This window comes from Panthera onca, chromosome F2 (assembly GCF_046562875.1).
Source record: "Panthera onca isolate mPanOnc1 chromosome F2, mPanOnc1 haplotype 2, whole genome shotgun sequence".
NCBI lineage: Eukaryota > Metazoa > Chordata > Mammalia > Carnivora > Felidae > Panthera > Panthera onca.
The window spans coordinates 68778411-68850499 of NC_138356.1; the positions used below are offsets into that span (position 1 = coordinate 68778411).

Sequence of the window (72089 nt, forward strand, 5' to 3'; positions counted from 1 at the left end):
ATTCAGATTAAATTGTCACTTGTGAGACAAAGGCTGAGCATGGTGCTGGAAACATTTCTACCTACGTCATCTTAATAATCAGTTGACATCACAGTCGCCTTCTGTGCATTCGAAGAATGGAGCTCGTAGAGATGATTTCACTTGCTGGAGGCTGCCTAGCTATTAAGCCTATGCTGGTTTCAGATGGCTAGTTTTGCGGAGATTAGAGACCGCCTGGGCCTCAGAGGGGACAAGATAGGGCTTACCCAGCAGGTGGTGGGACTAGATAGATGCTGTCTAACTCCCTGCTGACACCAAGGTTCTATGATCTGGTGGCTTGGTGACGACCCCTGCTGGCTGAATTTTGCGGGTGGGCGTGAACTCAAGTGAGGCTGGAGGTTGGGAGGAAGAGGACAAAGGATCTGAGTGTCATTATTTGTGTAGTCTCTTTTCGGGTGTATCGGGTGCTCCTGGTTTCATGCCACTGCTTTGTTAATGCCCTTTGCACAAAGATCATGATGCTCTCAGACGCCGCCTGGCCTGTCTCTGCCTCCTGTGGTAGCCTCACCCAGACCCTGGTCCCTTGGGCTTTCACACCAGCAGCTCCCTCTGGCCTTTTCAAGTGCTGCTTCTCCTGCCTGGAACTCTCTCCCTGTGGATCTGTGTCACCTTTTCATCCTTCAGCTCTCAGCCAGGCATCTTTTTCTCAAGGCTGGCTATTGTGCTGCCCTGAGGCCAGCTCAGCGTCCTTTGTGAATCACTAATACAGCCCTGTCTTCCTTTCCTTTAGAGCACCTCACTCACTCTGCAGCTATACATTCTCTAATGGATTAACTTACTGATATTTGTCTTTCCTTCTATCCTGCAAGCCCCATAAGAGCGGGGCAGTCTAACATGGCTGGCGCAGACGTTTCCAATCACGGACCACTGCTGTAAATATTCTCTAGTCCCGGTCAGTCTCCGATCTGTGAAGCTAGTGTATGGTAGGTGTGAAATAATATCTGTGGTTCGCTCTGAAAACACTGTCTTCCATTCCTTCAGAACACTAACTCAGTTCACATCTATATGTTTCTTAATGTGTCACGTGATTAATAACGAATGAGCGGGGGAAGGAAGGAACGGGTATCGTGGTACTCGCCATCGACTTAGCTGTGTGCAAGGCTTGCAACATCAGTGGGGACCTGTCATTATTTTATGGGGTTTCAACCCCATAAAGACCAGAATTTGAGGTCTGGTCTGCCTATCTAACTAGGAGCTAGGGTCCATAGTAAAAGCGATTCTTTGTATAACGTGGGCGACATAGACTTTGGAACCAGACTGCCTGCATCTAAAGCCTGACTCCACCACATATTAGCTCCATGAATTGAAGTGAGGTACTTAACCTGCCTTTGACTCAGTTTTGCCACCTGTAAAATGGGGATGATAATAGTTCTTATGTTGTGAGGTTGTCGTGAGGACTGAGTACTTTCATATTCGTTTTGTGAAGTTTTTAGGGAAGCACCTGACTTAAAGTACATGCTATGTATCTGCTTGCTGTTGTTTTATGTGTTTAGGAGGAGGTAGATCATGTTATGCCTCCTCAGATGCCAGCCCCTCTAATCACTTCTTTCCTACTTCTTCCTCCCTTCTGACTAGAGTTGCTAAATTCTGGCCATTGCCTGAGCCTGGTTGATTATGACAATGTTTTTAAAATTTTCCTCTATACAGAGCTAGTTATTAAGGTTCACTAGAGTTCTAGAGAGTTGAAAGTCTAAAATCTGGTCTGGCTAAGGCAGAAAACATGATCTGTGGGGAGGACAAACCCCAGAGTCCAGAGATATGACTTGAACCCAGGTTCTACCACTTACGGCTTTGGTGACCTTAGGCAAGTCCCTTCCTGCCTCTCGGCCTCCTCCTCTGATAAAGGAAACACATCAATCATCTATTCAATAAATATTTATTGAGCTCTTCTGGCATTTCAGACCCTGCTGGACTAGATGAAGTTTTAGATGTTTTATGGCTGAACCGTCCATCAGGTCCATCTAGGAAACCTCAAAAATGGTGAACTCAGGGGCCGGAGCGCGATGGACCACGTTGTTTTAATTAACATAGAGCATCTGGGGTGGCACATAACATTCACTCTGGCAATTTTTGGTTCTCTTTCTAAAGATCCACCTTTCAGCTTTCTTACTCTCTGTGATGTTTGTTTACTATTTCATTGATTTAGATTTCATATTTACTAACTCCTTCCCTCTATTTGCTTTGGGTTTATTTTGCTGTTCTTCTATCCTTTTATAGTGGAAACATGAATCACTCGTTTGTAGCTCTTTTTTTTTCTTGGTCTGCATATAAATATTCAGAGTTGGAAGTTTTCCTCTAGCACAGCCTTCGATGCTTCCTAAAATTATTGACATGGTGCCTTTCCATTATGATTGCTTGAAATAGTTCCACGTCCTTTGTGACTTCTTTTTTGACTGTGTAGCATTGAGAAGAGTGTTGTGCAACTTCCAAATGTTTGCATATTTTTCTTTTGTGTTTTAGTTTATTGAATCGCTGATTTATTTCCTTTGTACTCAGAAGCAGAGTCTAGAAGCAGTGCGGTATTTCCTCTCGCTCTAGAAGAAGCTCTCCCTACATATGTACTATCCAGCCCTGGCCAGGAATCCGTTTCTCCACGTAGCATTCTGGAACCTCCTGTCTGCGCAGTGCTCTTCTCTTTAGGTCACGGTCCTGCAAATTCCAGTGGCTCTGGAAGTCCTTGACTCTGATTGCTGCCTCATCAGCTTAGCAAGAGTGCCGTTCTCTCCTTGGGCTCTTTTCCTGGTGACATATGGGAACCTTGAAGGTCCCCAAAGCAGAAAGTTGAGAAAATACTGAGCTTGCCACATGTGTCTGGTTTTTTGCTAGCACGAAGCTGTGCGCTGACATCACCCCTTTCCTCTCCCATTTCTCCGTCAGAAATGCTTCACTTATTCTGTCCAGTTTTATAGTTGTTTACAGTAGTGGGGATGGGAGCGGTCTAGAACCCGTACTCTGTCATGGCCACACCCACAGTACTCCTTTTTGATTGAATCTTATCTAAGTTACTCACAGTAAACAGAAGAAAGTGGTTTTGGAAATTTAGGTTCTAAAATGCATGCTTTTAAAATTTAACACGATGTACTTATTATTTTTAATTTTTTAAAATGTATTTTGAGAGAGAGAGAGAGAGAGAGAGAGAGAGAGAGAGAGAAAATCCCAAGCAGGCTCCACGCTGTCAGTGCAGAGCCCGACACAGGGCTCAATCTCATGAACCGCGAGATCATCACCTGAGCCAAGAACAGACTCGGATGCTTAACCGACTGAGCCTTGCAGGCGCCCCCACAATATACTTATTCTTTTTTTTTTTTTAATTTTTTTTAACATTTATTTATTTTTGAGACAGAGAGAGACAGAGCATGAGCAGGGGAGGGTCAGAGAGAGAGGGAGACACAGAATCCAAAACAGGCTCCAGGCTCTGAGCTGTCAGCCCAGAGCCCGACGCGGGGCTCAAACTCACGGACCGCGAGATCGTGACCTGAGCCGAAGTTGGCCACCCAACCGACTGAGCCACCCAGGCGCCCCAACAATGTACTTATTTTTATCAGCAGTTTTAACTTAATCTTTGTTTTATTTCTAATAGCAATTTCTGTTTATGAGCTTCGAAGAGAAAAATTATTGAGTCGTTTTCTTCTCGATCTCCAAGCTTCCGTCACTTTGAGTAACTAAATGGAACCTGTAACTGTTGCATAAAACCGGTTTCTAACAATACCTAAACAGTGCTTTTGACTTGATGCTTTTTAAAGGTAACACAAAGAGCGAGTCAGGAGTGACTACTTTAATATGTAAGATCAGCGGTGGTTCACTTAAGCACAGTGTTACGGTCACAGAGCACAGAGACAGTCCTGATCCAGTGAGTGATAACATAACTGGCTGACACCACAGTCCCCTGCCTCAGGTGATGGCGAGTCCTTTAGTCACATGTTAAGCCGCACTGCTCTCATGCTCCGGCCTGGGTGCTCATACTGATTCATGTCGGATTCTGTCTGTTTTGCTGATTCTCTTCTGTGTTTCATACTTGTCTATGCCAGATTTGCCAAATTATTCTGTTTCATAAAAATCATTACTTTGTACCTGGATTGAAAGTCTAGCTCCAGGGGCGCCTGCGTGGCTCAGATGGTTAAACGTCTGACTTTTTGGCTCAGGTCATGATCTCGCGGTTTGTAAGTTCGAGTCCCTCGTCGGGCTCTGTGCTGACAGCTCAGAGCCCAGAGCCTCCTACGGATTCTGTGTCTCCCTCTCCCTCTGCCCCTCTGATGCTCATGCTCTGTCTCTCTTTGTCTCTCGATAATAAATAAATGTTAAAAAAAATTAACAAAGTTAAAAATAAAGAAAGTCTAGCTCCAGAGAATTTAAATGCTTTATCTGTAATTCCCTGTATTAACCCATTATGAACAGAATCATCATTTATTGCATTTCTTTTAGCCATTCTTGTTCCTATTGCCTATTGCACATATCCGTGAAAATGATGAAAAATAAGGTTTTGGGTTTTGTTTTGTTGGTTTTTTTTTTTTTTTTTCGTCCCAAGTACATTTGGCAAAATTGCGGTGCTAAAACTCCTTGTCATCCAGGAACAGTGTCTCCTCTGTAAAGCAAGGAGAGAGATTTAGGCTGGTTGGCTTTTGATGAAAAGAAAAAAAAAAAAACTCCAATGTCATGCCATCTGAAGAAATATCTGCGTCAAAACTTATGTACCCTATTCTAATTCGTGTGTCACATTGTTAAAATAATTCCTAGCTTTAACAATCTCAGGGTTTTCCCTTTAGTTATTTCACGCTCATTTAGGATGGTACAAATGAACTTAATAACACCCATTTTGGATGTTTGAAAGCTTTTCTTTTTCTTATGACTCTTTCACATGTTTCAAAAAGATAAGGCTACTGGACCAGTGAGTTCTGGGTAGATGAGATATTATTCTGTCTTCCACTCATTTGTGTGGATTCATTAAGCAGTTACAGTTTAAAATTGCAAATACCACTAGTTTGGGGAAAAGAATTATGCTTTATACTCTGGAGAACGCAAAATAAGCAAACTCCCCGTCCTCAAGTTACTCCAAGCGTAGATGGAAAGCCCAGGTATGGTTACCTGCAAAATTAAGTGGCAAGTCAAGATTTTGGAAATGCCAAAAATACAAGGAAGTTGTATGAAAAACAAATGATTGGGTAGGTAATAGGGACAAACCGAGGACCGGAATGGACTGAGAAATCTTTTCCAGGAGTGTGGTATAGTTAAGGAAAGTTTGTCCAATGTCCAGTTACCGTAGCCTAAGAAAATCTCCACACTTAAGCCGCATGTTTGTCTGCAGAGGTTTATTTCTTTATTAATTTTTTTTAACGCTTGTTCATTTTCGAGAGATAGAGAGGCAGAGTGCAAGCAAGAGTGGGGCAGAGAAAGAGGGAGACAGAATCCAAAGCAGGCTCTAGGCTGTCGGCACAGAGCCTCATGCGGGGCTTGAACTCACAGACTGTGAGATCGTGACCTGAGCCAAAGTTGGATGCTTAACCGACTGAGCCACCGAGGTGCCCCTCTATGCAGAGGTTTAGAAAGTATTTTGTTCTTTGAAGTACAATAGGCTGTGCTGTCTAATTTGATGCTCAGTCTCCTTATTTAAAATGTAACTCACCTTCCTTGTGCTCTGCTCTCTTTTTCTCTGCAAAGAGCCTCATCTGCTTTCTGGAACCCTGGTCCTCCACTTGCGTTCTTGCCTCCTCACTTGGGATGCCAGCGGTAACGGGACTGGCTCCCCGTTCTGATTCTGAGCAAGGTTATAGGCCAGTATGGACTTCTCTGCCCAGACTGGAAGTGAACGAGGAGCAAGGGACTAGGAAAGAGCATCTCCAAACACACCCAGAACTGCCGTTGGGTTATACATGGACTCTTGGAAGAGAACAGCTACAGGTACAGTTGTGCATGTTACTGGCTTGAGACGAGACCAGAGCATCTTCCCCCCCCAGCCTCCAAGCCTGCAGGGACAGTTATATGGAGAATTTAAAGAAAAAAACATCGGACGAAGACTTGTAGCCGTATTGAAGAAAAGACGTTCTTGTCTGTGGCTGTAGGTATCGTGTTCTAAATTGCATCATTTTGGTGTCTTATATATAATATATCCCCCTTTCTCTTCGACAATGGCACTGTAGCAATTGATTTTGTTTTCATCAATCAAGGTGAGCCAACCCGTGTGGTTTGCAAGGGGGTAAATAAACCAGGCACAAGGACTAAAATGTAATGATGTAACCACAAGTAGGGAAAGATGCATGTGCATCGCTTGGCTGGCCGTGTTCTCTAGACAGAAGCTGAACACTGGAGCTGGGACTTGATTCTCCAGCATCCATATCTCTTTGGGAACACTCTTTATCCTTGTTTGAAAGCATGGACTTAGAAGTGAAACTTAAGCTCCTTTGACAAAATCCTATTTAATCAGGCCTTTTGCTTATCTGCAGGCATAAGCCAGCCTCCCTAGAGCTGCAACTTACTCTGTTTGTTGGGCGATAGAAATTTATTCCATTCTTCTTGCCACTTCCCAGGAACATGGTTCAAGAACTTGAACTGGACACTGAACGGTGGATAGAATTAATGTTACTTTCAGAAATAGCTTGTCGGGGCACCTGGGTGGCTCAGTCGGTTAAGCGTCCAATTTTGGCTCAGGTCATGATCTCACGGGGTCATGATCTCATGGTTCGCGAGTTCGAGTCCCGTGTCGGGCTCTGTGCTGACATCTCAGAGCCTGGAGCCTGCTTCGGATTCTGTGTCTCCCTCTCTCTCTCTCTGTCTTTCCCCTGCTCGTGCTCTATCTGTCTCTCTCTCTCTCAAAAATAAATAAACATTAAACAAAAGAAATATCTTGTCTATCTTAACGTTAAATAACTATTCACCTTATGTTTTTTCTTTTACTTCTGTTTATAAAAAATTGAATCTTTTTTTGTATAAAATACAAATGGATCCCTTGCGATCCATTAGTCAGATGGTCCACTCACATTTATCGAATACTTGACCAGATGAGAGAGACGTTTTTATTATATGTAGTGCTTTTATGTAGAGTCAAGGCTGTACATGGACTTTCCAGTCTCTCCCATTATCTGTCCATTATTCCTCATACCTGCACAACGGTTTGGATACTTTAAGTTCAGTCTTAACCTCAGCACTATTGGCCTGTTGGGCCAGATGACTCTGTCGTGGAGTGAGGTCCTGTGCACTGTGGGATGTTCAGCAGCACCCTAGGCTTTGCCCTACCTGACGCCAGTAGCTCTCCGTGCCCCCACCCCAACTCAACTGCAGCAAAGAAAACTGGCTGAAAGGCATTAACAAATATCCTCTGGGAGCCAAAATTGCCCACGGTTGAGAATTACTGCTTTGGCCCAGTAATGTGTTTTATATATTAGATAAGGCAAACCAACTCCTTAGCAATGCTTGGATGAAATTCTGAGGTATTGATATCTCATTCATTGTAATCGGCTCTGGTACTTTATTGAAAGGAGGAGCGGTGTGTAATAACAAGATGACTGATGTGCTCGCGAGCTGAAACTCCTTATGATCGGAGGATCATTTTTTTCTCCCTCTTTCTCTGTCTAGAACCTAGGAGTGGAGGAATAACTGGGAACGTGAAATCGTTGTGTCCAGAGATCTTTTTGACAAAAGCTCACTCCATTAATGTTACCTATGCATGATCACGAGGGAGAGATGTTTCTTTTTCTTTTGCCTCGGGATGTGTCTGTGAGGGACTTAAGTCACCAGGGTAGGATGTGGAAGACTAGGAGGTGTCAGAAACAGCCACGTGCCTGCCCAGGGAGGCCAGACAAGCTCGGGTGGCCAGATCAGCTGGACAAGAGGAAAGACCAAGATCAAATAACAATACAGTATCTGCGAAAGTGTCATAGAACATGGTAACGTAAGGTAGCAGGACAGGGGTATGCTATGAGAAAATGATTGGAAGTCCAGTGGCTTAACAGCACCAGAGAAAACTGTTCACCAGTAACCAGGCTCCAGTGTCTGAGCTAAGTTCAAGAACAGAGAGGGAAAGAAGTCAGGAAAGACTAAGCAAAATAGGACTGCGCCAACAAGAGTTTTACAGAAACCACATGATGGAGACGAGAAGCTAGCTCAAGCAACATGTCGGAGACGCAATTATCTGGGGTAGAAAATAAGATCCTAGAAGATCAGTAGCGAATATTTCTTTATCCTGTATCTTTATGCGTTAGATGGATATGCGTTCATCACATCACATGTGAGACTTTATCCCCTAAATTGACAAATACTTTTTGAGCGCCTGCAACGTTTGTCCTGGGTGATGGAAATTGAGTAGCCAAAATAGAAAAACATCCCGCTGTCATCCGGTTTGTGTTCTAATGGAGGAGGAGAGGACATAAACATAATAAATAGATAAATACATAGTGTGTGCGAAGGGAATAAGTGGTAAGAAAAAGTGGTTCAGGGTAAAAAGGATTGGGAGTGCTAAGTGTCAAGTCAAATTAAATACAGACTTGATAAAGAGAGACTTCATTTAAAAGACTGTTTCGATAGGCAGAATCCTCTGATCCTAGAAATCTGCAAATATCTCAAAATTAAGCAGAAATAAAAGGCTTTTGGGGGGCCTGGGTGGCTCAACTGGTTAGGCGTCCAACTTCGGCTCAGGTCATGGTTCCTGAATTCGAGCCCTGCCTCAAGCCCTCTGCTGTCGGTGTGGTGCCTGCTTTGGATCCTCTCTCCCCATCCCCCTCTCTGCCCCTCCCCCACTCACCCTCTCTTTCTCTTTCTCTCACTTCAAATAAATAAAAACTTAAAAAATACATCAAAAAAGAAATAAAGGGCTTTTCTTTTACAGGGTGGGGTGGGAAGAGCTAGCAGGAAGTCTGTAGGGGAGGAGGGCAAGCGGGTGGGGTGGGCAGGTGGCATCTTTAGGGTGTTTTCGCAGTGAAATGTTTTTCTTTATGGTTAGCAGATTCTCAGAATGAGGTGTGTTAGGGGCGGATGTTTTGCACCCTAGTGGTTTAGTGCTTGTCTAAACTTGAGGACAAGCCAATATTTAGGGGCCCCTGTGGAGGAGAGGAGCCTGCCTAAAGTTTGGTCAAGCAACGTTTAATGCGTATGTCGAGAGAGATTGTGCGCACTTGGTCCTAGGGAGGAGCGTTTATGTACAATGTTAAACGCAGTGGTCAAGGGGGGAGCTCACTGGCATATTGTCAGAGCTGAAGTAAGCGAATAAGCAAAGACTTCAGAGCAACAGGAGAACAAAAAGCTGATACTGAGAGAGAAGCATCGCGGCCAGAGGGAAGGCTAGTGTGAGGCGTTGCGGTGGGAGTGTCGCTGTTGTGTGTGAAAAATAGCACGGCAAATTCTGTTTTCCGAAGGTTGCCTCGGTAATATCTCCCATCCCACATGCATTTCTTGCAATGCCATCTTGCCACCTTCCCACGGACAGGGAGACTTTGTTTCTCCAAGTCCTTAAGTCCCGCCAGGCTCTGAGACTGCCGGCACCCAGAGCACATGGCAGAAGTGTTGCCGTGTCAGTTGTACGTGTGGCCCTTACTTACCTGGCAGAAAACTTCGGCTTCCCGGTTCCTGGAACAGTTGTTCTTGGGACAGTGTCTGCGAACACCGACTCCCCTCCCCGGGCCACACTGTGAGAAGCCCAGGGCGCGTAGAGAGGCCATATGGAGGCGCCCTGGCCTGCAGCCTCAGCTCAGACCCGAGCCTCGACCGTGAGTCATGTGAATGAGTCATCTTGGACGCCCGCCTTTCTGAGCCAGCAGGTGATTGCAGATCAGGCTGACAGTGGTCTGCAACCCCACAAGAAACCTTAAGCAAGAATGCCCAGCCAAAGTCAACCAACCTACAGAGCCACCAAGGGATAACAAAGTGTATTAGGCCACTTAATTTGGGGGCAGTTTGTTATGAAGGAAGAGGTGACTGGGATAAATAGCAAGGAGGAGACTGTGGGGCGAGGGGAGCGGGCCACGGGGAAATTAGTCTCCAGGGACATGAAGTCGGAAAAGTACATGGGAAGTCCAGTTGGGTATTGCCTCCTAAAAACTTTCGAGTTTTGCCCTGAGTGAAGTGGAGGGCCGGTACAGGGTCACGAAAGCACAGTGACACGATCTGAGTTACATTCTGAAAGGGTCTCCCTGGCTGCTGAGTGGGGAATCAAATGCAGCCACTGTTGTAACAACCCCGGTGAGCGATGATAGCAGCTCAGATCACACCGATGGACGGACGGGAGGTGAGACGTTGTTGGCATCTGTATGCGTTTTGGTGGTAGAGCCCCGAAGTGTTTCCTGGTGGATTGAGATGTGAGAGAATGAGGTAGTCAAGAATGCCTGTGATCCTGGGAGAACGATGTTCCCATTCTGAACCGAGATGAGGAACACTGCTGGAGGACCAGGTGCAAGGAGGGAGACTGAGGGCTCAGCGCAGGATGTGTTCCATCTGGAACATGGTTAGACGTCCAGGTGGGAATATCAGGTAGGGATCAGGACGTTATAGGTTTGGAGTTAGTGAAGGTGTCAGGGCTGGAGTTTTAAATACAGCAGTTCTCAGAATATGGGTGTTTTGAAGGCATGAATGAATGAGGTCACCTATGGAGTGAGTGTTAGAAAAAGGAAGAGAAGAGAGGAGAAAAGAGGAGGGGAGGAGAGGAGAGGAGCGGGGAAGAAGGAAGGGACCAGGAACTGAGTCCTGAGCCATTGCAAGGTGGAAGAGGCTGGGAGAAGACAAAGGGACAGAAAGCAAGACTGAGAAGGAGCAGCTCGTGACAAAGGAAGAAAGCTGAGAAAGTGGATGTCCTAAAGTCTGGTGAAGGAGATGTTTTCAGTAGGAAGGAGCCAGAAGCTGGGTCAATGCCTCTGCTAAGTCAAATAAGGAGAGAACTGAGAATTGACCTCTGTGTGTGGTCTCAGCAAATGATCTCAGTCTCTCTGTTTCTCTTCATACACAATACAATAGTTATTGAGCATTTACTATATGTCAAGTACTTCCTAGGCCTTGGGGATATTAAGGTAAGTTAAATGTTCCCTTGAGGAGTTTCCAACCATCCGATCGATTAGACAATATTTACTGCATAATTACTATGTGTAAAGACACTGTACTAAATACTATGAAGGCTATAAATGTCGTATGGGATACGTGTTTAGCCTAATTGGAAATACAGACAGAAACACACAGACTGATATATTGCAGTGCCGGTAAAGCCCACAAGAAATGTCACAAGGAAGAGTAAGATTTCAGTAAGTGGCAGTGCGTATTGTATGACGAAAGGATAGGTCGCGCAAGTTGGAAAAATCTGGGAAAGCTTCGTGAGAAGAAACCAATAGAAAAATGCGTGGGTGGGAGCATGTGGTGTGGTCATTGGAGGTCAGTTAATAGGCAACTATGGAGAAGTCAGAAAATGAATGTAGAAACTAAGTGTGACAGCACGGGTGAACCTGGAGGACATTATTCTAAGTGGAATAAGCCAGTCACAAAAGGACGAATCGCGTGTGATTCCACTTACAGGAGGAATCTAAAATAGTCAAACTCCTAGAAGAATGGTGGCTGCCAGAGGCTGGGGGAAGGGGCAGAATGGGGACTTGCTATTTAACCGGCATCGAGCTTCCATTACACGAGATGAGTTGAGTTCTAGACATTTGCTGTTACAACATCGCGCCTGCCGTTAACCCTACTGAATCATACACTTAAAAATTTGTTAAAAGAGTAAATCTCATTCTGAGCGTTCTACAATTTAAAAAATCTCAAAAACCAATTATAAATTGAAAGAAGTAAGTGGAGATACCTGTTCACGACTTTGGATTTTTGACCTTTTTCTGTGCTATGGCAGGATCGGGGTCTGGTGGATGAGGAAGTTTTGGCCCAGTGGGTGCATCATAAATTTCTATTTTAGGATCATTGATCTGGTGGTGAAAGTTAGGATGGAGTGTAGTTGGGGGGATGATAGGACTCAGAAATGATATCCCTGAAATGGACCGGCGCTTAGAATAATACAGATATTTTAAAGTCTTTTCAATGTTGTGGAGACTTCATCTCTTCATCGATGTGTGTGTTCTTATGCATTTAGGGTGGTGTGGTGTGTGTGTGTGTGTGTGTGTGTGTGTGTGTGTGTGTGTGTTGGATGAACATCTGTTTCTTAATGCATTTCTTCCTAAGTACTCAGTTTCTTTGCTGCCAGGAATGGGTTTCATTTATTTCATATTCTAGCTACCACTAGTGCCTAAGAATTTAATTGCAATGCTTGGTGTTTCCTTCCATCCTACAGCAAAAAGAGCTTAATTTGTCTTTTGGGTTTACTTTTCTCTTGTTTTCTAGTTATGCAATCGTATCACCCACAAACATTGATATTTCAATGTCTTCTGTTTTGATTCTCACACCTCCCTTTTTAAAAATGTAAAGTCTGAGCCTGGTGCCTGGCATATATTATCTCCTCCAGAATAATCGTTTGTTCATTCTTATCCTTCTTTTCTCTTTTTCTTTTTTTCAGATGTGTGGAAACATTGTCCAGTAAATTTGTCAGACTCAAGCGCTTTTATTTTTAAGTTACTATTAACCTTTTATGTTGATTTAAATCTCTTGATCTTGTCCTGTGTCTTCAAAATCTCTTTTTTCCCCCCATTTTTATTCATTTAGAAGCATTTACCAGGCATTTGTTATGTGGGAAACCAGAGTCTGAGCATAACCCACCAACTATCCCCATGAAAGTCTCAATCTATTAGGGAGTCAGACACTGAACTGAATCACTGTAGACAATAAAATAATAGAAACTATATAGGTACAGGTAAATGACTAGATTTCTCATTTCTTATTCCAAGTTTTATTAAGTGTTATACTTTCCAGTTTTTTAAACAGTGGTTAAATTCCAACATATACACTCTGATTTTTTCCCAAAGCATTATTAATATTGCTATCATATTCTCATACACATCTTAATTTATCTTTTCATTGTTTTATTCATGATTTTGTGTTGTCATATTCCTTCTCCCTTTTTATGGCTTTGAAATATTTATTTGTTTAATACATATTTGAGGGTAGGTTTTGTGCTAGTTAGTGATAGTAATAACACGACTTACCAGATTCTTGCCGGTTAATTACTCTTTGGCACTATTTCCTATACTTTGAATGCATGTTTTCATTTTGTTATATTAAACACATCTTTGTAGGTGTAGGAGCCAAGGGCAGTCCACCCCAAAATGTGCCGTTTTGGAATATTGATTATTTTACATAAAAGTTACTTAAAGACAGCCTGTGCGGGAAGGATACTCTGCCCCCCACACTGTTCCCCTCAAAAGCAGGAGATATATCTCCCTTGTGAAAGCTGCCCTCCTGTACCAGGAGGTAAAGAGACATCCTTATCACCAGAGATGGGGCATTTAGAGCAGAGAAGGCTGTATAAACAACTTTTGTTACTTTTTATTAAGTTACTACCCCAGCCCACCTGCTGTTTACAATTCCTCACTAACTGAAGCTCACAAAGTTGTTTTCTTTGTCCCGGCAATTCCTTACAGATTTCTTGTCTGTTTTCCTAAAAAGTATGAAAACTGCCCTCTCTGGTTATTTCTTTAGGTCTCAATTTCAGTAATGGGTCTCCATGGGCACATAATAAAATGTTGGGGTTTTTTCCTCCCGTTAATCTGTCTCATGTCAATTTAATTTTTAGTCCGGCTGGAAGACCTTGAAGGACAGAGGAAGGAGTTTTTCTTCTCTACAAAGGCTATAATTAAGTGTATTTTATTTTGAAATTTAGAAGAGGCTCTTTTTAATAGAAACCGCTAGGTTGTTCACAATAAAAGGTACATTGGACACATTTTGGATTTCCTCTTTTACCCTACAGGTTTCCTGTTCCCAGAGTTTTATTTTCATGTATTTATATTATGTGCAACTTACGCATTTAAATTCTTTCTTTCTCAGGGCTCCTGGGTGGCTCCGTTGGTTGAGCATCCGAGTTTGGCTCAGGTCATGATCTCACGGTTCATGAGTTCGAGCCCTGCATCGGGCTCTGTGCTGACAGCTCAGAGCCTGGAGCCTGCTTCGGATTCTGTGTCTCCTTCTCTCTGCCCCTCCCCCATGCGCTCACAACCGCTCTCTCTCTCTCTCTCTCTCTCTCAAAAATAAATAAACATTCAAAAAAAAGAAACGCTTTCTCTTTTAAACTCATTTGGAAGATAACTGGCGCTCACCTAATTTTCCTTCTATTTTAAAATATTAACGCGAGTTTTTAGAACTCTGTTTTCCCTCATATTTTTTTCCATCTTTAAACCAGACTACTCCTCTACTCTCTGAGGCAGCCTTCTGGCCTAAACCTCTGTCAGTCAGTGTCAGTTTTAACACAACAACCTACAGGTGTCCTTGGGGACTTCCAACTGTCGCGATGGGATGGACGCGGGGGCTACAGATCACTGGAAGGTGGGGCTCAGCCAGTGAGCTTTTAAACTCTTCTAGTTGTTCCATCACCTGGGGGACACACTCTCACTTCTATCCCGAGGTCCTTTTCGACATCAGCATCATCTGCAGCACTGAACTCAATATTAGGGCGTACATCCCAGCTCACAAACAGCATGGACACAAAGGAATTCTGCAGAAAACACTGGCTGGCAACACGAGGGACTGTATTCTGACACGGACCTCTTGTTGAAGGATGTAGAGGTGAGAAAAGAAGAGGCTTTATTTGCTGCCAGGAGGAGAGCCAATCTAGAAGGGAAATGGCTGTGACATCTGGCAATTAGCAGAGATTTGATGTGTTATAGGTCTTATGGGCCCTGAGACAAGTGGACCAAGCAGTAGGAATATGGGACGGGGGGGTGCCAGGCAGATGCTCTGGAAGGCCAATGAATTGTTACTAATTTTCCGAGAAGTGAATCTGGGAGTTAACCCTCAGCTCTTCTCAAAAAATCTGACATAAAAGTAAACAAATCTGAGAAAGTACCTTTTGCGCTTTCTTGTGGTTTGGAGCTAAGCAGCATGTGTGGGGGTGGGGGGGGGGGTGTAACCTTGAGGCTTACGGCTTCTGTTTTTGCAGAAAGATCTTAGCTCTGCACACTTTTGAGCTCTTCCAGTGCACGCACAGGCCACTGGGAATCCGCTCAGCCCTACACAGACCGCAAACCACATCCATATAATAAACGCCACCAAAACAAGGGAGCGAATTGTGGGTTCTGTCTTAACTCCCCAAAGCCAGAAAGGGGCCTGTATATCCACTGCCCATTAGCCTAGGAGTTCAAAGGAGAGGTTATCTTGTGGCGTCTGTGGGTGAATGAATGAAGTCTAGGACAAAGTTTTGAAGAACCGCGGGCAGAGGCAAGAACAATAACTTTAGGTTAGTTGGTGTAAATGGGCAAGCTGGGGGCCTCGTGCCCCCTGCAGAATCCTGAGGGTTCACCTCGTTTACAGTTCTAGCTGGTAGCTGCTAGGCAGGAAGGCCACTTTCCCTTTTCCCACAGCCTACTCAGCTCCTCTCACCTCTCTTACAGTGCGAGGGAACAATTACAGTTCCTGGAAAGGTGAAAGCAGGGATTTGTACGGCCACAGAGAGGCGAGGCATCCATGGCATCCCCTGACCAAATCTAACTTTATTACGCACGTCTCAGGCTACCTGCGGAAAAGGGGCAGTTTTACTGTTTACATTTCAAATCCATCACAGTCTGGTTCTTTTATAAAATACCGTAAAAATGAATCACTGCAAAAATTAAAAGGCATAATTAGATTCAACAGGCATGAGCTTTCTCTGCTAGACTGTCGTAAGTTTCTGAAGACTTACTCTCGATATCAGTACTCCTCGGAGGGGGGTGATGAACAGTTTGCAGACTTGCTCTGGTTTGGGGACAGCCTAGGAGTATCAATTTCCGAAGTTAAGCGTTCTGAGAGAATACTGTGACCAACCTTTGTAAACATAAATTTATTGAAATCTCTCCACATCTATTTATTGTTTTAAAATTTTTAATGTTTATTTTTGAGAGAGAGAGGCAGAGTGTAAGTGGAGAAGGAAAGGGAAGACAGAGGGAGACACAGAATGCAAAACAGGCTCCAGGCTCAGAACCGTCAGCGCAGAGCCCGACGCAGGGCTCGAACCCACGAACTGTGAGATCATGACCTGAGCCGAAGTTGGAAGCTTAACTGACTGAGCCACCCAGGTGCCCCTCTGTATTTCTTTATCTGTCTATCTATCATCTATCTACCTATTTATCATCTATCAATTGTCTATTTACCATCTGTCTTTACCTTGCATATTATTCCCATAGTTTCAAATTGTATCCTTGAATTTTGTTTCATTTCTATTCCATTCCATTCCATTCCATTCCATTCCATTCCATTCGGTTCTGTTGTGTTCTATTCTATTCTGCACTGCATTCACTCCATTCCATTCCCTTCTGAATTTGTTTAACTTGTGGCCACAAGGGCATATCTTCCTAGTGAATCCCAAAACAATGGCTGGAAGGCTGGGAAGAAGGTATGTGTATATGGTTTTGGTAATGACTGTAGCAATGAGCTGCAGTGGGTTCAGAACTTGTGGGGAAGTAGTCATTTGGCGGCTGGTGAATATCCATTTTATATTTCCTGATGCAGATTTTTAAGTAAATGATAAAAGTCACCTTAAAAAGTGAATCTGTTTCTATGTTAGGTTTGGACTCATTTGTTTCTTGATCTAAATCTTTGGGGGGGGGGGTTTGATTGTCAGAAATTGTTTTGGAGATTCTTTGATTATACCTTCAGATTTTCACAATGAAATGCCTACTTGGCTAGTTTTCTTCAGATACTTTACTGCTTCCTTTAAAAAAAAATTAAGAGAGCTTATTTTTTAAAATGGTACTTCACTTAGGTTTATTCTTGAACCATTTCTTGCTTTTCTTTTTTAGGGAATTAGCAATCTTTTTCAGTCCCTATGTATTTTATGTTTTCTGTGTCCTCCTAGGGCCAAATTAGCATATCTGGGACCTAATGCTCATGGTGTTTGTTTTGTTTCTCTCGGGTGTGCGTTAATTTTCATCTAAACCCTGGATTTCTCATAGTCTAAGAGGCAAGATCTATAGTCATTCAGATTCTTGTATCTGTTACTTACATTCATCCTGGACCCGTGTGAGATTATGACCTTGCATTTGTAGGGGAGGAACCAAATATTTATGTTTTTACCCTCCTAGGTTTTCAGCGAGGGCTTGATGGGAGAAAAAGGGTAAAAAGGCTGGACTTCGCTGCGGCTCATAGTCTCCAGGCAGGATTCTTGAAGCACACAGGTTGTGACACTCCTACAGCTACCTCGAGGACTTCCTTTGATGTTTCACCACCAGAGCTTTGCTCTGGTCAGTGTTCCCTCCCTCTGAGAACCATATATATCCCCTCCACCCCATATATGTTAGCAATCGTCCTTCAAACATACGGCCCACTGATACACATCGGAAGGGTCTCATGACTAATGTTTTACTAGATAGTAGTAAATAACCTTATCTTAACAGCCGCTAGCCCCTCAGGGTCCTGGAAACCTTGCTTCCAAATTCCTTAGAGACTTAACGCTATTCCTACCCCCCCACTAACTAAAAAGCACCTAATCAGTTATTCCTCACACTCCCAGTGTGCTCTTTCTGCCCACGGGGGCCTTTTTGCAACAAAAATGGCCCAAGAATTCTTTCTTGACTGGTGGCTCTCCACCCCACACCAGGGCTCTGTAACAAAAGGCAGATCAACAGGAGAGAAACAAAGAGAAGTTTTATTAACGTGTTTACGTTATGTATACATAGGAGAGACGGGGGATGAGTGACTCGTAGTTTTGGTTAGAATCTGGTCTTAGCAAGGAAAGGTATTTTTAGGGAAGAGACAAGAGAAAGGAAAAGGACTGTGGGTCTCCAGGCCAGCAAATTGTGTGAGAACAACTCTAAGGGAAACTAATGGCAGATAAAGGCTCGTCACCACAGTCTGGCATGTGGATTTCTCTCATGCCACCTCCAGGCTGAGAAGGGACTAAAATGGTCTATGGTGATTAACTTTTGTCCTTTCCGGTAGAGAGGGGAAAGGAGACGCTTTTATAATTTTATGTCTTGCTTTTAGGCAAATAGGAGAAAAGCAGAGAGCTTTTTTTCTTCTTCTTTTGGGGGGAGGGAGGTCCGTTCCTTCTTAATTGCCTTCAGTCTGAAATAATCCATATGCTGAAGTGGCATATTTTGCGGTGGCCAAATGTTGCTACCCTTCACAGTTAAGGCTTTAAAGCTTGAAAATTAGAGGACGCCGTTTTTCTTTCAATGTTGCTCCTAAGAAAAAGATCAATGAGAAATTAGTATTAATATATATATGAGATTTAATATCTGTGATTTTTATTTTTTTAATTAAAAACATTTTTAAGTTTATCTATTTTGAGAGAGAGAGAGAAAGAGAGACAGAGAGCGTGGGCAGGAGAGGGGCAGAGAGAGAGAATCCCAGACAGGTTCCATCCACACCATCAGCGTGGAGCCCGACGTGGGGCTTGAACCCACGAAATATGAGATTAGGACCTGAGCCGAAACCGGGAGTTGGGGGTTTAACCAGTGAGCCACCCAGGTGCCCCAACATCTGGGATTTTTCAAATCGAGTGCAATGAAAATCACATCTGTGATTACACAAAACTAAAAACAGATCACAGAGTAAAAACAAGAGCGAAAGAGTCCAGTGAAAGGGGAGACGAAAACCATTTAAAAACCTACTCTGAACTAGACGTGGATTTAAAAAGAAGTAAACTACTTTCTTGTAGACCATAGTCATTTTAAGAACATGGATTCTAAGCCAGATGATTCATCTGACATCATTTCATCTGACATCTTTAATATAATCATCTTTGGGGTCTAGTAACCTTCTTAAGTGTGAAATAAGTGCAGATAAAAATAAAACCTTCATTATGGTATTTTAAGGATTAAACGCGTCAATTTAAGTATATGAAACAGTGGCCTAGGAGCTATACGCATGAATATGGGCGTGACCTACTTCCTGCTCTTTGAGAGCTTCCAGTGACTCGTGAACAAAAAGCAGTGAAAGTTAAACATTCGAAGACAGACAAATGGATGGGTGGACAGGTGTGAATAACAGTCCGGGGTTATAGTCGGTAAGTGAAGAAATGGAAGCCTAAAGTGTTCGTGATTTACTTTTGGTCCCTTGGCTGGCAAGACCAGGGCTGAGAATACGCCTCAGTAAGTCCTCTCCAAGTAGAGAACCGGGGCTCTTTGCCCTCTGCGGTGTTATTTCAGCCTCTATACTTACGAGCTGTGTGAGCTTTGGGAAGTGACTCAGCCTCTCTGAGCCTTAATATCTGTATCTATAAAACAGAGCTAATAGCAGCACCTGTCTCTGGAACTTGCTGTGAGCATTGACTGAGATGATGTGTATAAAGTACTTTACAGAGTGCCTGGCCCACAGCAAGCATTCAGATGTCCCTTACCTTTTATTACTAGTCATATAAACACTTGATTTCATTCCAGTACTGCCTGTAGAGAGTAGGTGACATACTTGGTGTCATATAGTCAAGATTAGTTCTATTTTTGTATACATTTTCTGTTTCTGCGTGCAGTATACAAGACGGAAACAATCAGGAATAATAAATACAGAGAGATAAATACAATTTACAAGGAAGAGCCTTCCCAGAAGAAGCAATTAATTGCAAAACGATGTGACTTGTGTTTTTCCCTCTCTCTTTAAGCTTCCACAAGAGGCTATGCCATGCTTCAAAATACTGCAACAGAAAGAAGAGGGAAAAAAAAAAAAAGATTTCTAGACAATCCAGTCTGTACGAAATACCTAGGGCAATTCCTGGCACCAAAGAGGTGCTGAGTGTAAGTTAAATGGATTTTTTTATGTGATTATTGAAAATGTCTTCTACGCCTTCTTCACAAATGCTCACTACCCCCAAACAAACTACGTTTGTCAACACCAAGGTCGAAACAGTACCAAAGAGAAGATTTCTCTGGGGGGCTGGGGCGAGGGGGGAATGTATGGCTCGATCTGTCATTTGTAATAAAATATCTAAAAATATATGCCTCAAAATGTGAAAGAGTTACATTTATCAAAACTGTCTTTCTTTGTTCTTGTTTGAAAGATGAGTGTGGACTGAGTGAGAGTGTCGTTGAAAGCCAAATAAATTAGGGGACTCTGGGAAGCAAGACTGCTGATGAGAAAATCAGGGTCCAGTCCGAGGGTGCTGAGGTGCTATACTGTGAGCTGTGCAGCTGCGAACTCAGCGTGTGCTCACTAAGCCCCGGGATGCACACAGTCCGTGCTGGGCCCTGGAGGTAGCCAGTAAACAGTGTTCAGGTTCCCACTGGAAAGACAAGACATACCCTCAGAAGTCAACCAAATGATACTGTCCCAAGTCAATAAAGACCCTGTAATGAGGAATCACAGTGTGAAATGTGATTCAGGCCAAACGAGAGACCTAGGGTAAGTTCTGCGAGTCATGGGAAGAAGAAAGCTCTGAGGTCTGCAAGCATCTGGAAGGCTTCATGGAAGAGGTGGGATCTTGGGCTGAAACTCAGCAGGACTATAGCATCAGGAGAGGGTGAAAGAGGGAAGTTACTGGGGCATAAGCAGGGGTTGCTGCTGTATAATGGGATCAGGCAGTGAGCGTTTGGCACTCAGGAAGCCCACTGGGGCATCTCTTGGTACTCCTGTGCTATGGTCTCATAAAACATGGCAACTGGGGGCCCAGGCTCCTCAGAGATGAATGTAAGAAGCATCCACCAAAGCTTAAGGGCAATCTACAAGAGGGATTGAGAAAGGAGAGGGTCGGTACCACCTGTGGTCTTAGGACCAAAGCAGCCACAGGAGATTAACTTATTCCACTAACTCTCTTTCCCCCAGAAATTGTGACTGTCCAGAAAATGCAAGACTCTGACAGAGGAGTGAACTGAATGTGCCCTCAGATCCCTTTTGCTGGCTCTTAGCCTCTTCCTGTTTGCTGGAGAGGACTGTGCCTGGGCACTGGGGCCTCACACTCCTTCAGGGCAGGCTGTTGCTAATCCTGGGTGACTGTAGGAATGCAAGGGCCCTCCTCTTTCGTCTTAAGACAAGACCACCACCGGAGTGCGGCTTAACACTCCAGAGCTCTCTGCGAGATCAGGCTGCAGACTGGGGCTTCATGGAAATCACAGCCTGCTTTGGATTCCTCCTCTTCCCTCCTCTGCTTCCTTTCCTCCCCTCCTGGTTTCTTGTGGGAGTACTTCCTTAACACATTCCCCCGCACTGGACTGCTCACTATAGGATCCGCTTCTGAAAGGGTGGGTTGGATCAAGGTTCCAGGGAGAGGATAAGCATGCTTAATTTGCTTGAGGGAACTAGACTCCCTTAGGTACAAAAGGAGGGCAGAAAAATTTGGAGAAGAGTTTAGAATTCCAGTTACTGCATGGCACCTTGCAGAAATGTAACGAAGCTAAAGAAATTCCTAATTCTTTTTTGCTGGGTATGAGCTCAGACAGCCTGTTACAGGTGCAGTTGGCTGCGTTCAACTGAAGTGCGACTGAGTCTAAGTTCTGCGAATGCATCTTGCGGTTCAGAACCTGACTATACAAAGTGTACGTTACGGACACTGCCCGTGTTCCTCGCCCAATGTCTCCTGAGGACTCGGTGGTTGGGGAAACTGCCTCAGGCTACAAGGACCGGTGGTGTTCTAAGGGCTTCCTCTGGCAAGCTAGCGTGCTTGGCCTGATGTCAGATGGGCTGTCGATGCTGCGGCATTAATATCCCCAGAGCCGTTCTCGTCCAATGGGAATTAGCACATGACATATCCCAGATTTCTCAGTCCTCCCACGATCTCTGAGAAGTGTGCCACCGTGCCTCCTGGAGGCTGAGACCCGGTCTCCCACAAGGATATTCTCTCGGCGGCTGCTTCTTGCCTGTCCCCATTCTCCATCCCCTTACTGATATTTCCTGGGATCTTATTCCACATCTATTCGCAATAAACCCTGTGTCAGGATCTGCTTCTGGGGGAGCCCAAATTAAGACAGACAGGTTCAACCTCAGGCCTTCCGTATTCTCATGAATATCTTCTGCTGAGATGCAGTTTCTTTAAAAGGCAGTTTACCTGTGGTGCCGCTCTGCAGGTTCAGAGCATGCTCCTTTGGAAAATGTTTCAGACTCCGTAACTCATGTTTATGAATATGGTTACTCAGGGTAAAGATTTTTTTTTTTTTTTCCTTTTGACTCTGGTCTGAATAATCATGAGCGGTATTGCAAGCGGAATGTTTCAGCAGAAGAAAATCAGGGAAATTAATAAAATCACAATCATTCCCGAGGTGGTCGGGAAACTCTTCTGCAGGTCACTGATTCAGCAAGAAGTTACCAAGTCTTGTGTATGCATAGGGCACTGTGTGGTGCCAGGATCGTTGTCATTGTAAATTTGATCCTGGGGAGCGCCTTCCCTAGTCATGAAAGCTGGGAGGATATTCATGGTGCTTAACTAAAAAGGAGCGAAATGGATTTCAGAATGCAGCTTGCTCAGATACTGTTTCAGGAACCAGGATCTAGAGAGGAATTCCTTCTCGTTTTTTTTTTTAATTTTTTTTTCAACGTTTTTTATTTATTTTTGGTACAGAGAGAGACAGAGCATGAACGGGGGGTGGGGGGTGGGGGGGGGTGTGGGGGGGCAGAGAGAGAGGGAGACACAGAATCGGAAACAGGCTCCAGGCTCCGAGCCATCAGCCCAGAGCCTGACGCGGGGCTCGAACTCACGGACCGCGAGATCGTGACCTGGCTGAAGTCGGACGCTTAACCGACTGCGCCACCCAGGCGCCCCTTCCTTCCGGTTTTTGAGTGAAGAGAGGCCACTCCCAAATAAGCGCACATCCAGACCCCTAAGGCGGCTGGTTGGTGCGTGCACACGTTCATTAGGTCTTGTGAAAATGTGACACATTTTTTAAAAAAAATAAATCAATTTCATATGCTACCCCATGTAGTCCTCAGCTTTTTCTAATTGCTTCACAGAAGCTTGTTTTGTTTCCCCAACACGGTTGTGCGATGTGTTGTATCCTCCCACCATCTTGTTCAATTGTAACGGCGCACGGTAAGCTCACCCACTTAATAATCTCACAAGGGTTCGCTGCATGTTTGTGATACATCAGGCACTGACTTCTGGGAACGATGCCCACTCACTACCGCAACCCCTCCCCCCCCCCCCCCCCATCACTCTTGCCATGAAAAATCAATAAAGAACACATAATCTTGACTTTCAGGGAGTTTCTCATTTATTTGCAGAGACAGGCAAAGAGCAATTTTCCAAATGGTACAGTAAGTGCTATGAAAGAAGAGAGTATGGAATGGAGAAGTTGCAGCCCATTCAGATTTGGGAAGGCTGAGAGAACAGGTGGGGCCAGGGGCGAGCCCGGAGTATGTGTCATCTAAACCTCACGTATACATGCAGGACTTAGCCCGCATGTCCTTAAGGACGTAGCCGGGTGGAGAGAGGGCATTGGAGGCAGAAAGGAAAACACAGACAAGGGTCTAGACGTGGAGAAGAGCATGGGCTGTTTGGGAACTGCAAGCGTTCAACAGAGCTGGAGAGTAGAGTCTGCTCAGGGCTGGCAAAAGAAGAGGTGAGCCAGAATGTGAAAGGCTTGCACATTCTGCTATGCAGTGTAGACCATTTTGGAAAGGTAACAGGGAGAGACTGAAAACTTTTGAACAGGGTAGTAAAAAATCAGTTTTCACCTCAGTTCGCTCTGACTGCTTCTTGGAAACTGAATTGTGGGAGAAAAGTCAGGAAGGCAGGAAACCATTTAGGTGGTATCGCAGTAGCCTTGAAGGGATCGGGTGATAGAGCGGGCTGGCATCTGGAAATGGAGAGATGTGGATAGAAGTGTTAAGAGGGGAAGAGAGGCTACATGTAAGGAGGTACGTGTGCGTGGCGGGGTGGGGGGCATGGAAAGTAAGTGTATTCCATGTAGAAGAGCCCACTGGGCTGAGGAAGGATTTAGCCTCGCTTGGGGGGGGGGCTAGAAGTTTCATTTCCTGTGTTGTTATTTCCCCTTGAAGCTCTTGGCTCCCAGATCTTTGATCACGTGCTGTTACTTCCGCTCGAAGCTCTTGGCTCCGAGATCTTTGATCACGTGTGACAAAACCCCACGCACTTTTCCCCTTTGGTCTGAATGTGCTGACAAGGCAAAACAAGACACTTTCACATCCTGTTCTTTAGCTCATGGTTGATTAACGGAGATTAAAACTCTCTGCTCTCCGAAGGTAGCAAGCTAGCCATATTTGGGAAAAACCATTTCCTGTTTTGATAAATAAGGCTTATTTCTGCAGCTTGCAAAGCCAGGGTGTAAAACCACCTCATTTGCAAACGTCTATAAAAGTCGAGGTGCTCCGAAGATATTTAGACTGGGGTTGATACTCCTATTGTGATAGCCTCCCTCATTTTGGTCTCCTAACTTGTCTGGTTTTTGTCTTTGACAGTTTGCCTCAGGATGGCACCTTGCCTCCAGATTCCCATCTGCTCCAGCCAGGTAATAAGGCCATCTGGAGCCTTTTGTGCTCCATTCCTGGCTGGCAACCCAGGGGACTAAAGGTGAGTCCTGATCCTGGTCCTATGTCCAGACTCTTGTCTGTTGGAAGCATGGTAAGAATTTGATTTTGATTTTTTTTTTTTTTTTTTGAGTCTTTGGTTGATTTCTGGTGATGGATTTTTTTTTTTTTTTTTTTTTTGGTTTTGTAGTTAGATAATTTGGCTATCTCTGTAAGTGAATTAAATGGCTTATAGATATTTTTCTCTTTTGAATGAAAGATGACAGAAAATCGTGTTTGTTACTCTTTTCTGTTTGTTCATTTTTCCCCAATTTTGAACTCAAATCAACTAAGAATTTGTACCCATTAGAGAAGAGCTCTTTTTATATGAAAAATGAGTTTTGTATTTTTAGGTTTACCCCTGATGTATGGGCTAAAATTTTGGAATAGAAGCTATAAGTTTTCTAGGTTTTTATGTATGTTTATGTGTCTATAGATATGTAATATTTTCCTACTTCCAGATGGTATTACTAAATTAGATTATAACAAAATTGTTAAAGAGTTTTATTCTAATTGACTTAGAGTTAGCTAAAGGCATATACAAATAAAGGACTATTCCTAAAAATTCCCAGATATTGAAAAAATTAAATTTCTAATACTTTCAATGTCCTCAAAATACATTCTTATAGGCAGTAATTCAAATGTTCTAAGAATTCAAGTTTACATAATTTAGGTAACTCTAGCAAATGAGACTAATTTAATATTATTGGTTTAATAAAAACAGCTATATCTTCTGAGTTGTCAGCATTAAATGTAATAGAAACATATATTTTAATTTTATGCAAGCATGTTTTTCCTCAATTTATAAAGTTTGGCTGATTTAATACACTATCATTTCAGTTGCTATATTTTAAGATTATAAAAATGTACATTTGTATTAGTCAAATTAAGTCATTATTTGGACAAACTTTATTTCAAAGTAATTATATTTTGCAGTATGTCAGCTTAAAGACAGTGTCCAAAATGAATTGGTAGCTTAAAACCTTGGACTGATGCTAAATTGACTTAATTTATGAATATTCATTAGACACCTAAATCCTATCTAAGTAAGAGAAAAAATTGACGCATTAATTGCTGAATACAATTTCATTTTATATACTTTTGGACTTTTACTTTTATATAATACAGAGAGGCTATCTATTTGGGTCTGTTAATGCACATGTTCATTTTTGCCACATTGAGAAGCTGTACCTATAAGGAACGCTTATGACTATAAAAATTATGAGATGTTGAGATGTATATTTATAAACTTTGCTAGTCTGCTAGAAAATACTGGTATATGAAAGACAGTTTACAGTTATTTACTAGCAGATACTCTTTCCTTGACCAAACTTTAGTTAGGCTCCTGTGAGCCTTCTTCTAGACTAGGCTTGACCTTGGCCTGCTGAGCCCCCACTTTAGCAATGAATCCTAAGCTAGTTAATTGACACTTGCCCCCCTTTATATGGGATCATCCTTGATATCTGATCAAGCTCCTCATACCCTGCCCTAGATATCTAAGTCCTTGGCACCTGCTTTTAGTAAGAATCCTGTTCAGCCAGTTTAGCAGGAATCCCCCTACTTTGGTATCTAACCAAGTTCTTCTTAGTAATTTCCTATCCACTCACCCCCTCCCTGGCCCCTTGGCTGAGATCTCCAGCTGTCTGTGCTGCATGGGAATGGGATACCAAAGTCTCTCTCCTCTACTGCAGTAGTTCTAATAAGATCTGCCTCGCGGCTTTAACACATTCCCTGGGAATAACTCTTCTCTTACACCGTCTCCTGGTTTTCTATATGCAGTAGAAGTGGCTGTAGTGAAAACTTAGAATCAATATATGTGAATGAGACTCTAACAGGAGTGATAGTAGCAGAGAGGAGCAACTTTGCACATGAAGTGTGCAGGGGGTATTTCGTTAAGAAAAACAAGAGTAGCTTTGTTCCAAAGTAAAATAACTGCTTCCCAAATGAGAGACAAGTGTATGACAAACTTGTCTGGATAGAGAAAGTTGTAGATGGTTCATGGAAAAGGAATTGTATTTCTTAGAGTCAAAGCTGGCTAAGGCTGATGGGCTTATTTATAAGATTGTTTTTATGAATCTTTTTTTCCATTTCTTTTTTTTTAATTTAAATATAAGATTTTTAATAAGAGTGTTAGTACCAAATATGCTGTTTCAAAACTAGCATTTGGTTTTCTTTCTATTAAAATGACATTTTTTTTCCTTGGATTACTGGTGTTTTCTTAATAAGTGCTTGTAAAAAATATTTTTCTTTACCTTTAGAATAATCTGCCTAGAAAACAACTATTCAGGGTCTTATTAGACTCATTTCCTATACTTTGTGTTGACTTTATCATATCTTTAATTACTCGAGAGAACAAAGTCTTTTCACTTGAAAAGAACTGGAGTTCTTTATAGTCACGTCCCTTCTATGCCTACTTTTAAATTTATATCTTCATTTTGGCTAATTAGGTAACCAACTATTATTTCTCAGTAATCCACTGTCCTATTTAATCAAGTGTTCAAATTTCCTGACTACTTTTTGTATTTTACTTTCCAAAAATCAAATCCTAAATGATATCTTTTGCCGAAGAAATTGTCAAGAAAAAAAAAAAAAGTTAAGTCTGGACCCGAGTAAGGAGAGGTATTATTGAATGAGACTATTGCAGAGAGATGCTCAAAGCCTGAGCCAGAGCAGTGTCAGGCAGGTGGGGGGCGGGGGGGGGGGGTGGAGCGGGGGGGACAAGCAAAGTTTCTGTAAGCAGAGACCCTGGGATAGGTGCCTGTGCAAAGCAGAAGGACGCCATGCTAACAGCTGGTGTGTGGAAGGTGCCTTGAAACATAATGAACTGCATCCAGTGTTGTACTAGTAGAAAAGTTGAGGCAGGAAAGTTGTGTCCTCGGGCACAAGGACTTGGGATTCTGGTCTCAGTTGAAGTAAACAAGCAAAAGTGCAGAAAGTTTGCAGAGTTGGGACCTAGTGGTTCTCAGCAAAGCAGCCTAAACTTATATGAAGCATAAAGTTGCCTCAGCCTTGTCAGTCCCTCTCTTTGTTCAAGGTGGGCTCAGAGAGACTCTTCATGGACAATTCAAGGATAAGGAATAACTCAAACAGCGGATGGCTGAGTGAGATAGACCTCAGGGCCACCATATTCTCAGTGATGACCCTAGAAGACCAATTGAATCATCTGTTTGGAGTGCAGGCAGAGGTCAATTGTTTCAGTGTTCTTAAATGGGATGCCTAAAATTAAAAAAAAGATAAATGTTAGCACAAAGGAATGTATTAAAGAGCCAGAAGTCAAACCCTAAGAGTATCCAATCTAGTGAAACTCAGGAGGTCAGTGGATGAAATCGTTTCATTGTGCAGCACTGCTCCCTGAGTCGTATCGTGATCTTAATTATGCTACTCAGAGCTCGGGTTATCTCCCTTATCAGGGGATACATGACCTGAGCATTTCACCAGACTTTCTTAGTGACCCAGACAGCAGCTTGTCCAGAGAGCAACCAGGTTCACGCCTGGACTGCTGCAGTGTTTCTTCAGATCCTGGGGGAAAAGGCCAGTGACAAAGCAACCTAGAGTCCGAATAAGGATCTGGGAAATCATGTTTTGGTTCTCAGTGACTTGAAGTCAGGAAAAAGGGAGAAAAGTTGTACAGGTTAGTTTGAAAAGTTATAGCCAGGTATTGAAGGAATCTGCAAGAATTGAAAATTTGGTAAGGGCTGACAATCTCTCTAAAGTAAAAGATTCAAATCTGATTTATAAGTAGGTATCACCACTAGTTTATCTACAGTGGGAAAAGAAGCTAATTAAGTGTCTATAAGACGAGATAGAGTTTGCATATCAATCAGCTACCTGCAGTTTACAGAGGTGCAAAATAGCTCAAAGGCAATGAATAGGGCCAGAATCCGGCAATCCAAAAGAGCATGCTATAGTTTCCCATTGAAACACCAAAGGCTCTCTACAGTCCCTTTCCCCTCTTGATCAAAGACAATCTCAAAGAAAGATGACTCTTGGTCACAAAATAAGGCTGGTCTCACTGGAGGTGGCCTGGTTATTTACATAGATGCAGCAAGAACGACGTGGTACCACGTAGGTCTTATACTGGCTTCTCTGGACGCTTTCAGAAAGAATCTCAGATTGGACTTTCCAGAGCCTCTTGAGGCTAGGAAGCCGAGCCAAACCTTCACCATCATTTTCCACCTGCAGTACCTAGTGATTTGGTGGGCATTCCTCTCTTCCTGAGGTCCTCAAAATAGCCTAGGATTCCTGAGCCTGCCAGGAAGTGACCTTCCTTGCTCACCTATAAGGCTGGGAACCCTATAAAGCCGGTTGCCAGGCCAGTTTTCCCAAGACGGACTTTGTAAGCATTGGCCCATCATGTCAACCTTAATTGCTGAAAAGCGTCTGGTCACATCTGACGAAACGAGCGTCATTCTCAACTGTGACATTATAGGCAGAGCCAGCCTTGATTAACCAATGCTTCCAGTTATGTCCTATTAACAAGGTGGACAGGCTCTTACTGAATCTATGCAAATAACTACAGTGCCACGAAAACAGGGATACTCCACGAGACTTCCCAGAATTTGGAAGGGTGAGGCAGGGCAGAGAAGAGGAATGTTTCCTTTGTGTTTCACAAGAGCACAGTCTACTAAATTGTTGTGAGTGCTAGATAGCTTGAGAGAAGAGAGAAAGTGCATCCTTACATCCAGAAAATAGAACACGAGAGCATCAGCACTGTTCCAAACAAAGCCCATAATCATGCATTATCAGTTCATTCAGTCCTATGTAATAATTCTTGTTCCATTTGATCTTGGATTAATAGTCCATAAATCTATATTCTCCCCTAGAGTTCTAGAAATCCTGACTTAGTCTACCAGGGTGGTCCCAAAGTTATTTAAGCAGTGCCATCAGAAGACTTACCCAAGAGTACCTGGCTGGCATAGTCTGCTTCCACGGGTCTCTAAGATAATCCTTTTTTGTTGAAGACAGAGCACTCAGTCGGTAGCTGATTTGCAAGGGCTCTTCGGGAAGCATCAGAGTAACATAAAACCACCTGTGAAGGACAGAAAACTTAAAATAGCCATGGTTAGTTCATTTTGATAATTTTCAAAGGTGAAAGATCTGAGCAGAGTTCACTATAAAAATAATACAATTGATGAAGAAATTTGATTTTTATGGGACACTGAAAAAGTCAGTTCAATCAGTTTTAGGCAAAACATGCTAATGTTTAATTAGCATCGTTAATCCTGTTTTCAAAGGAGACTGGATATTATATGTAGTTTATGAAAATGGATGAGTATAATCTTTAGAGGAAAACATGACAGATACAATATCATGGTTCTGAGACATGATATACCATGAACATATATCAAGCATATTGTTAAAATATAGCAATGGTATATCCAGATAATCAAGCAATAAGTAAACTTAACCTGAATGAGTTTAGGAAGAACATGCGTGAGTAAAATAAAAATGTGTTCTTACAAGGCTGATAACTCAAAAGGCATAACTGTATTTATTAAACCAACAACATTTAAACTAGCCTCGTTTGCCAAAGATTTACCTCGTGAGCCTGAATTTTAAAAACATATTGGTAAACTTTTCTAAGAATACTTTTTTCCCCCACATTAAACATATTAGAGATTTAATTGTCTCGGTTTCTGGGAATTTCGGAAATATTTAAAATTCTATAAACTCCTATTTATCTCTTATCCAATCCAGAAGGAGCTCCTTTAAGGGACTTTAGAATTTAATGTGGTCATACCATTTGGAGGTAGGAAAATAGTACACGTGTATAATACAACATACATATACACACATACAGATGGACACAAATAAAGAGCTTATAGCTTTAAATTTTAATTAAAAAATTTTAGAGCTGGTTCAGATATAAACGCAAAGACTCAAAACTCACTGGTTCATGTAAAAGAGCTGACTCTAATCCCTGCCTCACTTTTACCTTTTTACAAGGATTGTGTTTCTGGCAGATGGGGCAAACTGAAGTAACCTGCTCAATGTAAGAGCTGAAGCAGTCTCCCCAGTATTTGTGGAGGAGACCCTCAAGATGTACTTGTCCCTGATATGTATCCAATGGAGGCTGTGGACTACATTTTGGGAGAGTGACAGAGGAGAGACCAAGTGGCCATTGGTGTCTCCAAAGCCCATCTGAGTAAAGAAAACTTGAAGCTTATTTCTAATTAGCTTTTTCAGCTGCAGGCTTTTGCTCCTGGGGTCGCTGGGCTCCTCACAGCCCCGACAGTGGTAAGGGACTTAAATATCAGGTGTCTACAGGACGAGGAGCCTGAGTGAGAAAGGAAAGGCCTGGCAGGGTGGATGACAGAGGAGGTAGAGGCGTCGAAGGGGGGAGAACGAAGGATTCTAGGGAGCTGAAGGGAAAGTTGAAGGTGGAAAAAGGGAGGCAGAGTTAGAGGAGGATGATGGGAAGGGATAGGTCTTAGAAAACACCGAGGAAGAGAAATGGCCTTGGAAGGAAGCAGTGGTCTCTGAAAATGTTTGTGGAAGAGACTTTGTTCTGTTTCTTTGTACCAAACAATAAAAGCAGGGCACCGTTTGGATGAAATCTTGGAGTCATGGGATTCAGGAGCCCTGCTCAGAATAAGTCAATGTAATCCAAGAGTCAGGGGCTTTAACCATACTCAGAAAAGCTGGAAGAAGGCAGAGAAATAGAAGGAAAAAAGACAAAAATGAAGAATAAAGCCGAGTCTTTACCATGCTACAATAGACACATGTGTGAAGCACTAGACCAGGATTTAGACTCACCACTGTGGATCCCAACTTCCCCGGCCAGGAAAGGAGCCAGCATCTGATCAGATGGCATTGACGCCTGGGTGAAGAAAGCAAGGTCCTGGGGGCATCTGACATTCTGTCAGAGTTACAGCGTCATCCCTGTGAAAGAAAAAAAATGCAATGGATGTTACTATGAAGGATGTTACTATGTTCATATGAAGGGGGTTATTGCAATAGGGGGAGAGGAGTATCATAATAGGAAGACGCTCTAAGACTAAGTCAGAAATGTATCTGGGGAGGGATGGGTGGGCAGAGCTTTTAAATGCAGAGACGCCTGGGATAGGTGGCTGTGGAGAGTAGGAGGTGGGGAGCTGAAAACTGGTAGGGGAGGGGGTTCTTGAAACTTAACCTTCATCAAATATTGTACTAACAGGGAAGTTAAGGCAGGAAGTGTTGGTTTGTGGTTAAGCTCATGGGGCAGGGGTTGCTCTTAAGAGGAGCAAACAAATTCAAGTGCAGAAAATTTACATGGGATTGAGGGCTTTGTGGTCCCGAAGTTGTGTCAAGCTCAAAGTTTGATTAACCTCGTCAGCACTTAAAATTGTTTTTGAGATTTTGCAAAGGGTTCCCACTAAGATTTGTTTTGTCACCTTGTAAAGAAAGAAATGTTGGGAATAATTAGGTTATTGATAGGTTACTAATGATGTGTTACGTGGGAAATACTCTCAAATCAGAAGAAATGCTTAGACCTCCCTAGGTTAAATTTGTTTGGGTAAAACATTATTAGTGTAAATATTTAAACAATTGTATCCTGTATGGGAAGGTTCTAGACAATGATCAGTGTTTTTGCTGACCATGATACGTTTCTGTGTATCAGAGTTTTAGTGTTGCTTTGCCTGTAAAACAAAAGCAGTATTATATTAGCAGTCATAATTTTAGTTATTTTTAAAAACATCAAGTTGGTTGCAACTTTACATCTTTAATGCGAATTCAGTGTATTTCCTGGCTAGTTTTCTACTGGGGATTCACATCATTTATCTATAAAGTTTTATTAATCTACTACTGATGTTTAAAAGCCTACTTTAGATGTATTAACTCTATTTACTTGATAGTCTTGACATATTCTTGATATATTCTAACTTTGTACTAGGTTTACATCTAATATTTCAGGATTTTTATCTTATACCTGAAAATGTTTTCTCTGTGAAGATTATGTTTATGTGTTCTCATAAATTAAATGCAATCTCTTCTTTGAAAATAGGCACGAATCTTTGTGTTTAAACATGTTTTGTCAAAACCTTTTTTGGATTGACTTTATTTTGTTCTCTGTGCCATGGACACAACCAGATACGCTTGTCGATTGCATGATTATTGTCGTGAACTCTCTTCAGATCATTCTCTTTTGAAAACATCAGTAGGAAGTAAATAATAGACCTTCTAGTCTTTTGTCATCTACAGACAGTTTGTATGCTTTGTTTTACTCCTGATGCTTCCATGAAAATACCTGGATTCAGCCGGAAGGCAGAGTGTTCCATATTTAACAAAGGATTGTCTTAAGAGCCTGGAGACTCTGCCAGATACTCTTGGGTGCAGGCTTCCGATGGCATTGTTTAACTATGAGATCATACCAGTGGACTGAGTCAGGAGTTCCAGACATCCAGTCAAGAAGTAGATGTGTTCCTGAGACTACTAACCCTGGATCAAGTGGAACAAGAATTATTACACAGGACTGAATGAACTGATAATTCATGATTATGGGCTTTGTTTGGAACAGTGCTGATGCTCTCGTGTTCTATTTTCTGGATGTAAGGATGCACTTTCTCTCTTCTCTCAAGCTATCTAGCACTCACAACAATTTAGTAGACTGTGCTCTTGTGAAACACAAAGGAAACATTCCTCTTCTCTGCCCTGCCTCACCCTTCCAAATTCTGGGAAGTCTCGTGGAGTATCCCTGTTTTCGTGGCACTGTAGTTATTTGCATAGATTCAGTAAGAGCCTGTCCACCTTGTTAATAGGACATAACTGGAAGCATTGGTTAATCAAGGCTGGCTCTGCCTATAATGTCACAGTTGAGAATGACGCTCGTTTCGTCAGATGTGACCAGACGCTTTTCAGCAATTAAGGTTGACATGATGGGCCAATGCTTACAAAGTCCGTCTTGGGAAAACTGGCCTGGCAACCGGCTTTATAGGGTTCCCAGCCTTATAGGTGAGCAAGGAAGGTCACTTCCTGGCAGGCTCAGGAATCCTAGGCTATTTTGAGGACCTCAGGAAGAGAGGAATGCCCACCAAATCACTAGGTACTGCAGGTGGAAAATGATGGTGAAGGTTTGGCTCGGCTTCCTAGCCTCAAGAGGCTCTGGAAAGTCCAATCTGAGATTCTTTCTGAAAGCGTCCAGAGAAGCCAGTATAAGACCTACGTGGTACCACGTCGTTCTTGCTGCATCTATGTAAATAACCAGGCCACCTCCAGTGAGACCAGCCTTATTTTGTGACCAAGAGTCATCTTTCTTTGAGATTGTCTTTGATCAAGAGGGGAAAGGGACTGTAGAGAGCCTTTGGTGTTTCAATGGGAAACTATAGCATGCTCTTTTGGATTGCCGGATTCTGGCCCTATTCATTGCCTTTGAGCTATTTTGCACCTCTGTAAATTGCAGATCTATCTGGAAACTTTGTTTTGTCTGGTAACTAAGCTTTCTGTTTCCCTGTGCAAAAAGCAGTTTGATGTTTACTTCTAAATTGCACTGTGTTTTCTCACCTTGCACAACTTGTCAACCCTTAACCAGATTTTCAGTTCTTACAGTTTCCTTCAATATTTGGCTATAAACTAATCTTAGCCTCAAAATAAACTTTCCCATTTTTCTGCCTCCTTCTTGACTTGGAGTCATGAGAACTACAAACCGATTGCCAGGTTTTTATTGGGACTCTGAAATTGCCTTTGCTGGTCTTTGCCTCCAAAATCTGAAGAGTCACTGCAAGCTGAAGCCTAAGGACTTTTTATAAGATTGGAAGGACTCATCATCCCACCTGATCATTCATGGTCCAGCTCTTTCCATGCATAGGCCGCTGCTTGCACTACCAAGCAAGTGTGGCGAAATACTCAAGCCATCCATCCTTATTGGAGAAGAAACAATGCCGTGGACACCACCACCAATACAATTGACATCTCAGCTTCAAAAAACTCAGTCAGTGGTAAGAGACTGAATATACAATCACCAGACCAGGTACAAAAATAGAGCTCTGACCCACAGCCTCTAGAGCAATTAGTCTAAGAAGCCCAATATAACCTATTCAATATCAGTCCCAAATCAGGACCTGGTCAATAATTGCCAGCTTCCCTAATTTTTGCCCTCACTTCTAACTTCTATGTCTAACAAATATATTCTAGTCAATCATATAAGATGGTCCACTTCTAGTTAGTTCTCTAGCTTCTGAAAGCCGACTGCCTCTAATTAGCATTCACCTAAGGTCGTCCTGTTTTCCACTCCAGAGCTTTCCACAACTCTACCTGCATTTGAGTTTCTGCCCATCTCAGGTGATGGTGGTAATTCTCTTGCTATAGCAAGTTCTGAATGAACCGCATTTGTTTGTTTTCATTTGAGTGATCTTCATTTCTTACCACAGTTTTCTTGGAAGTTCCACCAAAATACAGTTGGCACTGACCATCACCGTGGCCTCCAGTCTTAGACCAGGCACCCAGAACCTGTTGTGCCTCACTGCTCACTGCTCATCAAGTCCACAACGACGTGGTAAGTCATCACAGGCCTGAACTCTACCCTTCGTGTTGAGTTCCTTGGTCTTTCTTCTGAGTTTTGTAGCCAGGTTTTGTTATTGGTGCCATTTGTTTGTATCATTGGTGGAATCAAGCCATTCTTTTCATCCCTTTTTGTTTGCATTTGTGTTACTGCTCCGTGGGTTGCTGTCTAAAAGTGCTGTAGGTCACAAGGAGAATCATATGGTAGAACACAGGCATATGCCTTCGGAGCATATTTTTCATGGCAGCCTCACACACCAATGAGTTTGCCATTCTTACAAGAACTGCCCATTTGGACAAACTTTGTTGTAAGTCACCCAATAAAACTGGATGAGGTTCTTTCCATCTCAAGATTTTGTCCTTTGGGCTTTTTCCCCCCTTTTTGATTCAGAGAGAGCATTCTCTCTGATATTCCACATGCCAGAGGGCACACATTGTCGAGTCTGTGTTTGAAGGTGACCAATCATGAGTTTGGGTTTTGGAATATGCGTTGCACACACATTTCATTTCTACCAGCATTGGCAGCTCTCATGGGATCATTTAAATCTAAATCATCTCCTCTTCTGGGAAAACTCTTGTTTCACATATCCACTCTCAAGACAGTCCTTACTCTTGTACTTATCTTTCCAAATGTTGTAATTTTCCCAAGTATGAATTAAGCCTTTAGTGGGCATTTGACTTGGGGCATTTGACTTCAAAACATTGTTCATTTGAAAGGTTCCTTAGAAAAGAAAGGAATACGATTTCTCAGTACATACGGGCAGCATCTTTTGATTGGTACACAGAGACCTCCAGACAAAGTTTAAATAAAAAATTACTTCACCAAAAGTTTCTTTGGCCAAGGCTATGAGGAATTTGACAAACTTAAGGAACAACAAAGTACTTTCTCTAGTCAATCCTCTTTCTTGTCCTTCAGCTGCTTCCCTATATCCTACTCTCCTTTTTCCCTCTTATCATTTCAATCTCTTTCCTCTGTCGACACCTCCATCTGCTTGTCCAGACCCTTTCCCCAACTCTTAAAACTACCAAAACCAGTTGCCTCTAAAAATCCATCCTTCTCATGTGCTAGGTATGCAGGGAACTATAGAATCTAAACCTTGCACTCAAGCTCTAATTCTTAGAATTCTAAAGATTTCTCTAAACTTAGGTAAGACCAGCAAATACCCATAAAAATTTTTTAGAATTCAACTTGTACACATGTTGGTTGGAAACTCAGATGCTTACTTCCCGTATGGCAAATGCTGATTGGACCTACCCAATAAGGGACCTATAAGAACCCCCTTTTCACATTAAGCTTGAGGCTCAAAAAGAAGCTCAAAAAGCAAGCTAGGTAAAGTCTCCTGAACACCATACATAAAACATTTTTAATAAACGGTCATTGGACCATAATTCCATGTGATAAAAGTAAAGATGAAACAATGGGATATTTTTTAGGATAGACTAGAAAATATCTTCCAAAAATGTGTGGGAGTGAGAGATGTTGATTGAACAGCAGCCCTTTCATCTCATTTTGTCAATGTTGCTGAACCTGAGATTGGGCACCTAATTCAAAGAAAGAAATTAGAATGGGAAATAGCCCCTTTATCTGAACTAAAACACCTGACCTAACATTTTGAAATGGCTTTAGAATAAAAATAAGACAAGACTTAAAATAACCTTGGGCCCTGAAGATCAAACAGCTAAGTAGACCACTACCTATTGATAAGGACATTTGTAGATATTGTAGAAAAAAAGGAGGGGCACTGGAAAAAAAAATGTCTCATCTTAACAAAAGAAAAACCAAAATGAAAAAAATCCCTCAACTCAGATTAATAAGGAAGGAAAATGCGTTCAATAGTCTGGACTACTTTTAAACAAAGTGAATTATAAATATAGATGGTCAACCTCATTAATTCTTGGTAGATATGGGTACTGCTTTATGTTAAATCCTACCTCTTTCTCAACACATTCCTCAGAGAAAACATAGCACACACAGGAGCAGGTATCTCAAATAATCTGCAGCCATTAGCTGTAACCCTGTGTCCTTAACTGAAAAACATTCTTTTTTGTCCTGTGATGCCACCCTTGCAAAGTTAATAAGGGGATGTTTACTTTGCAAATGCGCACGAGAGGAGCTATATATTGAAATTCCAGAGGACTCCTCTATTCATAATCAAATTGCATCTGCTCTGGATATACCTTTGCCTTCTCCGTCATATTTAATACATACCTCTGATAAAAATCTTGACATCATAACTGACACCTTATGGACTAAAAATGCCAACATCAGAATTGGAATGGAATTGGAGGTGAATCTATTAAAATTCAGATAGATCATACCAAACCATTACCCTAACTTTCCCAGTATCCTTTGAGGCCAGACACACAAAGGAAGAGCTCAAACCTAGCTTTAAAAACCTTCTTCTCAAAGATCTTTTCATAGTCTGCACTAGCCCTTGCTACACTCTCATCCTGCCAAAAAAGAAACCAAATGGATGAAGATATAAATTGTTCAAGACTTCAAGACCATCAACAAAATTGTTATCTTTTGTTTCCGTGTAGTATGCAATTCAAATACCATCTAATCTGCCTACCGCCTCTGGCTTCATTGTTCATTTGAAAGGATCTTTGCTTTGCCTTTTTCAGCATGCCTCTAGACCATGCCTTCCACTGAGGAGGACCACAATATCCTTGGGCAGTCATGCCTCAGGGGTGCACTGAAGCCATCGACCACTTTTCCCCAGGTCTTTAATCAAGATTTATAAGATCCAAATTTCCCTTGTGATTTAGTTCTGATATAATATAATATAACATAATAATCTCTTACTTTGTTCAGAGGACAAGGAAGCTTGTGAAAAGAATTTTTTACTTACTCTCAGCCTTAGCAGAAAAGGAACATGATGCTTCAAAAGATAAATTACAAATGTTCCGCAATACAGTCCATTATTTAGGAAATGACCTATGTAAGAAAGGGAAATATTCTCCTGATAGATTAAAGACTATCCAAATTTATCCTAGACCTCTTTCAAGCTGACAACTGGGAGGATTTCTAGGTTTAATTGGAAATTGCAGGCAATGGGTACCAAACTTTTCTGTGATTGCAACACGTCTTTATGAATTGTCTAAGTCTTTGGTAAGAGACTCAGATCTGGGAGCCCAGATATAAATAGCCCTTGTGTACCTAAAGAAGGCCCTTCAATGGCCTCCTTCTTCAGGTATTCCTAACTAGAAAGCCATTTCATTAAATTGTGCATGAACGATTTGAAGAAGCCCTTAGGGTTTCAATTCAATTTCATGGGAATCATCAAAAGCCAGTTGCTTACTATTGTCTCACCCTTGACCCTATTGTAAAGGCTTTTTCCCTCTTGACTTAAGGTAATCGGTGCCATCACAAAAGTCGCCAGTGCTTCTGCTGAACTAGTTCTAGGCTCTCCACTTACTCTCATGGTTCCTCATGCGACACAGACATTACTATTGACTGAGAACACACAACACTTTTCAGCCAACTGATTAACCTCTGAAGAGATTCTGTTAACTCTCTCCTCTTTACTCTTCACCCTTGAGACAACCTGAATCCATGCCACTCTCCTGCTCCTAAAAGAATTGCAACAGCTTGATTGTCTTACTTCAGTTAGGGAGCTATCTGTACCTCACAGATGCACAATGTATTAAAGATCCCACTGAGAAATCTGACCTAATATTATTTGCTGAGGGAGCGTATCTCAACTGAAACTGGAGATTATCAAGCAGGAAATGCTATCAGTAATTTAAGAAGATGCTTCTTTAGAATATAGTCCTCTACCTGAAGTAAAATCAGCCCAGATGGCAAAACTTAACTGCCCTTTCTAGAGCTTTTCCACTCGCTAATGATCAGAGAATACATGTGTATATATACGAACAGCAGATCTGCTTTTGGAGTAGTACAAGACTCTGGGATGCCTTCTTCGTAACAAAGGGGGTTCTCAGCTCTGCTGGTATCCTCCTAAAAATGGACAACAAGTTATGGAATTTTTAGATGTCCTCCTACTTCCTAGAGGGATGGCTACTATAAAGATTGAAGCCCATGTAAAAAGAGATAATACAGAAGCTAAAGAAAATGCTGTAGGAGATCATTATGCTAAAAACTCTCCTTAACCAAAGTTATAAGCCTACCGAAACCCTCAAAGGATATATCTCTAGAAGGATTCAAAGAGGCCATTAAAAATATCAACGTATGGCATCCGATTTTGAAAAGGAAGGATCTGGTTGTATCTTTCACTCAGATAATCTCTGGAGTGCTCAAGATGGCAGTGTGGTTAAACCAGATAAATTCAAGTGGATATTAACTACATTTCTTCATGAAACTACTCATTACAGACAAATTGATCATCTTAACATAGGTGAGAAAATTTTCAAATGATAGCTGAGGTTATTTTCAGGTCATGTGTTACCTGTCAACAACCTAATCCTGGAAAATCTGTAAAGGGGAGACACAGCCAGGACCTCAGTGGGACTTTGAACATCTTGAGATGGATTTTAACTGGCATCAACTTCTATGATATTTGAATATTTTTAGTTATTGTACATCTGTATTCAGGATGGGCTGCAGCATTTCTTTGCTGAAAAGCTACAGGTCTTATGGTCACTAAAAAGCTGCTTGATTTTGTGTTTTCAGCCTGAGGCATCTCGACTTTTATATCAAGCGATCAGGATGTGCACTTACCAGACACCCTTGTGAGAAAATTCTGTAAGATGTTACCCTTACTTATAAACTACACTGTTCTTATCACCCACAATCTTCTGAAAAGGTTGAAAAGACTGATGAAAATCCTTGAATTTAAATTAACAAAACTTTCAGAAATCCTCGAGTTCTCTTGTCAAAGACACTCTCACTAGGTCTTACGGCTCTACAGTTCACTCCCTCTGGGACACATCAATTATCCCCCTGTGAATTGGTAACTGCAAGATCCATGCATTTGGGAATTTTATCTCTGATATTAGACTCCACCCTACTTCATGGTGACATGGCAAAAAATTTACAAGGGGCTCTTGTATTACACCCAGTTCTATCACCAGTGGTTAAGGGTACCTCCCCAAAACATTTTTCTGAATCACCTACCTCTTCATGATCTTCCGCTAGGATATTTTGTCTGTTGGAAGAAACATCAGAGGAAATCTCCTGCCTTTGATCTCAATGGAAGGAACTTTATCAGGTACTATTAGCAACAAATACAACAGTGAAATGCCAGGGAGCCAATGCTTGGTTTCACGCTTAACAATTAAGGAAGCAATTCAGAATTCTGCACAATTACAAAGTTACTTTAATAGGGGAATTTAAATTGAGGATACTCTGAGATCTTGTAGACACAAATGATCTTTGGAAGGAAACAGCTCACCTAATCTCTTTGGAACAAGCAGATGGCTTCAGACAATGAATAGTTTCTGCCCAGGGTGTTGGACCAAGACTGTCTGATTCCTGTTTTATCTATCTACTACTAATAATTATCCTTATTTTCTATAGATCCTTGGTTGCTATTCACACATAAAGGCTCTTTCTCTCCTTTTTCCATCCTTATATAATTGTTAGGCCAGAACATACTCATTCTAATGCCATCATTAGACTATCTCAAACAGTAGCTACTGCCTGTGGTCTTACTGACAGCCGGATATGCCATCTATCACTGTATCCCATTATAAAACCTCTGAGGAATTCCATTCTCACCAAATGAGACTATAAGGAATGGTCTAACGAGACTATCAGGAATGATGTTTCCATTTGCACTTACATGGAAAAATGACCTTAAACAAATAAGCCTGTGACTTTATCAGTGTCCATGTATGCAAAAGAACCAATTATTGCAATCAGTCAGACCCTATATAATTTTAAACTTTATTTCCCACAACTTTCTAAGGGCAATGGACCAAATGCTTGCCATCTGGAAGAAATTAACAGGAACCCAAATATGTACCCCAACTGATAGAAGGCATTAGTTTTGACCTCATGATACATATAACTCATTATCTCCTAGATCTCACGTGTCCCTACCAAGTACTACTTTCTTTGTAACCAGGATTCCTGATTCTGTTTGTTTCAGACTAACACCTTTAAGAACAGTAGTCCAATGCTTGTCTGTGGACCGAAACCTTAATTCTATAAATCACCATGGCTAGAAATTCCAACTCAGACATAGGTTGAAAAATGAAGCCACTCTTGATTATTCAGGACACTACCTGTAGGAATTACTGATTCATGGTTCATGATACTATTCCCATCAGTGGGAATCATACAAGTAGAAAAAGGTGTAAGAAACCTCACTAATTTGCATAACTTACTAATGATACCATCTCTCGCTTAGACGGAATACAGATCACTTTCAACTCATTGGCATGAGTGACATGTCTACTCATTGGTGGCCAATTGCATTGCTGTAAATTTCTTTTAAGCTAGTCATAATGGCACTTGTGCTATTGCTAATAGTTCTTACTGTACTTGGATTAACAAAATAGGGTGGAACAGGCTATACATTGCTTAAGGAGAATGCTATTTGGCTATCTAAAGTTAGTCCTCATGGCCTATGATATTTGTTCTCTTGGCTTGGGTTGGGCAACTGGGATTTGTTTTGAAGCATTTTATAGGGACTATTAATTGTTTTTGTTTTTGGTCATGCGATCATTATGCTGAACTGTTGTATTCTATCCAGAGTCTTAAATGTTCTCACACAGCCGTTCTCTCATCAGATGATCCCAATGATGACAAAACAACTGAAAGGTCAGGAAGATCTTGCGTACAGTTGACTATGGAGGTGACTAACAATCTCTGAGCAGCGCAGATCTGGATCACTAGCTTTCTCTGAATTGGCCAACTTCTTGCAAGTGAGTTAATGATTGAAATGAGGAACTGGGAGACTGACTGTACATACAGGCAATGGCCAGACTCTCAGACTATAAAAACAGAGTTCTGATCCACAGCCTCAGTAGCAATCAGCCTGGCAGGCCAACTCACCATTTCTGCAGCAACTGCCCCAAATGGTCGGGTCTTGATTAATAACCACCTGATTCCCTAAGTTTTGTCCCTCATTTCCAAAAAAAGTAAAAAATGTTCCCCTAATTAGTTAGGGGAACTAATAGCATGCCCTAACTCGAGTTAGTCTCATTCTAATTTCTTCATGCCAACAGCATCCTATCAGGGCGTACCTAGTCTTTCTTCCCTTTTATTTCACCATACAGCTGGTCCACTAAGTTGTGCCTTGAGTCTCTGCCAAGTATAAGTGATGGTGGCTGACTTCCATATGGTCGCAAGTTCTGAATAGTCTTTGCTTGTTCTCATTTGGGTGGCCTTCATTTATTTCCGCAGAAGTGCTGCTTAATCAAAAGATTTTCTTTCGCCAGCCTTTTGGAATCCACTAAACCTGTGACTCACAAGGTTGACTCCTAGTTCTTTGCTTTAATTCCATCTTTACAAAAAAAGTTGATTTATTTATTTTGAGAGAGACAGAGAGCATGTGCTGAAGGGGCAAAGAGAGAGGGAGAGAGAGAGAGAGAGAGAGAGAGAGAGAGAATCACTAGCAGTTTCCACAGCATAAGTGTGGAGCCTGATGCAGGGCTTGAACTCATGAACTGTGAGATCATGACCTGGGCCAAAATTGAGAGTCAGACCGACTGAGCCACCCCATTTTTTAAAAATGTTTATTTATTTTGAGAGATAGGGGGAGGGGAGGAGGGGAAGAGAGAGAGGGAGAGAGAGAATCCCAAGCAGGCTCCGCACTGGCAACATAGAGCCTGAGTCGGGGCTCAGACTCACAAACCAAGAGATCATGACCTGAGCCAAAATCAAGAGTCAGACGCTTAACCAACTGAGCTACCCAGGTGCTCCAATTCCATCTTTTATATTGATATTTTTTGTTTTTCATCTCAGATAACCCTGTTTAAGATGTCCGGACTTCAAGATTCTAAAACAATTGACCTTTGCTATAACCTCTCAACAGATGGTCCAGCTTATTTTACGGGAACAACACCAACAAAAGTCCTAGACAGATCCTGCTTCGTCTCACTCAGGAGGTTTATGCTGGTCTTTTACTTGTTTAGGTCAGTTTATTATATTCATTCTTATTGAACAAAAGGAGGGTTTGACAGTGTCAGCTCTGTATTTATCTGAGCTCTGTATTCCTGGAAAACATTGATGGTTAATAAATCCCCCATCTTTTGTGTTCAGTTTCTTACTGAAAAGAGCCACCACCCTTCTGCATACCATTTATGGAAGACTCCTCATCCATTTTTTCTCGTGACTCCAATAAGAGTTGTGTGTCAAGGTGTCTATGGAAAATTGATTTTTGGCGAAGATGCCAGCACCATTCAAAGGCAAAAGCATAGTGCTTTCAACAAATGATTCTGGGACAACTGGATACAGTCACACACAGGAGAATGAAGTTGGATCTTTACCTCACCACTATATAAAAAATAACTCAAAGTGAATCAAAAATCCAAGTCTAAGAGCTAAAACTGTGGGATTCTTAGAAGAAAACATAGAGGTAAATGTTCATGACATCAGGTGTGGCAATGGAATTTGAGATATGACTCCAAACACAAGCAACAAGACAAAAAAACAGATAAATTGAGCTTCATTAAAATTAAAAAATTTGTGGGATGCCTGATGGCTCGGTTGGTTAAGGATCAGATTTCAGCTGAGGTCGTGATCTCACATTTCGTGGGTTCGAGCGCCATGGCGGGCTCTGTGCTGATAGAGCACAGGCTCTAAGGAGCCTGGAGCCTGCTTCAGATTCTTCTCCACCTCTCTCTGCCCCTCCCCTGCTCACACTCTGTCTCTCAAAAAAGAATAAAAAACATTAAAAAATAAAAAATATATTAAAACTTTTGTGCTTCAAAAGATACTATCAAGAAAGTGAAAAGACAACCTAAAGACTATAGCTATATTTGAAAATTGTGTATCTGATAAGGAGCTTGTATCTAGAATATATAAAGAATTCTTACAATTCAGTAATAAAAATGACAAATAACCTAGTTTAAAAAGGCAAAGGATTTGAATGGACATTTCTCCAAAGATGACATACAAATGGCTGATAAGCATATGAAAATATGCTGTAGATCATTAGTCATCAAGTAAGTGCAGATCAAAACCACAATGAGATATTACTTCAAACCCACTAGCCTAGAATCAAAAGGTAGGTCAATAACAAGTGTTGGCAAGGATGTGGAGAAACTGAAACCCCTCTGGATTGCTAGTGGGAAGGCAATGTCACTACTACAGAAAACAGTCTGACAGTTTCTTCAAATGATTTACCCTATGATCTAGACATTCCACTCCTAGAGATATGGCCAAAGGGAAAAACAAAACAAAACAAAAAAAAACCCTATGCACAAAAAGTTGTACACAAATGTTTACAGCAACAATATTCATAATAGCCAAAAGGTAGAATCAACCCAATGTCCAACTGGATATTTGGATAAACAAAATATGATACATCCATACAATGAAATATTATTTGGCCATGAAAAGGAAAGGATGACTGACATATGCTATAACACGGACAAATATTGAGCGCATTAAACTAAGTAAAAGATGCCAGTGACAAAAGACCACATATTGTATTATCCGTTTATATGAAACGTCCAGAATAAGAAAATGTAAAAAGACAGAAAATGAGATAATGGTTGCTTAGGGCTGGAAAGGATGGTGGGTGGGGAAGGGATGGGAGGTGATAGCTAAATCCGATGTTCTTTTCTTAAATTGAGATGACAAAAATATTCTAAAATTGATTGTAAGGATGGTTTCAAATCTGTAAATAAAAATAATTGTGCCTTTTAAATGAGTGAATTTTATGGTATGTGAATTATGTCTCAAGAGAGCTGTTAAGACACAAGGAGACAAATGGCCCATGTTTGCAGATGTTTAGTAGCCTGTTTCCTGAATACAGGAAGTTGGGAGCCCAGTTTGAACTACCTTTGTCCCTTGTGATTCACAGTGCCAGCATTTTCACTAATACGATTCTCTTAATTCTGTGGGTTTTTACGAAGTTGAGAAGTTCACTCTATGCCACAAAACTGCATCCATAATTATTTTTGAGTCAGATCTTCTAATTCTGACTGCCTAAGCGAATTCAGAGGGCCGAGGCTTTTGTCTTCCTGAGAGCGTCTACTGGGCACCACTTTCAGTATTTAAAGATCTTAACAAAAATGTTACAGTTACTGCTATACAACAAACCGTACCAAAACCTAGTGAATTAACACAATCATGATTTTTAATATGTCTGATCGTTTCGTGGATCAGCCTGGAGATTCCCAAGCCGATTCTGCCTGCGCTCACATATGTGTTGTTTCAGCTAGAGATTTGGCTGGACTGGAAGGTGCAAAATGACCTCACTCACATGTTTGACCCTTGGTTCTGGCCTTTGGCTGAGATTCTTCAGTTTTTTCTCCATATGACCTCTCATCTGCCAGTAGGCTAGTTCAGCTGCCTTCCCTGGCTAAGGGAAGTTTTCCAAGAGAACCGAAGCAGAAGATGCAAAGCCTTTTAAAGCTCAACCCCGGAAGTTGCATTATGTCATTTCCACCATATTCCATTGGCCAAAGCAAGTTATACTGGTCTAGATTCAAGAGGATGGAAAAACAGATTCCACAACCAGACGGCGGGCAAAGGGAAAGCCGCTCTGCAACGTATCTTTGTCTTACTGAGATAGGAAGGGTTAGGGACGTTAAACAACTTCTGCAGTCCTTACAAGGATTTTGGACTTCATTGCTTGGAACATCTCTAAAATATACTAGTAACAGAGAATTATATGATCAGTTTGTGTTTTAGAGAGATAACTCTGAGAGCAGTGTGGAAGATGAACTGAAGAGAGGAAAGACAGAAGTTAGGCACAGTGTATTTAGAAAAATAATGCAGTTGTCCACCTGGAGATGACAAGGGCTCGAAGAGAGATTGAATGAGGAGATGGCTTATGGATTTTTAAATCTGACTCAGTGTTAGGCAAGTGTCAAGATTTTATATAGCATGACAACTCACTATACCATGACTATATGTATATGTAATAAATTACATATAACATCTCTAGTAATACATATATGTGTTGTAAAACTATATCAAGTGAAAGGAAGGGAATGGTGAGCACAGAGTTTGGGATGATGACTGTCTTAGATGAGGGATGTAAACTATTATAAAAGTTTTGGATTTGTGATTGGGTAGTAGATTCATATGTGCTTATTATATTGCTACAAAAAGAGAAAGCAAAGAGAAAGAGTTGTAGACCAAAGGTGTAAGCATAGTGTGAAACAGGGATTGTTCTTTATATATCTGATCCATGAAGGAAAATGATAATGCTGATCTGCTTTGTGGATCTCCAGTGAGATGGGTTAGTATGTACTATGCAGCATTTCCCCACCTTGCTTGCTCCAGAATCATTTGTCCACAGATGAAGTGTGGAAGCTGCCAAGGCACTTATTTCACAGATGAGGAAAATGAGTTTATGAGATGTAAAACAAACTTGCTCTTCTTTCTTATTCTGTTTTCTTTCTCCCTCCCTCCCTCCCTTCCTTCCCTCCTTCCTTCCTTCCCCTCTTTCCTTCCCTTCCTTCCTTCCTGTCCTCCCTCCCACCCTCCATCTCTTCTTTCTTCTTTCTTTCTTTCTTCTTTCTTTCTTTCTTTCTTTCTTTCTTTCTTTCTTTCTTCCTTTCGGTGATTTGTCTTATCTTTTTTAGTTAATAGCTAGTCAATGCCATTCAATAAGTCTGAGTACTTTAAAAGGTCCTGAGAATACCATAAAAGAGTACAAACCACATTCTAGTCTCCAGAGATGTGATGTCTAGGACAATGGCTATAAGTTACCTGTGGCTTTAAGCACTTGAACTGTGGATAGTATAACCAAGGAACTAAATTTCCAATTTTATATAATTTTAACAATTTGTTAACAATTAAAATATTTTTCCATTAAATATAACCATTGTTCCAGGGTGACTGCACTTCACTTAACATCTTGAAAATTTAGCATCCAAGTTGATATGTGCGATAAGATACACATTGAACCTGGAATATGGTTAGACAAACAGATTTTAGAAGCAAAAAAGATCCATTATGTTTTGGACATGTGGGAAGAGGATTTATTATAAGGAAAGAATTTAAAATATTGCATTAATAATCTTTATATTTATCCCCTGAGAAAACGATACTTTTTAACATATTAGGCCAAATAAAATTTATGATTAAAACTAATCTCACCTTTCTTACTATTTTTAATACGGCTGCCAGAAAAATTAAAATTCCATATATTGCTCTTATTTGCTTGTAGTTGACAGCACTGCCCTGGGATCTTTTGATTTCTTAGGCAAAAATACAAAACATGAACTTTGAAAAACCGTACCTGCCATGAGACCTCATGAACATCAAAAGAGAAAAATGTCCTTCTCCGGCTCTCTGACTTTTTAAGTTGTTAGCCGTCATTGACTCTCCCTAATGTGGGTGGTCACAGCCCGGGGTCGGCGAGGTCTATTCCCAGCACCAAACAGAAGCTATGGAGTAGGAAGTCAGAGGGGTCTGTTTGTCTGTGGCAGTGTCATCTAGACAGACAGCTCTCATGACTGAGGAGAGGCCGCGGCTTGGCTTCTCTGTTTAATCAATCTTGGCAGCCTTTTATCACTTGCTTGACTAAAACACGGCTGGGATTATTGCTTTAAAGGACATTTCTCTATCAGTTCTTTGCAGAGCAGAGAATTCTCGGGGCCACACAAATTACCTGTGGATATACCAATGATGCAAAAGGCAGGAGTGATGGGTGGGAAGAGTAAAACAGAAATGTAAGAGCTCAAAAGCGACCCAAGCCCTCTCGTCATGGGGTCAGGATGTCACTCAGAGTACCGGGTCTCTCTTTAGAGTCTGAATTTGATCCTCTCAGAGAGGAGACACGTAGGGATAGAAGAATTAGTCCAGACAGGGTGTGCGTGTATGCAACACAAACATATATAACCTAAAAAATTGTGCCCTTCCAAATGAAGACCCACACCATAAATGTCTGATTTCATTGAACAAACATTTACCCAGTGCCTGACACAAGTCGGTGGTTTGGTTGTAGACGGAAGGCAAAGAGGAATCGAGGATAAATACTGGCCTGAGTACTCAAACTGACCAGTTTCTGGCCTGAGCAACTTGGTTGTGTCATTTACTGAGATGCCGAAGGTTTGGATCCAAGGTCGAGGAGATAGAAATGAGAGCCGCTGTGGACCTGTAAATTCGGTAAAAATCTCTTGATCTGGTTGAGCTTTCGTTGTGTTTTGTTTGAAATCTTCTCCAGATGACTCCACGGGGCAGCCAGGGTTGAGAACACTGGGATCTCATGGGTCTGGAATATGGTGGGATAAATAGGTTTCAGAAGAAAAACGATCCACTCTATTTCGGACATATGAAAAAGAAGAAATGAGTCCGATTCAGGGATCCGAACCGAAGCCTCAGCCCTGTAATCTTGCAGAGGTGCTACCCCATTTAGCCTGTTTGCTCACCTGTGAAATGAAGAGGTTGGACTAGTGCAATCTCTTAGCTGCTCCTAGGTGACTAGAGATCCCCATCTTTGCCAATATCCTCAGAGTGGTACAAGGTATGGCACAGTGGTTAAAAACATGGATTTGAACCCAACACTACCACTTCCCACGTCTCTGATACCAGACATATCAACCTGTCTTATGATGGATTTCCTTGGCTGAAAGAAAACAAAAAAGATCGCAGTACCTAACACCCCAAGTCCTTACAAAGGCTAACCAAATCGATACCCATGAAGTACTTAGCACGACTCTCACCTCAAAGCTGGCCAGTGAACGTGGCTCATTACTGTTATGCCCTTTTACGTTCTTGTTATTTACCTTGTCTGATTCAGTTGATTTTACATACTTGGCTAATTTCTCTACAGATTCGCAAGGACATATTTTACCCCATGCTCGAACTAAAACAGGAGATTACAAAAACCTCCACAATGAGTGGAGTTAATTATCATTCATTCTCCACCCTCAGAATCTGTAAGACTGTACTTGAATAGTGGAATTATCCCTGGGAGCTTTCCAAAGCATTTCAGTACAAAATCTTTACTTAAAAAAGAGAAAATAAATCTCCCGTAAGAATACATTACTTCATTTGGAAAGTACAACAGTAATAATTGCTTTATTCACTTATAACAATTTCACCGTCCCAAACTTACCCGCAAACACGTATCTTTTGGTCTGGAAGTCTCACTGCCAGAGAGCTTATTTACACATTTTGCGAGGAGGGGAAGAGAAGGAGTAGACATTCATCGTGCTAAGCCTTGTGCTGTGCTTTTTAATTAGATTTTTAACAGCCAGGCAACGTTTCGAATGCATAGACTCTTTTGACCCTTAAAAACATCTATTTTAGGTGTATGTAATTATTTACTTCTAAAAGTGGGTGCTGGGTGCACAGATTTGTGTTCTGTTTTTCTACACCTTTCCCTACATCTGAAATGGTTCATTAGGCTTTTGTTTTGCAGCGGCATCTGCTGCGTGACCCCAGTCTCACAAAGAACCACGTTGCTTCTTGGTGCTACGTTCAGACCTCTTGTGCCTTATTTTGTCTTTTTCCACACTTATTTATGTTTGGGGGATAAATGCTAAATGCACATTTAGTGCCTGCCCAGGAGGCATTTCTGGCCTGCTGGGCAGTTTCTGAGGCCACTTCAGTAATCACTCCTTCTGTTGAAAACACACTGGGAAGTTGCATGACCCGGACTGCCGTGCGCCAAGCTGGAGCCTGGTTGGACTAAATCGTTTTGGATTCAGGAGGACCGTTTCCCATCAGGAAGACTGGAATTAACTAGCCACAGTCAGCATGTCCCCACAGAAGACAAATGCCTCTCCAGTAACAGCCCTTTCAGCCGGTAAATAGACCTGACATTTAGGCATCTATCGCTCCTTTTGCACTAATAAGTCTGACTGGAGGCCCAGAAATCATTACAGGAGTGAGAGCTTTTAATGAGCTCTAGGAGAAGAATATGGCTGAAAAAACACATTACCTGCAGTTAAGCAGCACCAAGGATGCTAATGTTAAAATTTATGAGAAAAGCGCTTGAGGAAGGCCTGAGCCATTATAAAAGCTAGGCATAATTTCTGTTTTAGAAAAAAAAAATCAGATCATTCTTTTAAAAAAGGTCTACCCTAGAGTTTACTGAAACCTCATATTAGGTTTTATTCTAGATTTTTTTCACCCTTTCATCTCCACAATGGTTAAAGCTTAGGCTGAAGAATGGGCGGTGGGAGCATGTGGTGAGCTGATAAATGTATTCACTGGCTTATTTTTCTGCAAAAAAAAAAAAAAAAAAAAAAAGTGCATGGTCTCCCCAACTGTTTTACCAACTAAGGGCCACAGATTCTCATCCGTTCTTTAACCCATCCATGTATTTAATTATTCACTTAACAAACACTTTTTAATTCAGTACTTACAGAGTGCCTGGTAATCTGATGTGTGAAGAGATTAATAAAACATCTCATTTTCCCCAGGGAATTTGAATGCACACACCATTTACTCTCTTACATAGTGAACTTACGGTTCAAAGCACAGATACACCTGGGTTTGAGTTCGGGTTGTCCCGGTTGTTTATATTTCCTAAATGCAGGTTAACCATGCAATGCCTTGTCCACAGCAGAACACTTCTGAGAGACAAAAGAAGTCTCATTAATAATTGTTTTTGTTATCGGTTACTGCAGAGACAACCTTAAAACCCAGTGGCTTACAGCAGGCATTGTCACCATCTCTCATGATTCTCCTGTTGAGTGAGCTTGGCAAGGTGGTTCTCACTGGTAGTCTTTCCTATGTTTTTTGGCTGACGATGACTGCAAAGGCAGTATGGTACACACAACATTCTGTGACCGAAGGAGTCGTAGCACAGCCTGGAGTGAAAAGGCTGGATGAAGAAACTCTACCTTTTGATGGGGAAATGACAATTAGGGTCGGGGGAAATAAATGACAGTGGGTGGCCCTCTTGGAGAGAAGCTATCTCAATGACTACGCTAGGAAAAGAGAGAGAGCCCAGGGTTTTTCCAGTGATTGTCATCCAACCTCAATCTCCTTATCTGTAGAATATGGTAATAATAATATAACTCCCATTGGCTTGTAATGAGGATTAAACAAAATAATCCAGGTAAAACTGGAAGACCGTATCTGGCACAGAGTGAGCAGGTAAGGGGTTCCAGCTGTTACGTAGCCTCAGGTTGACCACACTCTTCTCCATTTCCATGGCGACAGCCCTGGTTTAGGCCCTTTGTCACCTCTCATGTGGTGGCACAGTTTTTGGACCAGTCTCGTTGTTCCCATGTTCATTTCTCATCTATCTGTCTGTCCTTCAGATACATGGTAGTTCATTTCTGCAAGTACCATTCTATCGCTGCCCCCCCACACCCCTGTCTGACACCTTCCGCAGGTCCTCACTCGTCACACTGTCAGAAAAATCTAAATTTCTGACCTGTGCCCAAACACACTGACCACATATAGCTATAGTTGCTGTGGATGTGTGCTTCCCTGCTCCCTGCCTGGCTCCCGGCTGCTCTTTCCACCAGGAGTGCCCTTTCCTAGGTCCTGAGTGTCCAACTCCCAATCCTTCAAGGTTTCTCCGGAAGCTGACAGTGTTCTCTCCTTCGTCTGCATCCGCATTTCATCCGTGCCTGCCGTAAGGCTCTGGAGACTTTCTGCTTTGCATTATGATCATGGGAATATGTGGATGTTTCAAGAACTGGAGGGAGAGGAGGAGGAAAGACAGATTGAAGTGGAATGCTTTTGAAATAGCTAATTTTGCTTCCAGCTCTGTCGTCATTTGGTTCTCTTTAAACTAAGCCGTTCATTGAGTGCCTTGAATAAAGGATGTGGCAGCAGAAAGACGGTTTTGAGATTCAAAATCCTAAAATGTGATCGGTAGAAATTACTCAAGGTGGGCACAGTAACTCTGGAATATATGAAGAGAGGAGCAAGGCTTCCATCCGTGACATGAGAAAATAATTTCTCCAGGCTTTGTCAAAGGGAAGGGTGAACAATGTGCAAAGGGGGACAGAATGTGTGGCCCCAGATGAGGGCCTCAGAACTGGAAGGACTGTATAGGAGGAGTAGACTCAGAATTTGGGGAAGGCTTGGGCGCCTGGGTGGCTCAGTCGGTTAGGTGTCCGGCTTCAGCTCAGGTCATGATCTCACAGTTCGTGGGTTCGAGCCCCACATCGGGCTCTGTGCTGACAGCTCGGAGCCTGGAGCCTGCTTCGATTCTGTGTCTCCCTCTCTCTCTGCCCCTCACCTGCTCACACTCTGTCTCTCTCTCTCTCAAAAACAAATAAACATAAAAAAAGAAAAGAAAAGAATTTAGGGAAGGCTCAGTTTCTCTTGAGTGAGCACTGTTCTGTCCATCTGAGGGGCTACACTCATGATGCTGTCATTAGTGTCCAAAGCACGTCCAGGACTGCCTATGGACAGATACCCATGTCTGCCTTACCCTTTGCTTGGTTCTTGACTGAACAATTACCCTCACTGTCCTTGAGTTCTCCATGCATGAGAAAGGGTGAGCCCTGGTCATTGATGGATGGTGGATGTATGGAAAGAAATAATGTCTGCAACTGTGCTTGGTGGGCACAAGCAGATTCAACGTAAGAACTGAGCTGAGACAGGGACCAATCAATCTTAACATTGCACAATTATTGTCATGAATAATAATACATAAATACTTATGGAATGAAAGCCTACCACTGAAGGCACAATGGCATTATTTAGTTTCTGCACCAGAGATTTGCCTCTCCTCTCCCATTCATTTATTTAACCAATCTTCTGTTTATGTTCATATACACTTATTGACATTTCTTTTATGCCTTGGGTTATAATCCAATGTTACCTTGTGCATTTTTTTTTTTTTTTTTTTTTTTGCTCAAATTGTTTTAGCTTTGGCTGTTGGGAGCTTCTTCGGTTCACTCCTGTGTCCCTTTGATACACCCCCATTGTTGTTTTGAGCACTTCCCTACTTTTTGGCACAAGGTTCTTCATGCCCAACTTGTATTCTTTGTACTCCAATCCTAGAATAAGCCATTTCTCCTGGGTGCCCTTTTCTCTTTTACTGGAAAGGCATTAGAAACCAAGATCTGGACACTAAGTGGGCTTTGTCTTTTAATTTAGGAAAGGAGGTTCTTTATAGAAGACTCCTATTTCAATCTCAACACTGGGCTAGGAAATAAAGTATGAGTCCCCTTACCTTCAATAGTGGAAGAAGGTATAGTTAGGGATGCATGTTAAGTAAACCAACCTACAAGATTTGCTACCATGAGAGAGCCAACCATCACACATCCAGATTTTCAAACCAGACTACAATGAACACCTCCCTGACTTACTTGGAAATTTGGGACACTTCATTATTGCGAAATTGTATGTTCCTATTTCAGCCCTAAGTGCAGACTAGTAATCAACATGATATAAATGTATTTGGATTTCAGCCACTTATAATAATGATGATGATAGTAACCAATGTTTGTGAAGTGCTTAGATAAGCCAGGGACTAGAGCAAGTATTTTGCATGCATTATCAGCTTGGTTCCTCAAAAAAATCCTTAGGCACAATTATCATCCTCAGAGGAGGCAGCTGAGGCTTGGGAACATCAGCGGTTTGTCGAAGCTAACAGCTAACAAAGTGGAGCTGAAATTTGAAGCTGAGCAGCCTTTAACAAGGACCTCAGCCTCAAGGACTCTGTGACTGCCTTGGCCACTTATAAGGAAAGACACTGCATATGGGGGTATGGCATCTGCAGAATCTGTTGCAAGACCCATTGCCGGATAGTCACATAGAGCACATAAAAGCTGGTATGTGCTCTACGGGGCGTGTGATTTCCATGTGCTTAGACCTGTCATGCCACAAGTGATTCCACCCCATCAGAACTCAGCCATACTCGCCTCATGCGTGAGTCACACACGTCGAGTGGTTTGTTTATGGAAGGTATGAGACCTCAGACTCCAGTCCAAGATGATATAGCAATTCATAAACAACATAAACTGGTTGAAAAAGCAAGGACCCATTCGTTTAGTGACTACTAAGATGAGGTTATACCTATCGCAAAACTGTCTGTAAGCGACAAAGAATATGACAAGAGCAGGGTATTTGGATCAGGCTCTGCAGAAAATGAACAAGTAGAGGTAGAGGAAAACAAGTTATTTCATGTGTGGCTTTCGCTTAGGACTTCTCTCAGTCTGATAGAGCCACCCCTGATTTTATATCCTGCGTTTCAGTCCCAACTAAACCCCAAATCTGTGGGGCACCTACATCACGCGCGTCTTGGCAGTCCATCATTAATGACATGGCAATGCACTGGTATAAGTGAACGCGATCCTGACTTAGCCTGAGTTTGAACCCTGCCCTGACCAGGTGTGTCATTTTGGGCAAGATATGTAATCTCTCCCCGTACCTCAGATTCCCCATCTGTGAAATGGAGACGATAATGGTTCTTGCCTTCGAGGATTACTGTACCATGAGCGATAATATTTCGTTAAATGTGTTTAGAACATTAGTCAATTCATTCTGATATAAATTTTAGTAATAAAATAGGTGAATTATTTCTGTATAGTTTATTGATCATGAATATGTATTAAAATTAACTTTTTGGGTAAGTAACACTGTACTTTTTAAGTGAATCTCTTCCATCAGAATATGCCAAACATAACTTCACTTAGCCTTTGCTTGACGATGTCATCATCATCATGGATGTCATGAATCTTCAGTTTGAGATATGCAGTTCTGTCACTCCTGACACTCCAGGACCCCTGCCTGCCATTCTAACCTCATCTATTTCCTCTACACACACCCAGTGTTTCAGAGAGTGTGGCTCCCCTATTTACCCAACCCTGTCTCCTCTCTATGAGATTTCATGGAAACGCTCCTCTGCCTCAAATATTTTACCTTCTGTCCTTTATTCTTCTGATCAAACTTTGTATGTGTCATTCAAGACCCATCTCAGATATCACCTTTCCCAGTCTTCCTTCCCCTGGCTGTCAGAGTTAGATATATCTCCCCTGTGCATCTATGGAAGACTGAACATACCCATAGAATGATATCTATCACAAGTATCATAGTTCTTTGCTTTTTTTTCTATACATATCCCCATTGGATTCTTTTTTTTAATGTTTTTTATTTATTTTTGAGAGAGACAGACAGCACAAGCAGGGGAGGGGCAGAGAAAGAGGGAGACGCAGAATCTGCAGCAGGCTCCAGTCTCTGAGCTGTCAGCACAGAGCCCGACATGGGACTAGAACTCGTGAACTGCAAGATCATGACCTGAGCCAAAGTCAGACACTTAACTGACTGAGCCACCCAGGCGCTCCTCCCATTGGATTCTGACCTCCATAAAGTATTTTACACTCATCTTTGGATATCCAGTGCCCATCAAAAAAACTGCAATTTAATAGTCTCTTTATATATGCTTACATGAATAAACAGACATAAAAGCACATTGAGATTTCCCTTTTATCTAAGCAAAAGTGAGACCACACTGGGTCCAATAAATGGATAGCAGTTACATATTTTATGTGCATCATTTGAAGTGATTTTTGTATTTCCATAGGCAGTTATTGAGTGCCCAACTACATGCAAGGCACTGGTTCAATTTGAAGAGCAGAAGGGAAAAGACCTTGTTGTATTCTTTTCCATGGTAGGAAGATTCTACTCCTTACCACTGAGTTCCTCATTCCTCTCCAAGAAAGAAGGAATTGCTCCTTCAGTCAGAGTCTATAATTTGTCTGCCTTTCTATCCCACGACTCAAAGGAAGGAGGGAATCAGAAGGTCCCACCTAAGCCTCAAACTTGATATATACACTTTACTCAAGTTTTATTGGAGCTTTGCTCTAGGAATTGCATGGTGCTATGCCACTAAATAAAGTAGTACTTTGTTTTCCATGTGACAATGGCTCTTTTATATATAGCTCTCCAAGAAACTGTCTTTGGTTGGGGTGGGGGTTTTGGGGGCTGGAGAGAGGATGGAGAAAGTAGAGATAAATTATGCAGCAGGATTCAGGCTTTTCTGTGTTTCTAGCTGTACCATCAAAAAAACTACTGAAATTCATTCCTCCATGAAAGAAAAGACACATGAACCAACATCATCTCATCCTTGCCCTCTAAAGATTGCAATTTAATGACCTTATGAAATCTACGTGAATGGGAAGAGCTGGTACATTAGTTTCCTAGGGCTGCTGTAATAAGGACCACAGCCTGGATAGCTTAAAACAACAGAAATGTATTGTCTCACAGGATAGGAGGCCAGAAGTCTAAAACCAAGGTGTTAAAAGGATTGGTTCCTTCAGGGGATGGTGAGGGAGAATCTGTCCCATACCTGTCTCCTAATTTCTGGCTATCTTCCATTCTTGGCATTCTTTGGCTGTAGATGCACTATCCTGATCTTCACGTGGGTGTCACATGGCATTCTCCCTTGTGTGGTGTCTGTGTCTTTCTGTGTTCTCTCTCCCTCTAAGAACACCAGTCATTAGATTGAGGACCCACTCCAAACTCAGGATGATTTAATTTTGAGATTAATTACATCTTCAAAGACCCTATTTCTTTTTCTTTTTTAGTTTCAAGTTTTTATTTAAATTCCTGTCAAATAACATACAGTGTAATGTTAGTTTCAGGAGTAGAATTTGGTGATTCATCACTTACATACAATACCCAATGCTCATCACAACAAATGCCCTCCTTAGTACCCATCACCCATCTAGCCCCCCACCCCCACCCTGCACCTTCCCTCCATAAACCCTCAGTTTGTTCTCCATAGTTAAAAGTCTGTTTTATGGCTTACCTGTTTCTTTCCCCTTCACTTTCATCTGTTTTGTTTCTTAAATTCCACGTAATGAGTGAAATCATATGGTACTTGTCTTTCTCTGACTGACTTATTTTGCTTGGCATAATCCACTCTAGCTCCATTCACATCATTGCAAATGGCAAGATTCCATTCTCTTTTTTTATGGCTGAGTAATATGCCATTGTGTGTGTATGTATGTGTGTAATGAATATATACCGACTCCTTTATCCATTCATCAGTGGATGGACATCATTTGAGCTCTTCCTATAGTTTGGTTATTGTTGATAATGCTACTATAAACATTGGGCTGCATGTGTCTCTTCAAATCAGTATTTTTGTATCCTTCTGGTAAATACCTACTAGTGCAATTTCTGGATTTGTAGGATAATTCTATTTTTAAATTTTTGAGTAATTTCCATACTGTTTTCCAGAGAGGCTGCACCAGTTTGTATTCCCATCAACAGTATAAGAGGATTCCCCTTTCTCTGCATCTTCATTAACATCTGTTGTTTCCTATGTTGTTAATTTTAGCCATTCCAACAGGTATGAGGCCGTATCTCATCGTGGTTTTGATTTGCATTTCCCTGATGATGAGTGATATTGAGCATCTTTCCATATGTCTGTTAGCTATCTGTATGTGAAGACCCTATTTCAAATAAGGTCACACTGTGAGGTTCCGGGTGAGCAGAAATTTCTAGGGGACACTCATCAACCCACCACAGCTTCTTAAGACAAATGATAGAAAATGGTGTTATAAGCATGCTGTATGTGAAAGAGACCTTGATCTGGGAATCAGTAGATGTGCCAAAAACAAGCTGTGCAACTGAATAATTAAATTAAACTCTCATTCTCTGCGTTTTGGTTACCCAGTCAGTGAAATAGGATATTTATTTATTTATTTACTTACTTACTTCCTTATTTACTTATTTATTACTTATTACTTATTTATTTTTTTACATTTATTTTATTTTTGAGAGACAGAGAGAGTGTGAGCAGGGGAGGGGCGAAGAGAGGGACTCACAGAACATGAAGCAGGCTCCAGGCTCTGTGCTGACCAACGGAGCTACCCAGATCCCCCAGCGAAATAGGATATTTAAACCGGGATCTCAAGTTTGAGAGGCTCTAAAGACTCATGCAGGCAATCCTTTACCACAGTAATCCTCACATCTCTCCACATTTGACTGTCCCTAAGGTCTCTTATTAAATCTTATTTTCTGTAACCTCTTATGTAGATTCCTAACAAGAGCCTCAATCTAATGCCTCCTCATTCAGTTTCTTGCATTCTATTACTAGGGTAGCCATACAACATAACCTCTTTATAGGATACCTTTGAGAGTAAATGATACTAAAAATTACTATGAAAAATTACATGGGGACAGTAAGCCAAGATCGGAACTATCTCAGGCAAACAGGGTCATGTCATTTATCTATCAAAACTGTTCCCAGATTTGTCACTGCAACTTAATTGTAAGTTACTATGTCTAATGATAGCTTAGATCATGAATGGTAAGATCCATGCCCATGACCCAAATTACCAATTAACCATAGAGTTTTTTTGGTTGTTGTTAAATCTATAACTAACTTGCGAATCCTTCTCAATACAATGTTCCAGGTAGGCACTGGCAAAGGATAGGACTTAGCAAACAACATGGAAACTATTTTCTACATCTTACTGTGAGAATTACCAGTTTTTCTCTATGTAAGTGTGCTCCTTACTAAACATTAAAACCGTAATTTTTAAGGGTGAAATTCTAAAAATTAAGATTCCACACATTTAGTGGCATAATATGTTAGGAGGGAGTAGCCAATGAGATGCTTTTCAAAACATTTTTAAAAAAGATAAACTAAAGAAAAATATGTTCTATGTAGATAAAGAATGATTCTCACAACTGCTCTATTTCTGTACTTTTTATTTGAATTTTCAAGGGGATTTGAGGAAAGAATTAAAAAAAAAAAACAGTAACAATTTAGGTTCTTTCTACACCTGCTGAATTAGAATTGAATGCGACAGTGGCCCACATGAGATAAAACTGATTTCATGTTGACTGTTTGCTGGGAAGGGAAGAGAGGAGAAGCAAGTCAACCCATTTACTCCTTTTATGGAGGGAGTGGTGGAGGGGCAACTGGGAAGAGACATTCCTGAGAAAGAAGCCGTGTGTCCCAGTCTAATTGCCTTTTAACCTACTAATACTAGACCTCCTGTCAATCAAACAATGGCTTCTGCTAGCAGAATACTTATCTAAGGAATGTTTTTAGTAGAATGTGCCTGGTTGTCTAGGTTTGTTTACAGCAAACAAATCTGGGATGCATGGATTCATGAGAGGTGCCTCCCTGGAAGAGGTTGGATAAACTAGGTAAGTCTCTGAGTATAAAGTGAAAGAGCTTTGAGAGTTAGTGACATTTTACTTAGAAACCACATCAGTTAACCTGGGCCATAACTCATCTGATGTAGGCAGAAAGGGCCTGGGAAGTAGCACTGGGAGCCTGGGCCTTTCCCTGCTCTGCCTGTGTTTTTGTGACAACTTATCTTCTTGAAGACATTAGTAAGGTCTGGTAGTAGATAGAAATCTCTGATTCTTGAGTCTCATTACGCAGTTTGATCTTTTGGGTTGTCTCAGCTTCCTACAATTTAAACTCTCCTTTACATTTAATTGTTTTTTTACTGAACAACAGTACTGGGAACCATGAAAAAACCCTGAAAGACATGAAATAGACAACATAGAATTGAAAATGGAAACCACAGCGAAAAACACCGAAGGAGGTCTGATAACAAATTTGAGGTTGGCAGCAAAAGTTTGCACACCTCGGAGTGACCTAGACTCAGAGTAAGAACCAACTCCGTGGCAACCAGCAAAGCAATGCACTCGTTTGGCCCATAGGAATAGCTTGGCCCTTGACCATACAGCCACATAACCTCACCTGGATGTTTGCCTGCAGGTGCAAGCAAAGGGTGTGGGAGCTTGTGTCACATATAAGAGACAGTACCCTGGATGTTTGGTCACTCCAGGAAAGAATGGTTGGCAGTCACTCTCGGACACGTAGTGTTCTCAGTGAAGACAGCTCCAGAGCCACGTTCTGTGGTTACCCCCAGCCGACACTGCAGAGAGGTGCATCAGACGGTCTGATGGGAAACTTCACATACAAAGATTAACATACAACTCGGAATCCCTAAACATCTGGGGAAAGACAACACTTGAGGAAAACTGAGAAGGAGCTTAGGAGATCCAACAGCTTTGTGTGTTGGTCAAATGTGCTGCCTCAGAGCTACAATTAGGAGAAAAGATTCCAACTTAGGAGACTCCTAGAGGAGACACAGTCTCCTTAGAATAATGGGCATATTCTGATCCTTTGGTTTGTCATTCATGCCCTTGGTTCTCAGAAGCAAGACTATCTCAGTCTGCACTAGAGCCCAAGGAGAAAAGACGACAAAACAAAACAAAACAAACTCCAGAACAATTAGGCCACTGCTCAGCCTGGCTAACATAATGAGTGAGAACATTTTGCTAAGAGTTTGATGTCATTAAGACCTTCCTTGGTTCTGGTGGGAAAATTGGGGCAATTGTTATAGAGGTCAGAGAAACCATGTTTTCTCAATGGATGTAGTGCTCTCCAAATGGATCAAAATTGATTACATGTCTGAAGAGTTCTTGAGATTAAGGGGAAAAAAAAGTATGCAAAGAGATTTTCTTTTCCTTGACATTGGAAGGAAAGAAAATTTGTGAAGAGGGTTACCAACCTCAAAATGTCATGTATAAATAATGCTTCTGAACCTCCCAAGGAGAAAAACTCCAGGCCAGAAAATAATTACCAAGATTCAGGAACTACATTGCTCAACTGTATCATTCAATGTTTTCTGGCTAAGGCAGGAAATTCCTTTATGGGGGCACAGAGGAGAAAAAAAACAAGTGTTCCTCAAGGTTTGGTTAAATGTCACCTTAATAAAAATATTTTTGAAAACACAAATTTCTTTATCAAAATTAATTAGGGAAGACACAGATAAAAAAAAAAAACACTGTCTTTACCTTAAAGGCCAAGGAGAAACCAAGACAAAAATTACACACTTTAAAATTTTGTAATTCAAATTCTGCTTGCATTTTCCTTATCCTGTTCTATTTTGCGAAATTTACTTAATTCCCTGAGCCTTTCTGTCTTCATCAATAAAAGAGGGATAATATAGACCTGGTATGGTTTTGAAAAATAATTATAAACTAATACATATTTATTTTGGAAAAGAAACTGGAATAATGAAAATCTAAATCTATAAAATTCCATCTCCACCATCTTTTCCCATCAGAATAAAATTTACTCACCTAACATTTGATGCAGTACCTAACTCATGCTAGATGTTCTATCACTATTTGTTGAATGAATGAGTAAATAGTCTTACGTCTCTGAGTTGGGGCAGTAGATAGGCACCAGGCTGTGGATGGTTTGAATCCCACACTGAAGAGCCCTTATTTTGATCTGACAAATGTTTTCATAAGATTTGATATGATCATGTGGAATTGGGAGCTAAATGTTTGGAGATTTGCATGATTCATGCTGGGTGTTTCCAAGTATCTGGATAGTTTCTTATCTTACTGACAAAACAAGTCTATAATCTGGACACTGTTACCTACTATCCTTCCTAGTGAGGGAATTGAGGCTAACAATAGTTAAATACCTTTTGAAACCTCCCCCAGCTACCGAGTATTACCGTGATTTTCAAACCAAAGTTTATATGACTACAAAGTCTCTTTTCCATCTGTTAAGTCATACCTCCTTTCCAGATAGGAAAAAAAAAAAAAGTCACACTTCTTAGTATTACACTCAAGGCTCCCCACACTATGCAGTACTGGGATGACAATGAAAAACCAATCATGACCTTCAAAGGGCTTTTTTTTTTTTTTTTTTCAATAAAGCTGTCTCTGCTCCTTATCCCTTCCTTCCCCTTGCTGATGTTGGAATTGATGTCTATTTTCCTTTGTTTCTAATATTTTGTATGTATACAAATTTATTTTTATATTTTAGTATTATATATTGTATATAAAATATATCTCTAATTGTTACATAATTGACATATAACATTATTTTAGTTTCAGGTGCACAACACGATGATTCAATATATGTGTATATTGCAAGATGATCACTGCGATGTATTTGGTTCACATCCATCAACACACATGGTTACAATTTTTTTTGTGTACTTTATATATTATCATCATAAAATCTTTGGTGCATAGAGAAGGACCTCAGGATTTGCGGCAGAATTATGTTGATTGACTTTTCTCCAGTAGCCCAGTAACATCCTTTCAATCCTCCTTGTCTGAGAGCCTGAGATTTTCAAGGAGTCATAGGTATGGAATCCCAGTCAGCACTGGGGCAGGAATGAACAGATTATTCTTTTTTTTAATGTTTATTTAGTTAAAAAAATTTTAATGTTTTTATTTATTTTTGAGACACACACACACAAAGCACGATCTGGGGAGGGGCAGAGAGAGAGGGAGACACAGAATCTAAAGCAGACTCCAGGCTCTGAGCTGTCAGCACAGAACCCCATGTGGGGCTCGAACTCATGAACCTGGAGATCATGACCTGAGCCGAAGTCGGGTGTTTAACTTACTGAGCCACCTAGGCGCCCCAATGTTTATTTTTGAGAGAAAGAGAGAGAATGAAGGGGAAGGGGCAGACAGAGAGGGAGACACAGAATCTGAAGCTGGCTCCAGACTCTGAGCTCTCAGCACAAAGTTTGATGCAGGGATTGAACTCATGAACCACGAGATCATGACCCAAGCTGAAGTCAGATGCCTAACCAACTGAGCCACTTAGGCACCCCTGAGCAGATTATTCTTGAGAGAACAATCCTATTTCTTCTAATCTCAGGCTCCAAACTCCACCATGGAATCAGTCTTCTAATTCCCTCCTCCTCCTGCCTCCTCTTTCTCCAAAGAGGCGGGAGACCTCTTTAGAGAATACAGAAGCTAATTGGTTCTTTCAGAAGATCAAATTATCTGGATAAGTTCATGGGGCAATGTATGAATGGAAGTGAAAGATAATAACCAAGAGCACTGGGTTATAATAAAATGAGAAGAAATTAGATGAAAAGAGCACCGTGTAACTAGAAAAGTGGAATCGCCTTCTATATGGGGTTGACAGCGCCTTTTCTTCTGGAGTCAAAATAGAACAGAACAAATCACGAAAGAGCTTCCATGTAAGGCAGTCCTGAGTGTGACATTGGCAAATACATTGACCTCTTCAGTTCCCTAATTTCTATGGCTCCGAGAGCAAACATTCCCCGCTGCCTCACTGAAAAAGAGGTGTCTCTTAATGATATTACTGAATGCTGACCTTTTCAAGAAAAAGAAGCCCAGACAGTTATTAATTAAAAAGAGAGAGAGAGAGAGTAACTGCAGTGTCAGCTCGAATTTGAACCTGGAGATCAAACACCCGGTTTCAAGGCTGTGACAGGAGTTCCCTCAGACATGTGCAGGTTCAACGTGTGTTTCATAGAAGAACAACTTCCTTCTGGTCTCAGGGCTCAGATTTGTTACACTGGCAGTAATAGTCATGAAGATTTCAATTCCATAATTTGTGCTTGCTGTCATCTTCACTGCCACCTGGTATACTAAAAATATTATTAGGCGTTGTGTTTTGAATTTAGAAATAAAAAAGCATGCAGCATTTCCATATGGTGTATTACACTTTGAAAATGGTCTATATACTACAAATGGAGTAAGGTATTCTTTTTATTTTTTAAATTTTTAAAGTTTATTTATTTATTTTGAGAGAGAGAGAAAGAGTGCACAGGAGGGGGGGGGGGGGGAGAGAGAGAGAGAGAGAGAGAGAGAATCTCTGCCAGCACAGAGCCTGATGTGGGCCTCAAACTCACGGACTGTGAGATCACGACCTGAACCGAAACCAAGAGTTGGACGCTTAACCGGCTGACCCACACAGAGGCCCCTAAGTTATTCTTTTTAATGGAGGGAGGACTAAAGTATATGATGTGTGTGTGTCTGCTCTGTGAAGACTGATCTGGTCTGAGAGATGGGCGTTTTAAATTCTCATCCATACCCAGCCAAGATTAGAGTTAGCTATGTGATTTGAGGCAGGTCAGCTCATTTTTATTTATCTCAGATTCCTGATTTATAAAATTAGGGGCCTCTCTTCTAAGAGCCTGTGGCAGGCTGAATAATGGTCCTCCAAAGATGTCTGTGTCCTAATTTCCAGCATCTGCATATGTTAGGCTCCGTGGAAAGGGGAATTAAGGTTGCAGGTGAAATTAAGGTTGCTAACCTCGAGAGGAGGGGAGTAGCCTGGATTATTGGGGTGGGCCCAATGTCATCGTAAGAGCCCTTATATGTGGAGGAAGGAAGCAGAAGATAGAGAACCGGAGAAAAGTCAGTGTGAGAAGGACCTTGCTGACTTCAAAGTTGGAGGAAAAGGCCACTAGTCAGGACCCGTGTAGCTTTTGCAGCAGCTGGAAAACGCAAGGACAGGGATTCTCCCCTAGAGCTTCCAGAGGGAATGCAGCCCTGTGGACACCTGATCTTAGCCCTGCCTTCTCCTTTCATGCTTCTGCCCTCCAGAACTATAAGATAATACATGTGTGTTGTTTTAAGCTATTAAGTTTGTAGTAATTTGTTACAGTAGAAATTTAGAGCCCTTTGAGAGCCACTTGTTATGCAGCTGATATGAAGTTTTCTGGGTGAGCATCCAGGAATCTTAGCTTTTCCCATTCATTTCCTTACACTGACTGGCAGATCTGCCCTCACGAGGGCTAATTGGCAAATTGTGCAATCAGGAGGATGTGTGATAGCCTTCAATTTAGGGGAAGCAAATTAACTTTGGGCAGGCAGTTAGGGCTTCAAAGCAAAGTGGCATCCTGGCCCTTTTCCACTGTCACTGGCAAGCCAAATAGGAGTGGTTTGCTCTAAAGATCCAGGCCTCGTGTGGGTGTGCTGACAGCAGAGGGTCCAAAAGAGAAAAGGAGAACTTCCCTGATTTTTCACCGTATCGTTAGTAAATAATGATTGACTTACATCTTATTTTCCAAACCAAATGCCACTGTTTCCTTTTATCTCATTGTGTTGGCTAATAATGCCTTAAATGTTCTGCTAAATAATAGGGGTGATAGTGGGTAACCGTGTATTTCTCCTAACTTTAGTGGACAAGATGATACAGCCTATAGTGTTTCCCATTAAATACGATGTCAGTTTGGGGGGCAAGGTACTTATTATCATGTTAAAGGTGTATCTACCAGTTTATATTTTATTTGATGTTTTAACATGAATGGGTGTTGAATTTTGTCAAATATATTTCTCATCAAGGGGGATGTTGCAAAATTTCTGTACATAGTTCTATTAATACGGTAGACTGCATTCATCAATTTCTAATGGAGTTTATCATTTAGGAGTATGCTAGAAGACAAATAAACAAGTAAAGTGTATGTCACATGGTGATTGATTCTGGAAATGGAGGCGAATCACAGCTTGCAGGTGGGGAAGAGTAGGGGTGCAAATACTTTATGTGCAATAAATGCTAAACTCATTTTTTCCTTTATTTATTCAATAAATGTTTGGAGATCCAGTTTTTGGACATCCACATCCATTAAATCTATACTCAGCAGACATTGTGGGTACCCTGGAATACTTAGTCTGTGCCAGGGATGTAATTTGCAAACAGGAATAAGATGAAATGTCCGCCTTCAAGGGCTCCCTGGATGGTGTGGAAGGACCTATTTGAAGGAACAACAATCCAGGTTACATTTCAAAAACCAATAGGAGAAAGATGCACACCACCTTTCCATGCAGGAATATTCTCGGACTGTCAAAATTCACTACCTCTTGTCACTCTGCTTGGAGATATGTCCAGGATAGCCAGAGGGGAGATTAACTGATCCAGAAGTCACATGCATTTAAAGATAAGAAAGGATATGTTTGTTCACCAAAACATGTCAGTTACATATTAGACTTGTCTTCTTCATGTCCCCCAATGTCTGTTCTGGAGCTGTGGTAGACACTTGTTTTGACTGCCTTACTCCTTAGCTGTATACATTTCTCAAGGGAAGATGGAGAGAATTGTAATCCATCTTCTAGATCTATGGAACGTGTTTCCACAAATCCAGCATTGAGGGAAGATTCACAGACATCTACCTACAGTAATTTGTGACTTACTGGCACTGGCCTGTAGCAACTAGGTGCTCTCTATGTTAAAGGAAGACAACACTAATGGTCTTCCTGGTCAGTTGACAGTATTCATTGTTTTCCCTTTCTAAACAGGTGGTGCAAATCTCTACATTCATTTAACACCATTCCAAAAGACGAGTGAGTCATTTCTCTCCCATTTTTCAGGATAGCACCAAAATAATCTATTTTCTGTGTTGGATTCAGAGAAGCCTGCCTTTCTTGGACAGTGGAGCAGTGGCTTTCACACACTGACATCTGGCCGGTCACTTTTAGGGGTTATCTTCCCTTGTTATTGGCTGTCACTGCCTTTCTGACTCTTTCTTCAGCAGAATTGACTCAAAGTATGACCTTGACTCCTCCCCAGCTTTACTATCCTTCTCATAGCTTAGACCCGGCATGAGCAATATATCCTTTCAGACAAGTTTTCTCTTTTTCAATTTCTATTTTAAAATTGCAAATAGCTAGCAGCCCCTCATGAAGCAGGTCCCAAGTTTCCATTAAAAAGAATCAAGAAATAAGAAGAAAAAGATGAGAAAACCAATATTAGGTGAGCTAGATGGATGAACATTAACCATCATAGTTCACTCTGTCTCGTGGACCTTCTGCTGATCTCCTCTTACAAAGGAGCGCATGCTTAAAAATGTAGGGGTCAACTCGTTCCACCATATATACCAAGCAGGATTGTGAATAGCTACTCCTATAATACATTTATTAATTCCTTGTTATTTATGAAGCATCAATCGTGTGCCATGTAATCTAGGTGGTGCGGATAAAGCAGGTAGTAAGACAAAAGAAATAAACCACGCCTTCATGGTGGTTACATTCTAATTATGGGATAACACAACAAATAACCATTGTCAGTGATGTGGGGAAAAATAAACATGATAAGGGGGAAAGGAAATGTTGAGAGTTAGTCTTTTTATTTAAGGCTATCAGGGGATTTCTGAGGGTATGAGTATGGGGATGTTTCTGATGGATGGTGCAGCAAACCATAGATCCTTAATGTGGGGGCTTGGTTCAGATGCTCAGGAAATAGAATAAAGAAAAGGCAAGGTTGGTAGGATTGAGATCATCGAGGCACAGACAGCTGGATTGTAGAGAGTGAGAGTTCATTGTAAGGACTTGACTTTTACTTTAAGTGAGATCGGAAGCCACTGGAGAGTGTTGAGAAGAATGCTATAATCCTGCTTACCTTTTCCAGTGGTGACCCCAGCTGCTGTGGAATGAAGGAACAGCAGAGAGATGGGCAAGAACAGAAGCAAAGAGGCTCTTCCTACACGGAGAATTATGGCAGCTGGCATAGCAGGCATGGTAGTGAGAGGGCTGCAGACTTTAGAAACATCTTTAAGGGTTAAGCCAGAAGAACTTGCTGGCAAATTGCATATAGAATATAAAAGGAACAAACAAAAAAGAAATCAAGGGTATTCTAAGGTATTTTGATCAAGCACTTAGATGAATGAAAATGTCATTGTTATGAACTGAATTGTGTCCTCCCAAAAGTCATATGTTGAAGCCCTAACCTAACCCTCACTGTGTGGCTGTATTGGAATCAGGGCCTTAAAGAAGATGGTTAAGGCTAGCTAATGAGGTCATAAGAGTGGAGTCTTCATCCCAAAGCGCTGGTGTCCTTTGAAAAGAGGAAAAGGCTTCTTTTCTGCCATGTGTGGACACAGTGAGAATGCAGCCATCTATAAGCCAGAAAGAAGGCCCTCACCAGAAATCAAATCAGTTGACACTTTGATCTTGGACTTCCCAGCCTCTGGAACTGTGAGAGATAAATTTCTGTCATTCAAGGTACCTAGTCTATGATATTTTGTTACGGAAACCTGAGCAGATGAATTTAGTCATTAACCAAGAGTAGAAGGGTATTTTTTGGGTCAGATATGAGGGAGAAAATAGTTGAGATGTATATGGTTTGATATTGACTATTAAAATAAAGATATTGTACAGGCAGTTGGATACATGACTGCCAGTCAGGGGAGGACTCAGGGTAGATGTAAAAATTTATATGTGTATAAATTGTATTTAAATTCATGAGGCTAGTGATACTAGGGTGTGAATGTCTATGGAGAAGAGAAAAATTCTGTGCACTGAGCACTGCATCACTTCAACACTAAGAAGTCAGTAACATGAGGACCAATGCAAAGGGACAGTGAGGGACACCAACCTGAGAAGAGAACTAGAAGGCAGAGCTCTCTAGAAGGCAATTAAAGAAGACTTTCAACAGGGAGACCTTATCAACTGTGTCAAATTCTACAGATGTCAGGTAAAATGAGGACTAACGGTTGATCACTGGATTTGCCATGGTGGAGGAAGGTCACTGGTACGTTATCATGAATGGTTTAGTGCAGTGTTGGGATGCAGTCTGAAGGGAGTGGATAAATGGCATGGAATGGGAGATTAAAGACAAAGAGTAGAGACTACTATGTTGCTGTAAGACATAGAGGTGTCAAAGTCCATTGGACGGGGTGCATAGCCATTCTGAGATTAAAGGTCTAGTGAGACAGGACATGCCGGGGATGACAGATTTTCATAAATTCCATTCATTTAAAGTAAAAAACAAAACAAAAGAAGAAACACGTAATAAAACGGAGAGGATACCACTATGTCCTCTTCCTGTCTAAATGTAGACGAATTCCACTGAATGAATGGCTGCTCTACCTGGGAAACACTGGAAGCTAAAAACACTAACCTGTCCAGTTGGTATGGATGTGAGAAGAGTGAACGGTCAGAGCCCCGAAAATTCATATACCCTGCCTGTTGGCAAACAGCGACACTTGACGGCTCTCAAAACCCTATCTCATTTGAGTACAGAGGACAGCCGATGTACATGACAAAATAATAGAGCATAAGAATTAGGAGAAAATCCTGGAGACTATGTGAAAGATAGATCTGAGAATTATCTACCGCTGGACTCAGAATGAAATGTGTGGACTCTGTTTGGAATCCTAGAATGCAGAGAGAAGGCTCTAGGAGACAGGCACAGAATGCCATTAGGATAGAATAAGCTGACTGGGAACTCTAAGAAAATAAATCGCCAAGGGGAGGCAGAGGATATAAAGAAGGACCACAGGAAATGCACATGATAGAGGTCAAACGCTATCATGGAGAAAGTGAAAGCCAAACTGAAAGTATAAAATGTGAGCTCGGATATGTGGAAATAAGCTTTCCAAAAACAATGACAAGCTTCCCAGAAATATTGAAGAAAAGGACAAACAGATGGAAAACAAAGGCTGTCGACATTGAGGACAAGATTGGAAATGTAGAGTGGCAAATGTTCTGAAACATTGATCATCAAAGACTTAAGAAAAGCATCCTGAACTGAATTCCTCCCCGCACCCCCCCCCCGCAGACCCCTGTATTCAGACTGAAAAGGGTCTAATCAAAATTGATGTGAGGGGATGCTTCTAAATTTTTGAATTGTCATGTTAGATATAAGCTTTATTATCAGATATCAAAGTGTATTATGATACATAATAATGAAGCAAGTCTAAAACTGTCCCAGAAATGGATACATAGTTCTAGATCAATAGAATAGGATAAAGAGGGGCACCTGGGTGGCTCAGTTGGTTAAGTGTCTGACTTTGGCTCACGTCATGGTCTCATGGTTCCTGAGTTCAAGCCCCGTGTCAGGCTCTGTGCTGACAGCTCAGAGCCTGGAGCCTGCTTCGGATTCTGTGTCTCCCCCTCACTCTCTGCCCTTCCTCTGCCTGTGTACTCTCTCTCTCTCTCTCTCTCTCTCCCTCTTAAAAATAAATAAACATTTTTAAAAAAGAATAGGATAAAGAACTCAGGAAAAGACCCACAAATATGCAAAAATATGGTATATGACAGAGGGGACATTAAAACTAATAAGGAAAGAGTAGACTAATTCAATAATGTCGTTTTAATAATTTGTTAGGAACATATAGACATGCTATAATTCTACTTTACACGATACCCAAAAATATATTCTAGGTGAATTAATGACTTGATGTGTAAAGTAAATTTTAAAAATGTTTGAAGACAGTATTGTGACCTTAAGGAGGAAGGGAAGAAGACTCCACAAAACCCGTCACTAAATAAAAAAGGATACAGTGACTATTTTCAAATTTTGTACCTTTTTTTCCCAGAAAACATTATAAAAATGACAAGCAGGAGACTTGGAGGTGTCAGTAACACATAACTGACAAGTATTTTGTATCCTGAATAAAAAGCCATAAAAATTCATAAGAAAAAAGCAACCAAAAAGAAAAAAAAATGAATAGGTAATGCACAGGTAAAACAAAACCTTAATGGACGAGAAACTAATTGGAAAAGATGCCCCACTTGCTAATAACGAGGGAAGTAAAACTAAAACCTTAAAACCCATCATGAGATACATTTTACATGCAGCAGACAAGCAAAAATGAAGCATTCTGACAAAACCAAGTGTTCACAGGGACATAAATGAAGTTGGAAAGTACACCTGCTCTGGGGATGTAAATTGCTGCTGTTATTTTGGGAAGAAGTCAGTACTGTCTACAAAAAAAAAAAAAAAAAAAATCAAAGTCTGCGTAAAGTCAAACCTATGGTTCGATAATTCCATTCTGAGTTTTGGACTCTAGATGCCCTTAGACAAGTAAACATGTACAAGAATCTTTACAGCCACATGGTCTGCAATAGTAAGAAGGGAACTGAATGACCATTTACAGGAGAATGATCATATTAGTTGTGTTCTATTCAATACTACTTTTAAGTTATTCAAATGAAGACACATATATGAGTATAAATAATCTCAAAAAGCATAATGTTGAGTGAAACAAGCAAGTGGTAAAATAGTCTGTAGAGTATATCATTTTCATAAGGCTTAAAAACATGCAAAGCACAAATACATAGTTTATGGATATGTATTGCGTGTATATATGTATATATATACACATACGTACATACACACAGATATATGTATAGTAAAGTGTATGTGTAGTAAGTTTTAAATGTGGGGAAAGATAAATACTCAATTGCAGATGGTAATTTACACTGGTGGTTATAGAGAAACCTTCATTCGTCTTCATAAACTTTTATTTCATAAACAAGGGGAGGCATATTGGTGTCTTTATGGTTGTTTATACCATGTGCAAGCATGAAATATTTAAAACAATAATATATGACTACAACAATACCAATTTACATTTCCAGATTACTTTTGCAAACAGTGTGCAAATATACTATATACTGTAGGGGTGGGATAAAGGTGGAAGTGAATAAAATGTACTGACTTTCTATATCTTACTTTTATTTTTTTAAATTTTTAAAATTCTTTATTTATTTTTGAGAGAGAGACAGAGTGTGAGCAGGGTAGGGGCAGAGAGAGAGAGGGAGACACAGAATCCAAAGCAGGCTCCAGGCTCTGAGCTGTCAGCACAGAGACCGATGCGGGGCTCGAACCCACAAACTGCAAGATCATGACCTGAGCTGAAGTCGGACGCTTAACTGGCTGAGCCACCCAGGCGCCCCAATGTATCTTATATTTTAGAAATAAAGTATAGCACTGATAGAGAAGTAGAGCTTAAGAGGCATTTTTTAAAAAATTTGGCAATTTGTATGTGCAGAATTACAGAAAGAAGACATATCAATGCTCCAAACACTGGGAAAATAAAAGCAAACGAAACTTTGTTCTTCTAGAAAAACACACATAGAAGGGCAAAAAGAAGCACAAAAGAGAATAATAGAAAAAACATCAACCACAGCAACTGAACAGAAAATCGTTCAACTGGGACATCCAATACTTGCCCTGTTTGGATTCAGAATTTTTTCTGGGGTTTAGAAATCTGAACCTCAAAATATGTATTATGTGTTTCAGTGATTCTGCCTTAGTATAAATTTAGGATTTAAAAATGAAAATAAATTTAAGAAGGATATTTGGCTTAGAAAAACTTGTATTTTACCTAAATATGTCTTGCCCATCCATTAAAGAATGAAAATATCTGTTACAGCTTTGCTTCTGGGTTGATCTACATGTATGTGAAACTTTTTTGAAGAAAAAAAAAAAAAGAACATAAATGCAGTCTCTTATCAATATTTACGATAAAAGAATAGAACCTCAAATGTGCACTAATTCTCCTAAAAAGGAAACTTAGTATCATGCAATAACATTAAAATGACACATTAAATAACAAGCAGTGGAAAATAACTTAGCAGAATGATAGCTTGA

At 41.2% G+C, this 72089-nt stretch overlaps 3 long non-coding RNA genes across 4 annotated transcripts; 2 read left to right on the plus strand and 1 right to left on the minus strand.

Moving 5' to 3' along the window:
- Positions 1-16364: 16364 nt before the first annotated feature.
- On the plus strand, positions 16365-19922 carry LOC132664833 (uncharacterized). Its single transcript, XR_009603871.3, has 3 exons — positions 16365-16459; positions 17148-17306; positions 19664-19922. It is a non-coding gene; the product is annotated as an uncharacterized LOC132664833 (long non-coding RNA).
- Positions 19923-23175: 3253 nt separating this feature from the next.
- Positions 23176-31774, minus strand: LOC144615117 (uncharacterized). Its single transcript, XR_013553578.2, has 2 exons — positions 31270-31774; positions 23176-29542 (listed from the first exon to the last, which is right to left on the minus strand). It is a non-coding gene; the product is annotated as an uncharacterized LOC144615117 (long non-coding RNA).
- Positions 31775-32808: 1034 nt separating this feature from the next.
- On the plus strand, positions 32809-42974 carry LOC132664508 (uncharacterized). Of its 2 annotated transcripts, XR_009603723.3 has the most exons (4): positions 32809-34427; positions 34860-34984; positions 41686-41820; positions 42863-42974. It is a non-coding gene; the product is annotated as an uncharacterized LOC132664508 (long non-coding RNA). The 2 variants fall into 2 exon arrangements; XR_013553579.2 differs by lacking the exons at positions 32809-34427; positions 34860-34984 and adding an exon at positions 40068-40160.
- Positions 42975-72089: the final 29115 nt, after the last annotated feature.